The sequence below is a fragment of the Garra rufa genome, chromosome 4 (assembly GCF_049309525.1).
Source record: "Garra rufa chromosome 4, GarRuf1.0, whole genome shotgun sequence".
NCBI classification, from domain to species: Eukaryota; Metazoa; Chordata; class Actinopteri; order Cypriniformes; family Cyprinidae; genus Garra; species Garra rufa.
Genome location: NC_133364.1, coordinates 35,182,595 through 35,254,683, shown reverse-complemented (window position 1 = coordinate 35,254,683; position 72,089 = coordinate 35,182,595). Strand labels below are relative to the sequence as shown.

The following is a 72,089-nucleotide window of genomic DNA, read 5'->3' as shown; positions in this document are numbered from 1 at the left end:
ACAGAGCAAATAAGTTTATTAAGCAAAACGATATTGGGCTCACGTCATCTGTAGAAGAAAAATAATTAATCCGTGGGGACGGTTTTGCGATTCGTTCCCTCAGTTTAAACTGTACTCACGAGTTCTTAAACTGTTCCCTCGGTTAAATAAATAAATATAAATCGTGCCCATGGATTATCAAACCATACCCACGAATTTCCAATCCGTGAGCTCAGATTTTGAATCCTTACCGACAAATTTATAATCTGCGCAGTTTTAGCAATCCGTTCCCACGGGTTTGTAAACTGTACTCACGGATTTGTGATGCATTGTATTGCATTTATTAAACTTTATTTCTCATAGTAGGCTATGAGACCATGGAACACTGACAAAACAGAGTTTTAGCTTTATTTCATTTATATTAATCACCAATAGATTAGCTGCTAAAACACCACACCTGTGTTCTATCCTATTGGTTATTATTGTAAAATAAACGCTAAAAAGAAGACTGTTTTGTAAGTAAAATAAAATAATAAGTGAAGAGCGCTGTTCAAACGGCTTTGCTTTATTTAATTTTTTCAAAATATAAAATTGCCTGAATTTAAAAAAAAAAAAAAAAAACGAGTTTTGGAGGGAAGGTAAAAAGCAATACAAATCAAATAATGTACTGGTTATGTTGTCATTCCTTTGCTCTCAAACAGGGTTCGAATTACGGGGGAGCTAAGGGGAGCTCGGCTCCCCTGAAAAGAACCTGGGCTCCCCTGAAAGCCTACTTTGAGACATTTAGGGGGAGCTCTAAAACACTTTCCATTTTTTGTGTCGCATATAGATTTTGATTTTCTGTACATTAAGGTTCCTGAAATAAATGATGATATTAAAAATGTGTCAATGTTGTGTGTTTATTCGCTCATTACATTACGATTTCCGAACACTATTTTCCGCTGTCTCCTGCTGTGACCATCCATGCGTGGCGGCGCTGCACTGAAATTACTACGTTTACGTCACCACTTGAACTTCTTTAAGGTATAATCATGGAATTACTTACTTGATCTGTGCGTTTGTGAGGATTGGCCCTAATCCTATTTAATATTGATGTATTTTTTTTATGATTGTTATGTGAGTTATTCTGTTTTCATCATGATTTGCATGATGTAGGCCTAAGCGCGGTTGATTCAGAACCGTGGACAGAGCTGTTTGCCCTAACACTGACAACACTGACTGACTCTTGCGTTTTGAAATAAACGGTTTACTAAGTAAACAATAGGTTTACTGTAAACCTATTGTTTTAAATGCCCGAACATGCACCAAAAGCGTTAAAGTCAGTCAGGGAGGATCGGAAAATAGGGCTCCCCCGAAAGCCACTTTGTAATTCGAACCCTGCTCTCAAACTAAATGCAATGTAATAATAGGCCTTATTTAATAATAACATTAAATGTGCAGCATGCATCTAATGCTACGCGTTCCAGGCAGGTTTTTGAGCTCGTTAAACACGATTTAAAATCACGACTCACGACTTTGTAGCGTTCCAGGCAAGTCACGCCAAACTGCCTGGGCACATTTATGAATTATTATTATTTTTAGATTATTATTAATTTGATTGCAACGTTATATTGTCCTATGCTCTATTTTCCCACCGTGTACCACTTGCATAAACACCGCACGCATTAGGGCTAATATTGTATGTTACGTCAGAACTCGTAACTGGGAGTCCATCGATCTAGTACGAGTTCACGAGTGGGAATTCACGGGTTTGACTGCCGTTCCGCGGCATAACTCTGGGTGAAAAGCTTAGCTTATCACAAATCGCTCTGTATGGCTCTGACTGGCTGGCGCCGCTCTATACAGTCATGGGCTGGCGTTAATGTAAGTCTATGGTTAAGATAAACATCGTCACTATTTTTAGTTAATTAATAAATATTGAAATAGATTGTAGATAGGACATTTGTACATTAAAAAAAATAAATAAATAAAAAAAAAATGTGTCCCTCTGTCTGGGCCCCCTCCCGCCAATCGGGCCCTAGGCACGTGCCTAGTTTGCCTTTGCGTTAATCCGGCTCTGCTGGAGATCAGTTACAAAGGGAAGAATTTCAACAGGAGTTTTGTCACCCTCAACTTCTCTCATTATCACTTATTTGACATTGTATTATAATGTGGGATCCAATCTAATAAATGTGATTATAATTGTAGGTGTGAGTTCCCTGGGGCTGGAACCAATGTACCCTCGAGCAAGCCACTTAAACCAGAAATGGGCGGTGGACAGTGAACTGTACTTGGTTGCCTGTTAGTCACTCTGGATAAGAATGTCAGATGAATGACAAATAATTGGCAGATTAATTAGCTTGTTCTAAGCAAAAATTCACAAAATGTTTTTTTTATTATTTTTTTATTTTTTTGGAAAATAAGACAATTTTTTACTTAACTTGAAAAGATTCTTCTTGATTTTAGAATTTTTAGATATTTTGCCTGGGAAAAAAAAAAAAAGGTGAGCAATCTGCTGTTAGCCTTTGAAAAACATCACAAATAGTTGAATGATGACAGAAGTTTTACTTTTGGGTTAACTGTCACTTTATTGATATAAAACAAATGTGGAGTAAATGATGTTTCACACAGTTAGACTCGTAAATTGGTGTATAATAACAATCAAAGACCAGTTAGATATCAAAGTTACACTTGATATTTAGTCAGTTCACATTGACACAAAAACTAAATACAATTCTCATAGCTTCATAAATTACTATTATATATATAATATATATATATAATTACTATTGAACCACTGATGTCACATGGACTATTTTATCAAAGACACAACCCTCACCAGCAGAAGAGAACTCTTCAAAATTCTTCAAAATCTTTTTTTATAATATAAGTGACTGTTGTACAATTGAGACAGAGAAAAGGGGAAATGCAGTATATTCACAAGATGTAACGTGGTGTATGGATTTCAATTTCACTCATTTTGTAACACCAGTAAAGTGAATTCACTGTTATAATGATGACTGAGTTGACATCATACAAAGAGGAAGCAACATCACTTGTGTACATAATGAAATAATGTAAATGTTCTTTATGCCTATGATTTCCATGAATGAACAATTAAATGTGTTGTTGATGTTATCCTTTTTTTGCATGTGTCATTACAGTGTGCACACAGAAACATTCAGACCATAAAGTCACATTCAAATGAACACACTTCTAGAGAATGAGAGCAAAAAAAGAGCAACACAGAGAGAAAACACATGAGTAAGGAAGAAAAATGAAAAAGGCTTTTGTTTAGAGTAAGCTGAAGAAGAGTGTGACTAACAATCATGTTTGGGGTGTCTGGATTGGTTTAGATGAATGGCAGTGGTCACGTTATCTGAACTGGGCTACTGGACAACCTGAAGGCAGAGATGATTGTGTTATGTTAAATGGAAAATGGCAAATGTAATTCTGCCCGACATTTCATCTGCAACAACAGTGAGTTCATTTATGTAACATAAATGAACTGCTCACATGCTCTGTTCCTGACTTCCCTAGACAGACACGATCGCTGCCTTATGTGCCTGGGCCGACAACATGCCGAGGTGGCTTTCGTGAATAGTTTGTGTGTTCATTGCGAACGCATGTCCATGGCTACGCTTAGATCCTGCCTCTTATTTGTGAGATGGCTGCCCTCATCCTCTACCCAGCCCAGTTCGGCGAGCCGTAAAGGTCCCTTGGTTGCGTTGATTAAAAGGCCAGGATGATCTCAGAGTGACAATTCAAAATGCTCTGCCAGCAAGCTTCCACAGAGGTCCGAGTCCTCTCGTAGCCCCGTGTGGTTGCCAAAAGATGGTGCTTGCTTGTCCCGCGACGAGCCTATTGTCCTTTTCTGAGCTCCAGAGGGGGACAGGATGTCAATCACGGCATCAGAGGAGGAGCTTTCGGCAGCTTTTGCGAAGGATTCTGCCAGACAGCACCCCGCAGAGGATGCTGTACAGTCGGAGTCCAATGCTGAACTTGTCACGAGTTTGACCTGCGGGGTTTCACCTCTCCACTAGAGGTCACCATCCCCCTTCCTTCCACACTCCAGGTCTCATCACACACACACCTGTCACACCCTGATCACACACAGCTGTTCCCCATCACTAAAGACTATTTAATCTCCCCTCTTTCACCTCACCTCGAGCGTGCATTATTTGAAGTTCCAGTAAGTCTTGTCGTGTCTTGTTTTAACCGTATTGGCCTTTTGTTTTCTTTATTTAATAAAGAGAACCTCACCTGCATTTTGGACCCTGATCTCTGTCTTTCTGTTACGCTATTCCAGTGCGTATTGTGACAGGACTGGGCATGCTCCTGGGCATCTGGTTGGAGGTGTCTAAGGCGCCTTCTACCAAGCGCTCGAGGCCTGATTATTGGTTTCTGGGTGCGAGCAGCGACGTTCCACCTTGCTCCATCTCAATGCCTTTCTTCCCAGAGGTTCATGAGGAGCTCACCAAGGCATGGAGGGCCCCCAATATGGCTTGCTCACTTCTGGGCTCCTTCCTTATTCGGTTGGGCAGCCAGAGGGTACATGGACATTCCCCAGGTGGAGCGTGAGGTTGCACTTGTGCCTTCTCTTGAATCTCTTTTTAAAATCTAGCAAGGATGAGCAAGGATGAGCGATAAGACTTATTAATTGCGTAAATATGGTCTAATTGAAAAAAAAAAAAGTTTTTATTTTAGTCAAGCTAAAAATTGTGTTGTACTATTACAACAGTGGGCCTTACAGGGTTAAACTGTGTTGATATTTTGTTGTACATGAACAAACCAGGGGTCCATTCTTCGTACCTCGCTAACTAAGTTAGCTGGATTTGATTGTTGATGATTTCGCGTGATCATGAATCATTAAGTTCTTCGACGCTCATCCGGGACTTGCTGTCATAGCAACAGATCCATAAGCGTAAAACCTGCTCTGGAGCAGGCTTACTTTATATAAACAGGATTAGATCGTGGCCACTCAGTTATGTCCGCTTCATTTATACGAAAGCAACAGCGATATTTGCCCGATTAATTTGTACTATTATATTACAAGTCAAAGATGACCGCACATATATGTGATGCAGGGTAATTTATAAAAAATAAAAAAATGCAGTCTGTCATTTGAAAAGTGCATATGTCACTTAAACATAGTTTGTGTAGTTTGTTTAACACTGTTTTTCCATAAATAAATATTATCAACGTAACTAAAGATAATGCAGTATTTGATTCTCTTATTGATTTCATACAGAAACATACAGGTCATTTTCTAATTTAATCATTCTATTTCATTTGATTATTTCACATTTAATTTATATTTTAGAGTAGTAATAGTAAATTACTTTGTGGAATCAAGATGAGAGACCACGGCTATAAAAGCGAAGGTGGATTTACCTAGAAACTTTTGTTTCTTTAGCACAGTATACTCTATTTTTTGCTGGAGACTTCTCTTAAAGAGCAAATGGATGTCACCCTGTTTCATTTGTAGAGACAACATTTAATGGTCAATACATTGAGTAAAATTAAGTAAAATTAATTAGAAGACTGTCCACCTCTGTATCAGGCCTCTCTGCCTGCAACTCACACTGCACAAGAACACAAGTAGATACAAATTCAGGCCAAATTATGCATGCACTTACAGGTACTTCCTCCAAACCACAGTCATCTGACAGGGTTGCTTCACTGTACTGTGCAATGGAAACAAAATGGTGTTACAAAGGGATGTGGTACTGCCCACACACACATTTATTTTATATAATAACCCCAACTTACTGTGCATACTTCAGTAACACAGTGGGAACAGTTAAAAGTCATGGAGTGTGATGCAAAACTACACAAAAAAAAAATAATAAATAAATAAATGTTAAAGTACAAAAAGCATTTTAATTAAGGCAACAACCAAATATTTTACATTGCACAAATATAATTATAAGCTCATTTACCAGTTATGAAGGTGCTGCTGGTCTAAGGAAGAGCTGCCCCAGGGATGCCCTCAACAATGGGTCTAGTGTCATTCAACCCTAGGGCCAGCTCCTCTGCCGGGGTGTGAGGGGGTGCAGGGCCACCCCTTATCTTTTTTTGCTCTGCCCTTTTCTTGGTTGCTGTTATAAACAAACAAACTGATTTTTTCTTCCTCTAATGTGAAAGAGGATTCCCTTTTCTCTTCCCTGTAATATAATATAATTCCCTTTAAAACAGTATAATTTTAGTCTCTTGAAAATCAGTTTGTTTGTTTGTCTATAACAGCAACCAAAAAAAAAGGGAAGAGCAAATATAATATAATAACTTACGAGTTTAATTTGTCTCCTTCGACATGTTCGCCGACCAGTCAAAGAGTTGCTGATCAATGTTTCTACTATCGATACGTAGCCCCTTTTAAGCCACCCAGTGATCTCAGATTACTTCATCCAGCTAAACTAATCATCAACAACAGGTGCGTTCGGAGAACCGGAATAGCGAGCTCATAGTTAGCATGATTATTTGATCTTGGATGTGTCATTTGATCTTGGATGTAGTAAGCGAGGTACGAAGAACTGCCCCCAGAGAGGAAGCAGGAAGAAAAGATTTAAAAAGATACTTAACTAAGTGATGTTTTATTAACAAATTTCGGGAGGAGTTCGCACAGATAATTAACACAGCCAATTCATCATCAGCAATCACTCTCCCTATCCGATCAGCACAAGAGAGAATCCCTATAAATAACCAAACGATCCTACCTTCATCATCTCTTGTCTTGTCAGGCATTGGCTCATCAAACCACCAAGAAAAATATCAGAGATTGAATTATATCCAGAGAATAACTTCTTTTAAACAGCAGATCCTGCAGCATCTCCGGCCACAACTCAGGCCACCACCGGCCTGCAGCATCCTCCAATCGAGCTCACGGCTACACCACGGGGCCAAAGGCCTTCTCGCGCTGCCGCTGCTCATTTTTCCAAACGCCGAACCACGCCGTCACTGGCACCTTCCAGGCGTCAGCTACCTTCCCCTGCGTCTTCCTAAGCCTCAGCCCTCTCATCCACCCCAGCCAAATTGAAATGGACCGTGGCAGGACTCTGCCAAGCGCTCACCAGTGCTTGCATCATCATCCTGCACACTTCGCTCCAACCGGGCGAACCTCCAAGCATTATTCCTCCATCCATGTCTGCGGATAGAACGAGCGGGCAATTGCCATGCCGTTGCAGTGGCAAAATGGGGCATTCTATGGGGCAAAGAATGGTCCGCCACCAGTGTCCTTGTCCATTGCAACAACGAAGCTACCGTGCACTGCGTTAATAAAGGTCGCTCCCATTCTTCAATTCATTATTACTGCAAAACACATTCCTGGGTCTAAAAAATCTAATAGCTGACTCTCTCGTTTTTCCTTCCAGAAATTAAAATAGTTGGCACCAGAGGCGGACCCGCTTCCATCCCCCTACTCAGAGCTGACATTCCCATAAACCACCCACTGAGACCCATCCTCTAAGCTTCCCTCAATTCCATTCTTCAAGCCGTTTCCCCAAGGACCCTCCAGTCTTATCCAACAGCATGGAAGTGTTTTAAAATATTTTACATAGCTTACAATCTACCCGTTTCCTGACTTCTCATTGCTACCTATTACCTCTTTCATCTCCTATCTCAACACCATCAAAAACCTCCAAGTCAGCTCCATTAAAGGATACTAAAGTGGGATCCAGTTAGAATCAACATCCAGCATCCATCTAGTCCAAGCTTGGCATTTTGGGGGGTTATCTGGCTGCTGTCCAGCGTTTACTAGCCTTTCGGGGGAGCACTTTTTGGGTTCGGGCCAGTGCCGGGAGGGAAGTGCCACGGCTCGGGAATGAGTGCCGAGCAAAGAGCCCTCTCCCGGACAGCAAGCCAAATACACATAACCGTTTGCTCAGTTTATTATTTGTAAGAGGGAACTTGTGAAGTGATGTTTTAGTAACATGTTTTGGGAGGAACTCGTACAGATAATTAACACGGCCATTCCATCATCAGTAATCGCTCTCCCAATCAGATCAGGACAAGAGAGAATCCCTATAAATAAACTAACGATCCTACCTTCATCATCTCTTGACTTGTTAGCACCCCGTCTTCTTACCTTCAGCCCAATGGGGAGCGCTTATTGGGTTTGGGCCAGTGCTGAGCTCGGACCCCTCTCCCCGGGCAGGGGGGAGAGCCCCAGGCTCAGGAATGAGTAGCGAGCTCGGAAAAAGGAATAAAAATTACATGATTTAACATTATGACATTCACCACCTACATCGACATTACAACTGTTAACTTGAAAGAGTGTACATTTTCATTAATTTATTGTTTCTATATTTAAATTATTTTCCTGCATTGTAAAAAAAAAAAAAAATTCAGATCGTTGAATTTACAGTTATAATGTTGACTGAGTTGACATCATATGAAGAGGAAACAACAACACCTGTGTACGTAATGAAATTATGCTGACATTCTCTGTGTATAAGATTTCCATAATTCAACAAGAGTTGAATGTGTTGCTGCTGTTGTTTTTCATTTGCTTGTGTCATTACATTGTGTGCATACAGGAACATACAGACTCTCAGTCTCCACCACATGCAAATTAACACGTGTCCAGAGAATTACAGCAACAAAGTAATAAAAATATAAATGAGGAAAAAAAGTATAAGGCCATTGTTTAGAGTAATAAATTATGTGATGCTGAATGACGAATTAGAGCAGATATAAGAATCACATTACAGCTGCAGACAGAAACATCAGACTCAGGACAGAGACACACGACTTCTAAAGTAAGAACAACTCACATCTTCATGCTTTAACTAGAATTAGACTTCTGACATGTTAATATTGTCTTAATCATTATGTACAGTGCATTTATGTTAAGATGGATTTTTAACTTTTTAATCATTGAAATACAAGTATATTTTTCTTCCTCTGACATGGACCAAAATTCCGAATTAATTATATCTGAGAAAAAAAAAAATATATATATATATATTTTTTTTTTTCTCAGAAATGGACCAAACTCTGTTTTTCATTCTTCTCCTCAGTGGTGAGTGTGTTTGTGGTTTTATTTATGGTTTCTAGTTTCTAGGTTTGATCCTGTTATGAAAAGCATTAAAGCAAAGCCTCTCTTTCACAGCTCTCTGCTCCGTATCTGAATGTGTTCAGCGTCAGTATCACTTTATAAATGAGAGGAAGACCTGGACTGAAGCTCAGAGATACTGCAGAGAGAAATACTCAGATCTGGCCACCGTTGACAACATGAACGACATGAACGAGCTGAAGAAGAGTATGAATGATAGAAGTTTTCAGTATGTCTGGATTGGGCTGCAGAAGACGGGTCGTGATGAATGGCAGTGGTCTTCAAGTGAACCTGTGCTCTATCTGAACTGGGCTACTGGACAACCTCAAGGCGTAGGTTATTGTGGTATGATGACAAATGGAAAATGGCATGCTTTGACATGTAGTGCTAACCAGCGTTTCATCTGCAACAACAGTGAGTTTATTTTTAGTTGCACCATATACTTAATTTTAATAGAACATTAAACAGTATGACTATTTAATTTGATTGTGAATTTAGGAGAGACTGTGGATTTTTGACATACTTTCAATGTTAAGAAAATTTTGATTTGAGCACAATATTTTCCAGAAGAAAATACTTCATTCAACACACTTTGAACTTTTATAATTTCTCTGTGATAATTTGTCACAATGGAAACATACAATTAAAGAGCCTAAAAATCTTAGAAATGTAAAATGATCTTATATTATTAATAATAAACATGCAGCAGTGACTATACGCTATCTCAACACAAACCTACAAGTTCTTAGTTCCCTTCCGGGAACTCTACACTGCGTCCTGAAATGCTGTGGGGGAACGCCATTGGCGGGCCGCACTCTGAGTCATAGTCCAACGTCCAATGAGAAACGGGAGTGACGTCACAGGCGCGGTGACGTCATCGACCAGGAAGTATAAAAGCACGTGCGTTTGAAGCTGGCGTCAGCTTTTGTCATTCAGCGAGAGCGCTCTGTGTTATTGTCTGTCTGTCTGCATTCTGCTGTTTTTCAGTGCCAATTTGCACCACTTTTATTTGAGCAGAAATGCCAGGGGGAAAACGTTCTTTTAAGAACGAACGTTCTAAGGCGGTTCAGCAGCCACATAGACGGTGTGTCCCTCCCTGCCAACGCTTCATTGTTGGTGGGGATACACACGATCTATGTGTGGTCTGCTTGGGAGCGGAGCACGCTAGGTCAGCCCTTGAGGGGGCTGGCTGCCCACAGTGCGAGCGGATGCCGCTGCGGTTGCTCCGTTCCCGGAAAGCCCTCTTTGAGGAGGGGGCTTTCATTAGCGTTCCCCGCGGGTCTGGCCCCGCTTCCGTCGAGGCGGAGCGGCAGCTGCACTCGTGGGGTTCGCAGCTAGATCTACTGGAGGGAGTTGAGACGGGTGATCCCCTATCTCTCTCCTCACCCAGCAGATCGTATGACCTCCTCTTGGATGAGGAAGCCCGCACTGCGGTTCCTTCCCTCTGAGAGGAGGAGTCAACGCTTCTCCTGTCTTCCTCCGAGGAGGTTGACATCGAGAGCGTTGACCTCCCACAACCACCCCCCGTTCACCCCAGTATGAGGAGCTGGTGGAGGTGCTGACGAGCGCGGTGGCCAAGCTCAACATCAGCTGGTCACCCGCTCCAGATCCAGAGCCCCAGGCGAGCAGGCTTGATGAGCGCTTCCTGCGGGCTAAATCAGCACCTCCCAGACGGAGCCTTCCCTTTTTCCCCGACCTCCATAAAGAGATCGCGAGGTCGTGGGACAGGCCGTATTCCTCACGTCTCTACTCCCCCGCCTCAGATTACTACGGTAATGTGGGGGAGATGGAGGAATACGGCTACAGGGCGATGCCTCAGGTCGAGCAGACACTAGCAAGCTATCTGTCTCCCGGCCTGGCATCGTCCCTGAAGGCTCCGTCCTTGCCCACCAAGCCATTAAAAGTAACATCAGGCTTGATGGGCAAGGCTTATGCGGCAGCAGGTCAGGCTGGTGCATGTTTACACACCATGTCTGTGCTCCAGGCGTACCAAGCCGACCTGCTGAAGGAGCTTAGTGACGGCGAGGAGGTGAGCGTGTCAGAGATGCGCAGGACCGCTGATCTGGCGCTCCGGGCCACCAAGGAGACCGCCCGCGCTGTTGGGCGGTCTATGGCAGCCTTGGTGGCCGCGGAGAGGCATCTCTGGCTGACCCTGTCCGACATGAAAGAGAAGGACAGGGTCACGCTCCTGGACGCCCCCCTGCACCCCTCCGGCCTCTTTGGTGACTCTGTTGACACAGTTGTCAACAGGCACCAGGAGGCCCGTAGGCAGGCAGCGGCGTTCCAGCGTTACCTCCCTCGCCGCACTTTCTCCTCTGGGGCTGCTGGACGGGAGCAGCCCCAGCCGCACTCCAGCTCCTCACACAGGGAGACCCAGAAAAGGAGCGTTGCTACCCGTGCCCCTCCGGCGCGCCCTAGAGGGCGGGCTCAGCAACGCTCCAAGCCGGGGCCCTCGAAGACTAGGCCCGACCTGAGGGTCGTCCTACAGTCTAAGAGGGCCGCGGCTAAACGGCCCTGATGGTCGTGGCCCAGGGCCAATGAGGGCAGCCCCTCTCGAAGAACCAGGTGCCTCACCGCCTCTGAGGAGTACGGTGACCACCTCTCTTCGGGGCCCTCAGGAGATTCGTCAGCTAACCCTGCCGGTGTTACAGGGCGCGGCAGTCTCCCGCGAACATCATTCTCTGGTCCCTCCGCCCGGAAACGTAGCGGAACCAGAGAGTTCGCCACCCCCACGGGGGTCTCTAGAACGCTCACTTTAGGTGCATCCTGCCAGTTCGCTGCTACAGGTCACCAAGTTAGCTCCTCTAATAAATCCAGAGACCAGTCTCGAGAGGCTGGTTCCCTTAGTAGAATTTCTGGCAGCGTGGAAACTACTGCCAAATATTTCTATGTGGGTCCTGCGTACTGTAGAGAAAGGTTATTCCATTCAATTCGGCGCCAAGCCGCCGCCTTTCAGCGGGGTATTTCCTACCATTGTAAATCCCGAGCAGGCTCTGGTATTAGAACAAGAAGTGCACACTCTCCTGAGGAAGGAGGCCATCGAGGTGGTCCCTCCTCAGCACAGAGAATCCGGGTTCTACAGCCGGTACTTCATTGTTCCAAAGAAGGATGGGGGCCTGCGGCCCATTTTAGATCTCAGACAGCTAAACCTCTCAGTCAGAAAACTGAAGTTCAAAATGTTGACTGTCAGACAGGTCGTGTATCAAATCAGGTCCGAGGACTGGTTTGTCACGATAGATCTGAAAGACGCGTACTTTCACGTCTCCATCCTTCCCCAACACCGGAAGTTTCTCAGGTTCGCTTTCAGGGGCAAAGCTTACCAATACAGAGTTCTTCCGTTCGGCCTAGCGCTCTCACCCCGAACTTTCACGAAGTGTGTGGATGCTGCTCTGGCTCCACTGCGACTCCAGGGCATCCGCATACTCAACTACATAGACGACTGGCTCATCCTAGCCAGTTCAGAACAGTTAGCGGCTCAACATCGAGATGTTGTTCTTGCTCACATGAAAAAGCTGGGGTTGAGACTCAACGCCAAGAAAAGTGTGCTGTCTCCATTACAGAGAACCACTTATCTAGGTGTAATCTGGGATTCGACCACGATGCAGGCACGATTGTCACCTGCTCGGATCGAGTCGATCCTTACTGCAGCAAATGCGGTCAAGCTAGGCCTGCTACTCACTGTCAAACAGTTCCAAGTACTGTTAGGTCTTATGACAGCTGCATCCAACGTGATACCTCTTGGACTGCTGTACATGAGACCACTGCAGTGGTGGCTCAAAACCAAAGGGTTTTCCCCGAGGGGGAACCCATTCCGCAAAATCAAGGTCACGCGGCGTTGCCTACGTGCCTTGGTCATGTGGAAAAAGCCCTGGTTCCTATCACAAGGTCCAGTGCTGGGAGCTCCTTGCCGCCGCGCCACGCTAGCGACAGATGCATCCCTCACCGGGTGGGGAGCGGTCATGAGTGGCCGCTCCGCCCAAGGCCTATGGAACGACCGGCATCACTCTTGGCACATAAATTGCCTAGAAATGCTGGCAGTGTTCCTAGCTCTGAAGCATTTCCTTCCAGACCTAAGAAACCGTCACGTGCTGGTCCGCACAGACAACACTGCGGTGGTCTATTACATAAACCACCAGGGAGGTCTGCGTTCACGCCCCTTATACAGGCTGGCGTACCAGATCATCTTGTGGTCACAAGGGAAGCTTCTCTCATTGAGAGCAGTTCACATTCCTGGACGTCTCAATGTGGGAGCAGACGTCCTGTCAAGGCAGGGGCCGAGGCCCGGGGAATGGATGCTTCACCCAGAGGTGGTGAAGCAGATATGGAGAGTCTTTGGTCAAGCCCAAGTGGACCTCTTTGCGACTCAGGAGACATCGCAATGTCCCCTTTGGTACTTTCTAGTTCCTCCAGCTCCTCTCGGACTGGATGCCATGGTACAGACGTGGCCGAGGCTTCGTCTGTACGCTTTTCCCCCGATCGCTCTGCTCCCGGGAGTTCTGGAAAGAGTACGCCGGTACGGAGTACGGCTGCTGCTAGTAGCCCCGTACTGGCCGGCCCGAGTATGGTTCTCGGACATAATCACCCTCCTAGACGGCTCTCCATGGGAGATTCCCGTCAGGAGGGACCTTCTTTCTCAGGCTGGGGGCGCAATCTGCCACCCCCACCCAGAGAAGTGGAAGCTATGGGTGTGGCCCCTGAGGGGGCACAGCTCATAGAAGCTGGTCTCCCAACCGAGGTTGTTAAGACCATCCTTCAATCCAGAGCTCCCTCTACGAGGAAACTTTATGGCCTAAAGTGGAACCTGTTTGCGTCATGGTGTCATGAACGCCACTCAGACCCAGTCCACTGCCCGATTGGTGCTGGAGTTCCTGCAAACTCGTTTGTCCGCTGGGTTAGCTCACTCCACCCTGAAGGTGTACGTGGCGGCTATATCGGCTTACCACGCCCCTCAGGGCGGCCTTTCAGTGGGCAGAAACCCCCTGGTCTCACGTTTCCTCCGCGGTGCACTCAGGCTGAGGCCTCGTGCAAGACCGAGAGTCCCTACATGGGACTTGGCTGTGGTATTAGAAGCGCTGTGTAAGCCTCCCTTCGAGCCTCTGGAGGAGGCCTCCGATCGGATGCTTACCCTAAAAACAGCACTGCTGTTGGCGCTAACATCTCTTAAGAGAGTCGGTGACCTGCAGGCCCTTTCAGTGGCCCCTTCCTATATTGACTTTGCCCCAGGGTTGGCCAAAGCATTCCTCTACCCAAGAGCTGGGTACACACCCAAGGTCCCCTCAGTAACACCACAGCCAATAACGCTGCTAGCGTTTTATCCTCCTCCATTCGTGGAGCACGACCAGAGGAAGTATAACTTAATGTGTCCAGTAAGAGCACTAGACACTTATGTCCACAGAGCTGCCCTGTGGCGTAAATCAGAGCAATTGTTTGTCTGTTACGGCCCCCCTAAGAGGGGGTGCCCGGCTTCCAAGCCTACTATCAGTAAGTGGATCGTTGATGCCATCTCTACTGCATACGAGTCCTCTGGTCTCCCATCCCCGGTGGGAGTCAAGGCTCATTCAACTCGAGGCGTCGCAGCCTCCAGAGCTCTGATGGCAGGTGTCCCGATCCAGGACATCTGCAGTGCGGCGGGTTGGTCCTCACCTCTTACGTTCGTCAGATTCTACGAACTAGACCTCAGAGCCACTCCGGGCTCAGTCATCTTTCAGCCCTAGCACAAAGGCTAGGCTCAAGAGGTCAAAAAGGCGCTTTCCTTCGAGTAAGGAAAAGAGTTTTTACCCCCTTTTTGTTCTGGCAAGTTCCCCAGACAAAGGCGTATGACTCTCCTCTACATTCCTTCCAGCCTCGTGTGCCCGAGGGCCGAGGCCTGTATTCCTCGTGTCTGGTGGTTGATCACAGACAGAGATGAGTTCCAGTGTCCTGGCAGGATCACCAGGCACTTCCTATGTCCCTCTTGTACTGGCTGTACGCAGACAACGGACTACCATTTCTCCTCGTGTGCCTGAGGGCCGAGGAGCATTTCTCCCCCTGCACTGGTCGTGTGACAGGCAGCGGTTGAGAACCTTATCCTCGTGTGCCTGAGGGCCGAGGTCTTTTTATCCCTCTCGTCTGGTGGTGGATCACAGACAGAGATGAATTCCAGTGCCCTGGCAAAATCACCAGGCACTTCTTGTGTCCCTCTTGTGCTGGCTGTAATGCAGACAAAGGACCACTATCTTTCCTCGCGTGCCCAAGGGCCGAGGAACACTTTCTCCCCCTGCGCTGGTCTGGTGACAGGCAGCGGTTGAGAACCCTAGCCTCGTGTGCCTGAAGGCCGAGGCCTATTCTATCCCTCTTGTCTGGTGGCTGATCACAGACAGAGATGAATTCCAGTGCCCTGGCAAGGTCACCAGGCACTTCTTGCGTCCCTCTTGTACTGGCTGTAACGCAGACAATGGATCGCCACTTCTCCTCGAGTGCCCGAGGGCCGAGGAGCATTTCTCCCCCTGCACTGGTCGTGTGACAGGCAGCGGTCGAGAACCCTATCCTCGTGTGCCTGAAGGCCAAGGTCTCTTATCCCTCTTGTCTGGTGGTGGATCACAGACAGAGATGAATTCCAGTGCCCTGGCAAGGTCACCAGGCACTTCTCGTGTCCCTCTTGTACTGGCTGTAATGCAGACAAAGGACCACCATCTCTCCTCGTACGCCCAAGGGCCGAGGAGCTTTTTTCTCCCCCTGCACTGGTCTGATGACAGGCAGCGGTTGAGAACCCTAGCCTCGCGTGCCTAAGGCCGAGGCCTACTCTATCCCTCTTGTCTGGTGGCTGATCACAGACAGAGATGAATTCCAGTGCCCTGGCAAGGTCACCAGGCACTTCTTGCGTCCCTCTTGTACTGGCTGTAATGCAGACAATGGATCGCCACTTCTCCTCGAGTGCCTGAGGGCCGAGGTTCATTTTCCCTCTTGTCTGGTGATGGATCACAGACAGAGATGTATTACCACTCGCGTCCTGGCAAGACCACCAGGCGGAGTCACCACAGTGTCTCATCAGGTAAGTATTTTTAGACACTGTCCCTTCTCGGTCTTGCGAGACCAGACGAAGGATGACAGGACCTCGTGGGTTTGAGGGCCGAGGTCTCCTTTCCCTCTGATCTGGTGGGCTCCACAGTCAGAGATGTACTACCACCCATGTCCTGGCAGATTCCCAGGCTGAGGTTTGTATTGTATTATAACGCTGTTTTTTCCCCCTTGTTCTAGCAGACACTAGGCAGGGTGCGGAAATTATGGGGGCGTTGATACCTCGTTCCCCACAGCGTTTCAGGACGCAGTGTAGAGTTCCCGGAAGGGAACGTCTAAGGTTACGTATGTAACCCTGGTTCCCTGAGGAAACGAGACACTGCGTCTCGGACCATAATTCCCGCATCCCTGCTGCGCTCGCTTCATGCCTATGAGCTGACGCCAGCTTCAAACGCACGTGCTTTTATACTTCCTGGTCGATGACGTCACCGCGCCTGTGACGTCACTCCCGTTTCTCATTGGACGTTGGACTATGACTCAGAGTGCGGCCCGCCAATGGCGTTCCCCCACAGCGTTTCAGGACGCAGTGTCTCGTTCCCTCAGGGAACCAGGGTTACATACGTAACCTGAGACGTTTTATATGTAGATTAACCATGTAGGAGTGATAGTCTATTACAACATAAACCCTCATTGCAAAGAAAAGCAATATAGAGATTCAATAGTGAATCTATTTTATAATAAAAACTAACATCAGAGAGTTGACATCAAGTTTCTGTGATTGTATGTATATCTGTTTCATTCAATGGCTTGAATTTACATTTTAGTAGAGGTGTCTGCTCATTGTCATTGTTTTGCAAGTCACAAGTAAGTCTCAAGTCTTTGCATTCAAGTCTCAAGTCAAGTCCCGAGTCAAGACGGGCAAGTCCAAGTCAAGTCAAGTCAAGTCACCTTTATTTATATAGTGCTTGTAACAATACAGATTGTGTTTAAGCAACTGCACAGTATTTAAACAGAACAATAGTGTGTAAGTAACACATTATTGAAGATAGTACATTTTAGTTAAAGGCAGTTCATCAATGAATTCAGTGATATCATCGTCAGTTCAGTTCAAATAGTAAACGATATCGCTGGAAAATGTCCCCAACTAAGCAAGCCAGAGGCGACAGCGGCAAGGAACCAAAAAAACCTTGGGAGAAACCAGGCTCAGTCGGGGGACCAGTTCTCCTCTGGCCAGACGGAACCAGCAGTTTGTACCAATGTCCGATTGTAGAGAACTCATCAGGTTCCTGTGGTGTAGCACCGATGGCGGTCTCTGGAGCTCATCTGGTTGACATCCATGGCTATTGAAGTCATCTCCAGGTGGTGATCCATGATCTAAGCTGGGTGCGGACTGGATCCGGGGGACTGCAGTGACCATCTGATCTGGATACAGGCTGGGTCTGGTGGCTACGGTGACCTCGGAATGAAACAGACTAATATTAGCGTAGATGCCATTCTTTTTACGATGCAACGAGTGCATCAGATGTAATGTGAGGTGTTTTCGGTTCCGGTTGACCTAATTAATGCAGCCTAACAATCCTTTAACGGATTTGAATTATAAGAATGTGTTAATGTTTTATGTGTAAGCCAGGTTAAAGAGATGTGTCTTTAATCTAGATCTAAACTGACAGAGTGTGTCTGCCTCCCGAACAGTGTTTAGTAGATTGTTCCAGAGTTTAGGCGCTAGATAAGAAAATGATCTGCCGCCTGCAGTTGATTTTGATATTCTAGGTATTATCAAATTGCCAGAATTTTGAGAACGCAGCGGACGTGAAGGACTATAATACGATAGGAGCTCACTCAAGTACTGAGGAGCTAAACCATTGAGGGCTTTATAAGTAATTAGCAAGATTTTAAAATCTATACGATATTTTATAGGGAGCCAATGCAATGCTGACAGAACCGGGCTAATATGGTCATACTTTCTAGTTCTAGTAAGAACTATAGCTGCTGCATTTTAGACCAGCTGGAGTTTGTTTATTAAGCGTGCAGAACAACCACCCAATAAAGCATTACAATAATCTATCCTTGAGGTCATGAACGCATGAATTAATGTTTCAGCATTTGACATTGATAGCATAGGTCGTAATTTCAATATATTTTTAAGATGGAAAAATGCCGTTTTGCAAATGCTAGAAATGGCTTTCAAAGGAGAGATTGCTATCGAATAGGACGCCTAGGTTCCTAACTGAGGACGACGAATTTACAGAGCAGCCATCTTGTATTAGACTGTGTTTTAGTTCATTACTTGTGGAGGTTTTAGGTCCAATAATTAACACCTCTGTTTTTTTCAGGATTTAACAGTAAGAAGTTATTCACCATCCAGTTTTTAATATCAGCTATGCATTCTGTTAGTTTTTCGAATTGATATGTTTTGCCAGGCTGCGAAGAAATATAGAGCTGAGTATCATCAGCGTAACAATGAAAGCTAACACCATGTTTCCTTATGATATCTCCCAAGGGTAACATGTAAAGCGTACAATGTAATGGCCCTAGTACTGAGCCTTGAGGTACTCCATACTGCACTTGCGATTTAAATGATACCTCTTCATTTATTGCCACAAACTGATGACGGTCTGATAAGTACGATTCGAACCAAGCCAGTGCACTACCATTAATGCCTACATAATTTTCAAGTCTGTTTAAAAGAATGTTGTGGTCAATAGTATCAAATGCAGCACTAAGATCCAGTAGCACTAATAGAGAGATGCAACCACGATCGGTTGACAAGAGCAGGTCATTTGTTACTCTAATTAGAGCAGTCTCAGTACTATGATATGGTCTAAAACCTGACTGGAAATCCTCACAGATACCATTTTTCTCTAAGAAGGAGCATACTTGTGAGGATACTACCTTTTCTAGTATCTTTGACAGAAAAGGGAGATTCGAAATTGGTCTGTAGTTAATAAGTTCATTGGGGTCAAGTTGTGGTGGGGCCAAGTCAAGTTGCAAGTCCTCAACTTTAAGCTTCAAGTCCTAAACAAGTCACTAGTGCTGTTTGCCCAAATTAGTGTCTGTTTTAATTACTACAGTACATTTAAAGTCAATAATAGTATATAGTAGTGTAGAGAATTGGTCAGCTCCAAGAATTTCAAATTGATCAATATGTGTATACAAGTATGAGACTATGTTTCTCTCATCAGCTGTGCACTGCAAATCTCCACCAGGTCCTTTTGACCAATGAATAGGATGAAATTAGTTATTTAAAACATACATTTCAGTCAGGGAAAGTAGTTTAACTCACAGGAAATTGTGTATAATAATCGTCATAAAAAATACGCAATTTCCAGTTTCTGATCAGTAACAGTAATAATGATATCGACTTGTTTCTTTGTCCAGCATATTCTTCAGTGATACCCATTACTCCGACGTTGGCTCGTCGTCACGGCAACGTGTTTTACTAATCAGAACGGAGTTAAAACAATTGAACAGAATAGGGCTTAAGGTAGCAATATGAGATCGAAACAGTTTAAGTGACTATTGTAATGTAAGCTTTCAGCACAGAGAATCATTATATGTGAATATATGGTTGTTTAATAAACTATTCTACTTACAAACGATCGCACATAGACAAACGTACATAAAACACAAATAGACAGAGAACGTGTGAGAGAAAGAGTAAGAGAGAGAGAGAGAGAGTGTGTGAGAGAGAGAGACAGAAAGTGAGTTGCATGGGACAAGAATGAAACGGTTCTGAACAACCTGAAATCGTTTTCATAAAACGCCTTAAACGCAGCTATGTACGTTGGTAGAAAGAACGGATACGTGCGAGCTCTTGTTGTTGTGCATTGGTTCCGTATGTGTTCAGTCCTTTTCAGTTCCTTGAGAGTTCCTTTAGACCGCATGGCCTTGAAGAAGGGTTTGTAGGCGGCTTGGCTTTGATTGCAGGCCTCATCTCCAATGCTAGGTGAGTCCCCCCTCCCCATGGATCTGGGGGGAGGTGCGGGTGACGTGTGTTCGAGTCCAGAAGGGAAGAGAAGAGAGTAAGAGAGAGAAGGCTTATAAACCTGTAGGTCGTTCACGCCCACAGTTGGACCTTGTCCAATCCGGTTGATCTGAGTTTTGGAGGGAAGATTGAAAGTCTTTGTCTTCCACAATGGTGTTTCGCATGTGGAAGCTTATTGGTTGTTTTGCCACAAAACTTCCAAAAGTTCAATAATACCTATAAAGCAAGGAGTTATTAAGATGCCACAAACATTAATATTTAGGGGATAATAAATGCCGCTCATAGACACCAAACATGATCTATGTATCTTCTTGGTTGACTGAGTAATTCTAAATGTGATAGTCTTAGCATGCACAATAATTCACCTATTGTGGATAAGTGTTTGAGGCCGACATACACAGCATAAACAACAATATAAGAAAAGGTAACACATTGATACGTGTACATTCCTATATAACTGTATGTGGGACTGTATGTCTGAATAAGGAAAGTGTATCTCCCTGCATTCCTGTAAGAATCTTATCTTGATGGTGGGGGATGAGTTGGATAGTGACCAGAGGTCTGGCTCATAGCACCTAGGTGTTAATCACAGACCAGGGGAGAAGTCATTTAAGGAATATAACTAGTTATTTCATGTCTGATGGCTCCATGCACTACAGTAGGTACAATTATAAAAGATAGGCTATAATAATTAGTGATTTAATCATTGTTTGTGAACAAATATAGGCCTAATTGAATTAATAATTTATTTTAAGTCCACTGATTCATTTGTTAAGAATTCAGTGATTTTTAATGAATCAGTTGAGTCAAATATTTTTAACAAATACATAATCCATTTATTGCAGCGGTTCTCAATTCCAGTCCTCACGCCCCACCGCTCTGCACATTTTGTGTGTTTCACGTATCGCTTGTATATGTATATGTTCCATTTGAAGGTCATTAAAGCGTGCGAGACGTAAATTTAAAATGCATTTATTTACAGATGCACTTATGTCACACTTCTCCAGTAACTTTCATCTGTGCGTGAAGACGCTGCATGCGGTGGCATAGCGCTAATATGTGAATGAATGTTTCGAAGTGTAGTAAACAGATTTCCCCCGCTCAGGGAGCAGGGAGAATGAACACTGTGCAGGGACCATGTCAATCAGAAAACAGTTCCTGCACGGACCTCACTTCTAACGAGCTGGTTATCTGAATCAGGTGTGTTAACTAAGAGAGACATGCAAAATATGCAGAGCGGTGGGGCGCGAGGACTGGAATTGAGAACCGCTCATTTATTGTGAATTCATCTATTTATTTAAATACATGGAAATTAGTGGCTGGTAATCAGGAAGAATAGGGTTAACTTTTTATGTAGGCTACATATTTCCCATGAAAAAGAAAAATAATAGTAATGGAAAAAAATAATGGAAGTGGTGCGGTTGCGACGCGCATGTTTTTTCCAATCGCATCCGCGCCACATTGAGATGAACATTTTTTGACTGCATCTGAAATAGCATACTTCCCTACTACATTTTATTTTATTTATTTATTTTTTTTTGGACGCAGCTCTGAACTTTTCAGAATGCTGCAAGTGCACTGCAGGTCATGTGACAAGAACCAACCAATCAGCTCCATCCATCCCCTTAATAACATTGAAAGCACTGCCAAGTTGGAGAAACAAGCTTATCATAGCTGTACAGGAATAACCATTTTCAATAAATTTAATAGAGCTACCGCAAGCGATTTTTAATGCTGGAAATCCATTTATCCTTTGCTGAAATGTCGGCGTCTTCATGAAGAGTGCAGGTCATGGTTGCTTAGCAATGGCAGATAACACGGGAAAGCAAGCTACAGAGCGGTTTGGAAAGAAAGAGAAAGCAGCGCGCCTAGCGGTTTCCATGTGTTTTAGACGCGACATGTGAACGGCCCCTAAAACATTATATATCCTAAACATTATGCGGCTAAAAACTATAACATTTTGGCTCAGTGCCAAAAGCTGCACTAATCATACCAGTGTGATCATACGCTACAGTAACCAGCCTATATTGATCAGAACTCTCAAGTTACAAGGCCTTTAATTCCAAGTCAAGTCTCGAGTCATTGCTGTCAATGTCTTAGTCATGTTGCAAGTCTTCTTTGATTATGTCAATTCACAAGTCATCAAATTTTGGACTCAAGTCCGAGTCAAGTCTTGAGTCATGCGACTCGAGTACACAACTCTGCATTTTAGCCAATTAGAATAGAGTTTTAGACAGATCATGGTATAATGTAAAATATCTTGAACATTGTGAATGTTCAAAATCACATATGTAGAAGCAGCTCAAGTCTATGAATGACATGTTTCTGATGTTTCCATCACTGCTCCTGTTCACATCCAATCCATAAAGCAGTGTAAGAATAATGAACAAACTGATTCATGAATCTTTTTCTCATTTGTTTTTCTTAAAGCGAACACAGGACTCGTCTTTGTCAATCAGAGGATGAATTGGAGAGACGCTCAGAGTTACTGCAGACAGAATCACATTGATCTGGTCAGTGTGAGAAACCAGAATGAGAATCAACAGGTTCAGCAGTTCATTAGTGATAGACACTTATCTGGATCACATGTCTGGATCGGTCTGTTCAGAGTCAGAGACTCATGGCAGTGGTCAGATCAGAGTGACTCCTCATTCAGATACTGGAGCACTGGTGAACCTAATAATATTGGAAATGTTGAAAACTGTGCAGTGATTAAACCGAACTCTCAGGGACAATGGAATGACATCTCTTGCAGAAAACAGTTTCCTTTTGTGTGTCATGAAGGTGAGTAGATCCTCACAAAACACACTCAATCCATCATCACCTCCAGATCTCTTAAAGTTGACGCTACATGTCTGACACGACAAATTCATCCACAGTGTTTGTTCGGCATGTTGTTGTTGATCAGTCTCTCTCTAGTTTCTGCTTGTGGTTTGTTTTGTGTCCAGATCTTGACCTGATTGTGGTCAAAGAGAATCTGACGTGGTCTGAAGCTCTGAGATACTGCAGACAGAATCATGTGGATCTGGTGTCGGTTCATTCAGAAGAGATTCAGCGGCGTGTGATGAACGTGGTTAAACGGGCGTCTACTGCGGCGGTGTGGTTGGGTTTACACAACTACTGCATCATGAACATGTGGCTCTGGGTGAGTGGAGAGATGGTGTGCTATCACAACTGGGCTCCAGGGAACGGAACCACACCAGAAAACTGCAAACTCGAGAACAGAAAAGGAGCAGTTCAGTCTGGAGGAGATCAGCGCTGGATCAGCCTTCCTGAATCTCACAAACTCAACTTCATCTGCAGCAGATATTAAGAGTGAGGAACACACTCATGCGTTTAATTCGTTTTTTTAGTAAGTTCTGAGAGAATCTGTTTATTGGGTTTTAAAACCCAATATTTATTATAAAATATGTCTTTTAAGAAATCCTTTGAGTACAGTTATGAGTAAACCTCCTTACCATGCTCCAATTGAACTATAGTCAGGAAGAGTTAGAAGCTGGATTTAACAAATAAATCACACTTTGAGATTCTTTGTTTGTTCTTCATTCATTTAGAGTGATTTAATATTTGTATTATTCCATTTAATCATATTATAATTTATTATATTTGTAACCATTTATAAATTCATTTAATTGATTAATGTATTGATTATTGACATATATTACTGTTTTCTATTGTGTTACGAGTGAATGTTTATGGAAGTTCTGGGTTTATGGGATGATGTTGTGAATCAGTTTGATATCACACTGTCTGATGAACACAAATCCAACAAGCAAATTCTGATCACTGAACCCCACGCAACTAAGATTATTCAATAAACTCTGCTTCTTTTTTTTTTTTTCCTTAAAAAAACTCTGGCTTTATTTAGATAACTTCTTGGCTGATAAAAGACTCCTAATACAGTTTTGGGTACCAGACAGGACTTGCTGTTTACTGGTTTTGGGTATTAGATTTTGCAGACTAATTGTTCTGTTACCAGACAAAATGGATATTTTCTTACAGGATGATTTAATATATAGATGAATGCATTGGGTTTGTTCCCCTTGCATGTACAAATGCAATTTAACAGTAAGCCAAAAATCCCTAAAATGTAGTAGATGAGTTTGGACTCATCTTAGTCTTAGTCTGTTGTTTACTAAAATGCCTGAAACAAATACATTATGAATTAGGAATAAAACTATTAAAACTGTAAAATAATAAAAAAAATAAAAAATGTAAACTTCATAAACTGTAATCTTCTGTCGTGCGAACGAGAGAGTGGCGTCTTGATCAAATCAAAGCTTTGAAAGAATGCATCACAAATCCATTCAAATATGTTTCATCAAGCATAATGAACTGACTTACAGATGATGCTCTTACAAATGCAAAACAAAGAATGGCATCCAAAGATTAAAGCAAAACGGACTGCATGAGAAATATGATCAACACTGAACTCGCTTCACTTAGAACTGCCACTAGGTGGGGCGCTAAATCTGTACACGTGTCAAACTTGAACAGGTAGTTCTCATTGAGTTCGTCTTAAAGAGTGCATCATCACACACAAAAGTGCGGGCACCCCTGTTCTACAGTCATAACAACCTAAAAACTGGAATAGTTTAGTCTCACTGCATTGTAACTGCTGCTATATTGCGACATGTTTTCAGGTTTAAAAACTGTTGAATGTAATTGCCTTTCAGATATATATATATATATTTTGTCATTAGTAAACATTTTATTCCAGTACATTTATTCAAATTACATTGTCGAGATGAACAATTTGATCTTCAGATAAAATGTTCTGTAATGGTCAGATGCCCCTTTTTGCCCCAGGTAGGGGGTCATGTTGCCTTAATAATGGGGCAAAATGGCCCCCTTACATAAATGTATTTTTTGTGCCATTACAACAAAATTTGTTAATTGTTTCCATTTGATTCTTTTCCCCCTATCTTACCTTACCGCAAGCGTAAACCAAGTTATGGCAGTAGATGGTACTCATTAATATAGAAGCCAGTGGTCACATCTCTGAGGTTATGAAGAACAATCATCTTCTTAACCACCACAGCCACTTTGAAGATTTTAAGAGGAAAAGCAACATACAGGACACCTTCATGTTCATAATTCAAGTCCAACATGCATTCCCTTCATGAAAACATCCAGCGTTTCACCTAGAACCCAAAACAGGAATAGTTCAGTCCTAATTTACAAGGCATGTAATACATCAAGATATGGACAAAAAAAAAAAAAAAAAAAGGTTGAAACCTTTGAAATCATGCAAGCTTTATCTCACGGTCTGTTAACTGATGATTTCTATCGGAAAAAAGTGTGGCTCCACGCCACCATGTACCAGGCATATTACAGTCGTGCATCCTACTTGCCTTATGATTATATAATGCGTTCAACGCACATGAGAACACACCTTTTCTGGTTACAAGAAGTGACTGCAACAGCAGTCAAAGAAATGTCAGAATCAAAAATCTGCACCATTATGTCTCAAAACCCCTAGGACTTTTTGGTTACCATATTTTCCTCTCATGTGCCCATATTTGGTTATTCCTGTTCCTATCCTCATCAAGACATTATTAGTTATTCATCCACATCTGCCTGTGTATCATTAGCAACCCTTTATTAGTTGTTTGAGTTCCATGCTTTGTGTCCACTCTCGTCTATGTGTATGTGTGTGTCATGCCCATGGACTGTTTGCCTTGGTTTTTCCCAGTGTTTTCCCAGATTTTGGTAGCCCGAAAATTAATTTAACTAGCCCAAATATTATTATTTTATTTTTTTATATAGAAAATCAAATATGACTCTAAATCAAATCAAATAAATCAAATATGTTTTCAATACACAAATATAAAAATTCATTTTTTAGTGTTTCTGCAGAATTTTTAAATATCAATTTAAGGCAATTTATAATCCTTTTTTAAAGCCGCACAAGTAAAGTGAACAGTATGAGTGGGGTTGGACAATGTACAGTAGAATATTAAGCCATAAAATGATATGATTTATAATGCAGATACAGGTTCACGCAAAACAAAATATCTTATACAATGGCATTTCAGCCTTTATACCATTAAAAGGGATAAATCGAGTTTATCATTTATTATATGTATTTAAAACATAAATATTACTGTCTTAATTGTTTAGATTTTTAGATGGCACATTAACTTTTCACATTTAAAACTATGTGTTTGCTGCACATATAAACAGCTGAAAAATGTGTTGGAAATAAAAATGGATTCTCTGTCACGAGGGTGTCACGCCGGGGGTAAAAAGGACTCAGATGCAGAGTTAGAAGTAGCGAAGCTTTATTTCCTTTGCCTCGAACACAAAGTAACACAAAATAATAGTAAACTGCTTGTAGGAAATAAGCAGAGACTCCAGAGCTGGCCGGCAGCGACAAAACACAAAGTAACATAAACAATATTTAACTGCTCGTAGGAAATAAGCAGAGATTCCAGAGCCAGCAGGAAAGCGGACCATCCACGCAGCTAGAACTCCGCGCTAAGTGTCCTGCTGCACAAGAGAACAGAGGGTCAGGCTGCAGCGTGAGAGAGACACAAATGACAGGTAAGGACAAAACAATCTACTCACAGTGAGAAAAGGAAAGTGGGGAAATATAAAGGCATGGGGGAATAAGCCACAGGTGGTAGCGAGTCAGCTTGTGATCTGTGCACTCCCGCTGCACCATCAGCGCTGATTGCCCAGATCACAAGCTGCTGAACAACACAAACGGCAAGAGGAGCAGGGAAGGCGCCCTGAACCGTGACAGAGGGGGCGCTTCAGGAGCGCTGAAATATTAGGGTTTCTCTAGTAACAGCTGTACACAAAGCAGCATTAACGCCGTTTTATCAGACATGAAATGTAAATGCCAACGACACGTTTCTGAGGACAGTCGGTTCCCTTCAGATACATTCATATTAAGACATCAGTGCCGCGTTTTGACTTTGAAATGTGCAGCGTGCATATTTATTCAATGACATCATTTCCTTTTGAAGTTTTATCCAGCCCTATCACGATTATCGTCTTTCCGTCCCTAACTGACTTTTACAATTACAATTAAGACTTTTCTTATACTGTTTAACATATTTAAAACTTGAATGGCCTTTCATTTGATACAACTAAATTGAGAAGTTTTTAAGGACCTGCAGGAGCCCTCTACTTTATGATAGCCCGTCGGGCTGTCCGGTGAAACATTTTGGTAGCTCGACTGAAAAACACAGACGGCTCACAGACATCACGTGTGCAGCGTCTTTATCAACGTAATATATATATATTTTTTATCTTTTTATTATTGAAATTTTTGTATAATTATTTTCTTTGGCGATTATTTTGCGGTTAAATTACAAATTATGCAGGATCGCAAAAAAATGCGACATTATGTTGATTTTGCGTTAAATTCAGCGATCGCAGAATCGCGAAAAACTGGAGGGACTGACCATTTAAGCTATGAACAAACGTAGCCATAACATTGTTAACAAATTTCCTGGCCTTGTCAAGCTTCACCGGATTGGCACCAGCCTTCCACTGGCACCTCTGGGTCACAGCTGACAATAAGATTTTCATGCCAGGGTGGCGAAGTTCAAGATAGTGCAAGTCCTCTTTCATTGCGTTCACCAGCTGGACACTGTGGATGACTAGGATATCCAGTGTTGCTCTTCCTCGCAGGGAGTTGTAGAAAAAGGGGAGAAGTCCTTTCCACTGCAGTCCACCCCAGCCAGTATTACAATAAAAAATCTGTACCTGCACAAACTGGAATCGTGCCTCCTTTACAGTGTCAGAGTTTCTTTGAAATGGAACTCTGTGCAGCTGCTTCATTCTGACATGGTTTCGTTTAAGGACTCGACCTATAGTTGCCAAACTCACACTGTTTATATTTCTAAATTCTCCCTGATCTGCGATTACTGCTGACTGGATTTCACGCATTGTGTGCCACTACCATATCTACAATGGCAGACTCCTGTTCAATACCAAATATCTTTCCTCTGCCACCAGTGTGTGGTAATGTGTGGATTCTATAAAGTAAAAGCAAAAAGCATGTCAAAATTGACATTACTGTATGACAGTCACATAAATGGGATTGATAAAACATCTGCATTACTGTAGACACAGTTTTTTTTTCTGCTAAAAGGGCAAAGCAGTAAAGCTGAAATACACAGTGGTATACATTACAGTAACACTGTGAATTACCTGTTCTCATTCCGAAAAAGCCTGACAATAGATGCCACAGTGCTCTGACTCAGAATGGGCTAAACCCTTTGTCCAGCCTCTCTAAAGGACAAGCCATGATTGATGACATGGTCAATAATTGTTGCCCGAATTTCATTTGAAACTTGAGCTCGATTTTGTCCTCTTGCTGCTGCAGCTCCTCCACCACGCATACAAACTCCTCTTCCTCGGGCCCCTCTGCCATGGCCTCTTACTCTCCTTCCGTGCCTATGGCCTCTTTGATCCATGCTTGCAAATAGCAATACAGAGGTGGCATCTTTTGTAGAGGGATGAGGATTGATTGCTGATTGAAGAGTTGTGCAAACAAGTTTCACACAGGTGCATTGGAGATTCATAATTATGCAAGTACTTTCTATCAGCTGTGAATAGATGTTTTCCTGTTATTCAACAGTGAATCCAATGGAGTTTGGGATCTTTCAATGAGATCTGTGGTGACTGTTTTGACAAAGGGTGTGAAAAATGTGTGAAACATATGAAAAAGTGTTAAGGCATTTGAAAGAGAAGACTTCTCCTGTGCTAAGAATGTGATGATGAAGATCAAGTGAATCCCAGTTTCACTGAGCGTGTCTTAGCAAATGAGAAAAACTGTAACAAAGCCTCGTTTACTGAATTCATGTGACTTTGGCTTTTTTATACCTGCTCTGAACCACTGTTTCGTAAGAAATGATTCGCAAAGGTTTGAAAGCTTTATGAAATAGTGTTTCACAAGCAGCTTTCACTAGTCTTATGAAACACAAGTGGTGGCGGTCGGATTGATAGATAGGACATAAACCATGCTAATGCTTGTGTACAAATGCAAGCCTAATCCTCAAGCTATGTTGTTGAAAGTTCTAAAGGCACTTGAAGACATGTAACATGTTCTTGTCTTTTTTTGCCCTAGATCAGATTGTCCTGAAAGAGGAAATATCTGACTGAAACAGAAGAGAAATATCTGCATGCGATTTCATTACTTGAGAACAATCTTTTAGATGTTCACAGACTAGTAAGACTTCCTCATGGAAAAAAAAAGCTTATTACCACTGCCAACAATGTGAAAGGAGTTTCAATAAATATGGAAACCTTAAAGTCCACATGAATTCACACTGGAGAGAAGCCTTTTGTCGAAAGAGTTTCACAAAAAAAAAATCTTGAATTTGAGAATTCACACCGGAAAGATGTAAATCACATGTGATCAGTGTGGAAAGATTTTCGCACATAAAGGAAGCCTTAATAGCCACAAGAGTCTTCACACTGGAGAGAAGTCTTACACCTGCAAAGTATGTGGAAAAATGTTGAATCGAAAAGGAAATCTTCGGGCTCACACGAGAACTCGCATTGGAGAGAAGCCGATCACATGCGATCAGTGTGGAAAGAGTTTCTCGCTGAACTTGAGCCTTAACATGATTGTTCATTTCAGAGTGAGCTGTTTTATATGTCAGCAGTGTGGAAGGAGTTTCACAGAGGAAAGACACCTTAAGACGCACATAATAACTCATATCAGACAAGAGCCTTATATGTGTCTTCTCTGCGGAAAGAGCTGCACAAAGAAACCCTTGAGATTTCTATGAAAGTTCACCCTGGGAAGAAGCCTTTCAACTGCCAAGAGTGTGAAAAGAGCTTCCAACAAAAAGAAAGTCTAAAGATTCACAGTGGCGTGAAGGCTTTCACCTGCACTTAATGTGGACACGACTTCACTCATTAAGATACCCTCGAAACTTTAAAATTTCACACCAGAGAGAAGCCTTACACCTGAAATCACTTACAAATGAAAGCAGTTTATTTCAGGCTGCAGCAAAGTCAGATTGTGCAGAGGATCTATGGTCTTGTGACAATGGCTTTCTAGGTGACGAGGTCTTCACTGGGGATCTGTCTCTGGGGCTCATCTAGTTGACATGGTCTCCGTTGACATTCAGTGATGTAGAGGTTATCTCTAGGTGCTGATCCACCATTTGGGCTACATACGGACTGGATCCGGGAGACCATCTGATCTGGATACAGACTGGATCTGGGTGGCAACAGTGACCTCAGAATTAAAATGAGACAGACTAATATTAGCGTAGATGCTATTCTTCTTATGATGTAACAAGTACATCAGGTGTTATGATGTTGCGGAGCAAACGAGATGTGAAGCGGGCGGATCCAAGTGCAAAGTTTTATTCATAGACATGGTCAAAAACAGACAGAATCGAACACCAGCAAACAGATATAAACAGGGCAAGACAAAAGAGTAATCCAAAGACAGGTGAGAGTTGACTGACATTGAACATTATTAAGGGGGTGAGGCAAACAGGTAATCGGAACAGGCAGACAATAGTCCAAATGAGGGGCGAACCCCCTCGAGTCAGAAAAGGCAAGACAAAGGGTTAATCCAAGACAAGCAATAAATCCAGGGCGAGCATAAATCAGACAAGATGAGATAGCAGGTAAGGATCAAGACAAGGATAACCAGACTAGAAACAAGACTTAACTAGACTCAGGGAACTTGGAAATGGCTCTGTAAAGTAGCTAACACTAGGAAAGCGTTATACTCTAGACAATACTCTGCCCTGAATAGTGGGAAGAACCTCATATTTATACAATATCTGATTGGCTGCAGGAGAAAGTGCAATCTGTGCAATGGAACATGGGAAGTGTAGTCCAGGGTGATGTGTAACAGTCTGTGTAATGTGAGAGTCAGTGAAATAGGACAGTGACCTCTGATGGCGATCAGACAGAAGACCATAGACAGGATTCGTGACATGGGAAATGTTCCCGTTTCCGGTTGATCTGATTAATGCAGCCTAACAATCCTTTAACAGTTTTGAATTGAAATGTGTTATATGTAAGCCACGTAGAGAACGCGAAAAAAGCATACTGCATTGTCCAGTTTTCTCTCCATGATCCATGATCTGAGTGATGAATGACAGAATGGTGACATTTTTTATAAGTGTGATAGAAAATCAAAACACTTATAAACTCAGCACGGTCCTCCCAGTATGGCGGATAAACAAGGCAGTTTTCCAGAACTCAACGTGACGTGAAGTCAGCTTCACATTTTCTACTGAATGAATTGACAACAACAAAACAGTAGAACAAACTCACTTATTTTAAACATAGAATTTTTAATATATTAACAAACCCCGTGAAAATGAGCAAACCCGGTGGAACCAAACAAATAAGAAACGAATGTTAAAAACGCTTCCGAAATCATCTTAGATAAACGTCAAATTTCAAAATCTAAAATATTTTTTTAAGCAGGCGCTTTTGCCAACTTCCTTGTCTGTTTCAACATAATTTAATGTTACTTGAAATAATATAAATATTAACAGATAAATACTTTCTTATACATTAAATTTTTTTTATTAAGCATTAAAAGAAAAAAAAATCTGGAAGAAGCGAGCCCAAATTTCTGTCTTGCATACTCACCTTAAAACTCTTCATGGTGCTCCTGTGTATCACAGCAGTATATTCCCTTCTTCAGCCAACCCAATTTGCACTCTTTGATTTGTATTTTGTTTTTTTCTCAAAATATAAATCTAAGATGGAGAAATTCTGTGTGTGAGTGTGTCCTACCACATCTGTGACACATGCTGGTAATTCTTGCCTACTCTTTTATGAAAGCCAATCTACTGCTTTTTGCCTACTATGAAATAGAGGTTTGCGGTTTCGGACACAGCCAATGAATTTTAAGATGTCACAACATTGCGCAGCCTCTGGTTGTAAAAACTACCAAAATTTTACATTCCTGAAGAAACTGGATAAACTTTCACAGGCAAGAATGTGATGGTTTATGCATTAACTCTGTATATTTTTTTTTAAACTATATTACCTTTTAAATGTTTTGTTAGCTGATAGCTTCATCTTGCTGTATTGTGTTAGTTTAGCAAAACCATCTGCTCAAATTCAAGAAAGAAATATGACAGTTTTTGCTGCATTGCTAAGCAGGATTTTATTTAAAGTTATTCTGGTGTATTATATTCCAGTATTACAGCAGTTAATCGCAGTCACATCCACCCAACAAAGTATTTAATTTCATATATACTGTTATAATAACACTTCCTCTGCATCAATAAAACAATACATATATATACAGAGAGTTATTATTATATAAAATAATTTTTCACCTAGCAGTTAGTTTTCGATTAGGTTATTTAGAAAATATTTCTTCATTTTGAATGAAGTTGTTTAAGGACAAGAAAGTGCTGTCAAAAATATTTCAAATTCGTTTTCAAAGTCGTCTGATGCAGGATCTTTCATTTATCAGGGTTACTGTGACCCTTCATGAGACCCATGGTGATTGCTGCAGAGTGGTGGAAGTCCAGAGATCTGCGCCTTCTACTTCTAAATCCGTGGTCGCATGACTGAAGATGAAAAAAAAAAAAACATGTAAAGGTTGTTATTAATGTTTTCTTTTGGAAAGATTCATTAAATATTTATAATCTGCTTGGAGGCTACTTGGAGATCAAACTAGCATGGTTCAAATTGACTGTCCACACTTACATGTGCACATCTGCCATTCTGTACAAGGCACAGATGAACCTGACAGTGCAGGAAGATGTGATCAGAGATTCCGGAGAAGGTGAACATCCTGAAGGAGAAATGGCCTTTTGTATCAACACCATTCCGAAGAACTTCCACTGTGCCATCTGCAGGGTTGGGGCATCTAGGAAGGGAGAACAGTTTTGTTGATGCAATAAATGAATGCAATAAATGGAAAACTAGACTGATGGCAAGTTTTAAATGTCTTAGGATGTACTTGGTCAATTAGGGCTGTATTTATAGTAAAACAGTTACAAAGATAATCAATTTCTGAGATTACTAAAACTGTATTAATTTCACCATTTTAACACGCTCAAAACTGTAGAGATGATAGTGGACTTCAGCAGGAAACCTTTTAGGTGCAATTTCATACATTTAATGAGGCTCAGAGGAGGCATAAGTGCAAATAAATTCATGTTGAGATAAATGTTTTGGCCGTGGTGGGGATCCCTGCTGAAAAAAACAGCTAAAACCAGCCTAGGCTGGTTGGCTGGTATTAGCTAGTTTAAGCTGAAAATAGCTGGTTTTAGCTGGTGGTTTTCCAGCCTGACCAGCTAAGACCAGCCTGGAAAAATGGCCAAAACCCCTCTAAAACCAGCCTGCCCGACCAGCTATGACCATCTAAAACCAGGCTGGTTGACCAGCTAAAACCAGCCAACCAGCCTAGGCTGGTTTTAGTTGTTTTTTTCACCAGGGATGATTTTTGGTTTGCCGGCGGAACAACAACGCGCTATACGTTTGGTTTGCCCTCATTTGATCTAAATGACGGAAATCTGTCTTAGACATGTTGCAGGTAACGGAAATCCGTTGAATCTCTGACTGGAAGCTAATGACACTGAAACAACTTCCTTGTATGCGCAAGCATACTTTGCAATAAAGCTCTTTCTGATTCTGATCAAGTCACTCACTCTCTAATAATTAGGTTCCAGCGAGGATGATAGTCAATATCATTAACAGGTGTGGCCCAGCAGTTGTCCAGGACTATTGCAATTTGATTTCGATCCACTCCTTCCACTTCAACAGCCACATACATCTGCTGGTTCACCTGCATTTCCACCTCCCCATCATATGGGCTAGTAAACTCTGCATCATGGTAAGGAATTATGCGGATCTGGTATGTGCCCTGGCCAGCAGGAAGCTCCTGACTTATCACACTGTGGGAAAACAAATAAACAATGCAAAAAATGACCTTAGTAAATGTTTATGGTGATTACCAACATGATATATGACATATTTTGCCCTATATCAAGATTGATACTGTACATCTCCTTGCCAAAAAACTATTGATTGTCTAAATATTACATAATTGTCTTCAGAAGAGATTGATTATCCTTACCCGCCTTCAACTTGAACACCCATAGGCATAGAAAGGGTCTGGATCAAAGGGTACACACAGGAAAATGTAATGTTCATCCAGCTCTCTCTTGTAATGACATACTGGTCAGTGTTTGTCGGAGTGTGCTGAATGGAGTTTTGGTAGATGAAATGAGTCCCGTTGCTCTGTGAGAAGATAAACAACAGTCAATCTTTAGCTACAGGATTGGACTTCCAAGAAGTCCGGTCCGGTCATAATGGAGGTCCGGGCAATACCTTTTTGCAATTATAAATGATAAATGAGTAAATTAACATCTGGTCAGAAACTGTACTTTGTAAAAACAAAAACAAAAATACCATCAAACTAGTCATCAAAGATGAGGATATTGGGCCCTGAGAGCCAAAGCAATGGTGTCTAAAGATTTTATATAAATAAAATTAACATATTTCTTCAGTTGAGTCTAATGGGATTTGAATAGTAAAAGATAAGATATTTTATCAATGATAATGTTATTTTTACGTACGAATTCCATGTGACTTCTAAACGATAGGGGTTCAGGGTTTTGACAGTTTTTCTATTTTGCTTAAGATGTTGATGTCATTAAACTGATGGCAAACTCATACAAACTCGAATTACCATTATCCCCGACATAAAAGAGTGGACTCAAGTAGAAACTAGATGAAAACAAAAGAAGTAACTGCAGTCCAAATAACTGTAGAGAGAAGCAGCACAGGGCCAAAATGCAGAGTCGCTATTAAACATCAGCCCAGATAACACTGTTTTGGAGCAGGGAGACGCTGGCAAACCTGAAGAGATTATTGGCCTGAGCTTTGCTATGATCCTCCACGAGTTGCTTGATTTTAGGAGAGACAATTCAGATCAGCTAAAACAAATTAATGTGGACACAGAATACCAGAATTGCTTACGAGACATTGTTGACTTTGCAGCTGCTTAAGTGTGGAGAAAATGGAGGACAGCTTTCAACCAAACACAACTTGCTGAGGACGGAAACTATGGTAATGCAGGACTTTCATACAGCTGCGAGTTTTAAGGATATGGGACCAATAATTGAGTAGAGATGGCCAAGACCAAAACATATGCACTGTAGTTGCAGAAGCCTGGTCGCTGCGTTCACTTGTGGGATCCACTTTGGGATATTTTTTTGTTAGTCTTACTTTGGTTCTGTGTGTGCAATGAAGGCTTTTCCACTGAATCAGACCATTCTAAAACATTGAGACAACGATGTTGATGTGTCTGCATTCAATCATTTCAGTGGGCTTAAATATATCACCCTTTACAGCAGATTTAGTTCGCAAACAACTGACAGTTACAATAATTAATCCTAAAATGCGACATTATATCTTACTTTTCGCAACGTCAGTCGCGCGCTCACAAGATCTCCCGGTTCTTATTTGTGAATTCAGTTGACTGGAGACTCGCTCTAAACGGCTCGTTTGAATCAGTGAGTTGTGGATTCAAGAACAGCTGCAATCGGATCAGTGCAATTAGTGAGTGAATCATTTGGTGCGATTTGCGAACCGATTTAACAGGTTCATCGAAAACAATCAGTTTTTTCATTAATCAGACACTGCTTCTGCGTCTCGGAGCACGATATATATTATAAGGAGTAATGTAGTGTTAATTTCGTCACCTATTTTTAATTTAGTCTTAGTCTTAGTCTTGTGCCAAATGTCCTTGTTAGTTTTAGTCATATTTAGTCATTCACATATCTTTTTTTGTTAGTCAAGTTTTAGTCGACTAAAAGTCTCGTCATCTAGTTTTTGTCAAAAGAAAACTCAAGGTATCTTAGTCAAGTTTTAGTCGACTAAAAGTCTTTTAATTTTAGTCTAGTTTTAGTCAAAAAAGAACTCAATATATTTTAGTCTAGGTTTAGTCAAAAAATTGTAGTCTTTTTTTAAAATAACACATTATTACTGAGATTATTACTGATACACATTTCAGCAAAAAAAAGTGTTTCACATATCTCAAACATTGGTTAAATGTCATAATTACCTGACAAAATACACTTGTTGAATGATTTTTGTTGAATGCAAATGTTAAACGTGTCTGGTTTTCAATTTCTGATTTAGGAGACACATTCACAAATGATTAACCCTTTCAGTGGTGAGTTTAAAATATTCTAGCGGACCCCTGAGAGTGAGTTTTTTTTAAGCGACCGTTATTTTAGAACGTTCGTCCTTATTGTTTCCATGGCGACGCATCAAGCTTGTCACGTGACACAACACAGACACAATAACACTGTATGACAGATAGATCGCTTTTATTTCGTTTTTCCTTTTTTATCCAGAATACTCACACACTTGCTTACCATGCCATGAACTATCTAATATTCCGATTCACAAATATGTGTGAATTAGTATGTTTCGTACTTTAAAACCCTATATAAATGATCTGGGTCGTAATCTGTAACGTGAGATGGGCGCGGCCATGTTTGTTCGCGCTGCCGTTCAGACTCAGAGTCCTGTCAGCCGTATTTACAGCACATATACATTCATCCGTTTCTCCCGAAATACATGCAAGTAAGTGGCTGGTGAACTAGAAGAGGAATAGAGTGGACTTTTTAGTTACTAAGCCTATGTGTATGTGATATGAATAAAACACATCGGCAAATTATATTTGAATAGATTGTTATTTGCTGCTTCCATAGACCTATGTGTGTATTTTACAAACTCGTCTCCTTTTACTAGTACTTATGTGTATTTAAATGTCTGAAACCTAAAATAAGCGTTATGTGGTTAAAAACACTGCATAGTTGTGATTATATGACAAGAGCAGAGCTCGTCCTTCTCTGGCTCAGCGCCAGCCAGCGCGCCAAAGCGCAGTTTGAATATTTTAAAGCCGTAACAGCTGATGAAAAAGCAGAGACGATTGTAGACGAAAATGAAGAGAGATTTTATCTTCGTTTTTATTTTATGCAAAACATTTTCGTCTCGTCTTTTTTCGTCAACAATAATGCATGTTAATTTAGTCTTAGTCAGCGTTTTTGGACAGTGGTGCAGTCTTGTCATCGTCTCGTCTTAGGGTGCTTTCACATCTGTGGTTCGGTTCATTTGGTCCGGACCAAGGGCAACAAATGATACATTGTAGCATTTTTCTGCCGTTTTGGGTCCTTTTCACACCACACTGATTGCTCTGGTCCGAACCAGTTGAAACGAACCAAAATGCAGTCATGTGACGACATCCACATCACTCGTTGGCCAGATCGTGTCATTGAACCACTGATCTATAATAGAGAATTATATAGATCAGTGTATTGAACGTATTTTCTAAACTGTTAGGCACGTTTTTTCAATTCGCGAACGCGCCGCATCGAGGTAAAAACATCTCAACTTTTCAGGATGCTGCAAGCACACCGCAGGTCATGTGACATGAACCAACCAATCAGCTTCATCCTTTCCCTTAATAACATTGAAAGCACTGGCAAGTTGGAGGAACAGCTTATACAGGAATGAACATTTTTTTAATAAATATAATAGCAGAGCTACTGCAAGCGATTTTTAATGCTGAAATCCATTTATCCTTTGCTGAAACTTCAGCGTATTTATGGAGAGCGCAGGTCATGGTTGCTTAGCAACGGCAGACGCCACTGGAGCGCAAGCTTTCCACGCGTTTTTAGGCGCTACATGTGAACGGCACCTTAAACAATTAGAAAGATTGTGATGTTCTTGTGAGTTTTTGAAAGTTGGGACCTATATGATCATCAGACCAAATTTATGAGGCTCCGCACCTCCTCACAACTCCAAGTTTGTCCGCGAGCTGTCAAGGGGCTATGTTGCTAAAGCGCTAACTGTCAACAAATGCTTGTCCTCATCCCATAATGAACAGCGCAGCAGACTACGGCAGCTGGATTAATCCAAAAAGGTGCAGTACTTTTTGCGGTTGGGTCTGTTCTAGTTCGGTTCATGTTCTCACCATAAACGAACCGCTCCAGTGTTCGTTTGAAAGCGTACCGAGACCACCTCTTCAGGCAGGTCTCGGTACGCTTCTTTGGTCCGCTTTTGGTGCGCACTCGAGTGCGATTGCTATATTCACACCTGCCCAAACGAACCGCACCAACAGGGAAAACGAACTCTAGTGCGATTCAACCGAACCAAATAAGGCAGGTGTGAAAGCACCCTTAGTCATGAAAAAAAAAGGTCGTTGACGAACATATTTCGTCTCGTCTCGTCTGACGAAATTAACACTAGAGTAACGACATGTTTTATGAAATGTAGTTAAGTAAAAAGTATGATCTTATGCTTTGGAATGTAGTGAAGTAAAGTAAAAGTTACTCAAAATAAAACTACTCCAGTAAAGTACAGATACTTGAAAAATGTACTTAAGTACAGTAACGAAGTTCAACTACTTCTGTCCACCACTGACTACTTTTGAGTTACTTTCATCAAAATATACACAGAAGTATGACTAGGCATTCTAAAATTCCAAAATGTAGCTTATTTCTCTCCATTAGATGGCGTCATAATATGCAAATTAGATGAGTATATTTATACCCCACATAAACTTTCGGTCATGCCCAACATTTTTCTAATGTACAGTAGATATCTATCTTCAAGCCTTTTCAAGCCACAAGCTTTTTGAAATCTTGATGTCGAAATCCAGCATTTTTCCCCAAAAAAATCCCTGGCGCCTAAAGGGTTAATTAGGCAATTTAAGTCAAATATATATTGTGTATTTATTCATTTTATAGACTATGATTTAATAAAAACGGATTTTGTTATTTTTAGTTAAACTAAATTTGTGTTGCTTGTCTGCGCTCATCCGCCACTTTCTTTCAATTCTCCGTTAGTCCTGGTGTTTCTAGAAGTTACTGCTAGTTCTCCTTGTTGAGAGTTTGGGGTCGCCAAAAGATTGCACCTGGCTATGCATTATTGTCCTTTTCTCTGATGAACTGAAAATAATGGGAGTGCGTCCATCTCACAAATGTAGAGTTTGCCTCCGTCATCGAATTCCAGCAACAGGAAATAGACAAACTATTTTACACACAGATTTTTTCTCAGGTGCAGTTTAGTGGTGTTGGTAAATTCAGCAAATAATTTTGAGTTAAAATATGTTGTTGTAACTTGCGTTACTTCAGATCATAACAAGTAGGCCTACAATATTATCCAAATTTTAATGCGTTATATTACTGCGTTACAGCAAAAAGTAATATACTACTGTAATATTATTTCTTTTGTAATGCATTACTCCCCTACTCCCTGCTATTTGAGGACCCCAACACAACAACTTACAGTACTAATCATTACACATACTGTATGTATGAATAGGTATCTCAGTAGGATCGGATCGTCATCTTTTCTTTGATGATTAGTATCATCATTTTATATTCGAACATGCTTTCATTTAATTTTTAATCCATTTTTAAATCATTTAAAATGTTAATTTCTTATTTGTATTGTTGTGATTATTATGTAGTATTATTTTAATTCTTTTTTATGTAAAGCACATTTGTGTATGACATGTGCTATAAAAATAAACTTGCCTTGTCTTGCATAGTAGCTCTAGTGATGAAACTGAAATGGAAAAGTCCTTACCGTCAGAGTGGTACCACATCTGTAGTCTTCATTGTCAAAATGAAACACAAGTCTGCCATTCTCAAGGGTTCCTTTACAGCTTGGGTCATTTAGGTGCAGGTTCTCAGGCCGAAAACCAGAGTCAAAGAGCTGGCAGCGGGATAGAGACATGGAGCCATTGCTGCTGGCACAAGACTCCACAGCATCTGAGTAGATAAAGAGAGAATATATAAAGATATATACGATTATTTTTGGTGTCTTTCCCTTAGTTTTTTCCCTGGTGTTTTATGCATGATCAGGCAATATGTGTTGGTCACATAAAATGGAAATAAAATGTATTACCAGCAGTTAATTCGTACAGTTGTTGAAATTTCCTGCATACAAGTCGCAGCAGGTTGACAATTATTGGTGTCAGTTATTTGTTTATTAAATTATTCATTGAACTCATTACTCATTACTTTGACATTCACACTACCCAGACTGTTGCATTACACCCGGACTACATTTCCCAGCACACTTTGCAGCAAATACATTCACACACGTGCATCCAATCAGAGAAACTATTTAAGCCTTGTACTTCCTCCCTCATGTTGCTGTGTATTGTATAGCATTTATCGATCTCCAAGCGATAGCTACCTTAGGCTGGCTGCACACTAGACGATTTTTAAAGATATTTTTTTTTGGCATTTTTGCCTTTGTTATGATAGGATCAGAATCAGACATGACAGGAAGTGAAGTGGCAGAGAGATAGAGGGCGGGATCAGGAAAGGTCCTTGAGTTGGGATTCGAACACGGGATGCCTGAATTGCAACGGCCACAAGGCCATCGGCACCGACCACACTAGACGATTTTAAGGCCAATTTTAAGACCGATTGGTCTGGTATATAGGGCAAGTGACGAAACACTACTTTGGGATTCTGTACTCAGATACCCCTGCACTCTATGTGTGAGAGTCAATGGAGCTAAGCATCCAAGTCTCTCATATGCTACTGTGTGTCTCTCTGATAGTCAGGTATGCATCTCCCACTCTTATGATTCATCTTTGTGCGAATGATGTTATATATTTATCTAAATTGAAACGGAATTGGATTCTCATTGTTTAATTATGTTTTTGGCATGATACATTTTTTAAATGTTAATTTTGAGTTGTTCTGGAATTTCTCTGAATCATTATTTCCAGTAGATTAAATGGTATTTTCCGCAATTCTGCGTCCAGGACAGATCAAACCAAAGTACCAATGGATGAACCATGGGGAACACCATTAGGACTGTCACTGGCTTAACACATTAACAAGCTTGTGTTGTGGATTCACTAATCGGCCGAGTGAATTTCAAAGTGATACCAGGTCAATAATGAACCAATAATTGAAAGGATGAGATTTCCAGAATAATGTTTTGGACTCTGTTCACCCCTCGTTTGATCTTTGGATTGTCTATGTGCATTACCCATTTGCCTTGCCCATTCAGATTACATTTGCTGCCAACTGACTCTCGCCTTTTACTCTTCTTGTCTTGCCCTCATATACCTGTATGCTGATGTCAACCTCCTGCTTGCTATGACTATGTCTAAGTTCATCGATAATAAAAGCTTGCACATGGATCCGCTCGCCTCTTGGTGGATTATTGCTGAAGTAAAAACAATATTTTGTTTGGTTGTAGTACCAAATGTTTTCACTAGATGAAATTTACTTCCCAATCATTTCCAATGTGCTCATTTCCATGATTTCTTTTGGTGTTGATCAAGCAACACCTGAGAGTTCATTTGGTTTATTAATGCATTAACTATCAAACATGTACTAACATGATAAAGTTGCCAATTTACATACATCAGATATGGCACACATCCATCTGTAGATTAAGGTTATGACTTAAGAGTAGCTCTTCATTGGTTGTTAATGATCCTGCCATCACTAATCATGCCTATATTTTAAAGTAAGTATTAGTTCATGTACTGTCACTATAAAGTGTTACCCTGTGACGTAAGAGCTTTTTTAGGTCTAAAAGTATGATTGTATGAATGCACAGCAACTGTAAGAACACTTACCAAAGATTTCAGAATTTGGATTTTGTCGATGCAAGCAACCACAGCCATAGACACCACCTTTTCTCAGGCAGACCTCGTTTTCAGTGCAAGTATCACAAACTTAAACAGAAAAGAAGACAACAATTGCACACAAAAAATGGTGATTTGCTTCTTAACCTATGTGTTGGAGTATATTAGTATGCCTGCCATCTTGAAAAAAAACAGCATATGCTGGTTAGGTATGTTTTGATGATGGTTTAAGCTGGTCCTTTTGCTAAGGACCAGCTTAAACCAGCATCCAAAGATACCTAACCAGCATCAAAACTACCTAACCAGAATATGCTGTTTTTTTTTTCACCAGGGTGAATGGCTACAGGATGAAGCTATCTTTTCAAATGGGGAAACATCAAATTCTCAAAAACAGTTCACCAAGCTTATGATTAAATTTCACATTTGACATCACCAATGACATCTGACAAGAACTGCCTCATAAATATTTTTCCTTGAGTTCCAATAGCATTAAAGAAGCTTATTTTTCAGGCTAGATGAGTCAGTGCGCATATGCATAACTAGGACTCCTAACGGCAGCTGCAGTGACGCGCTGACATTCCTAATCAACGATTGGCTGTTTCATTGAGAAGGCGGGGCTTTGCAGCCATTGTGAGTTTTGCATTTTCCCCCTTTCAGAACTATGTGAGTGACACTTATTGTGTATTCTATAGTCTTTAGTTTAAATGGATCTAAAATAGTACATAAAATGGAAGTTGCTCAAGCCAACTTAATGAGCCAAAAAGAACGCATGTCACACCTCTCTTCATCAATTTGCATTGGCTACCAATAGCTGCTCGCATAAAATTCAAGGCATTAATGTTTGCCTACAAAACCACCACTGGCTCTGCACCCCTTCACCTAAATTCATAACTTCAGACTTATGTGCCTCTAGAAGCTTACGTTCTGCAAGTGAACGGTGCATTATTGTGCCATCCCAAAGAGGCACAAAATCACTTTAACTGATTTTTACAGTAACCGTTTCCTCCTGGTGGAATGACCTGCCCAACTCAGTCCGAAACAGCTGAGTCCTTAGCCATCTTCAAGAAATGGCTAAAAACACATCTCTTTTATCTTTATTTGACCCTCGAACACCCTCTATTCTAAATCTATTCTTTATAAAATAAAAATAAACTTTTAGACTTATACTCTATTCATTTTCTTACTGTTTAAAAAAACTGACACTAATATACGTGAGTAATTATAATGCCAGGCTTTTTTTAAAGATGACCCCATTCCAGTGATTTCTAAAAAATTTTGTCTTACATAAAGTTACATGCTGTAACATGGCTACACATTCAATGCAAGATGCAGTCAATGAAATGAATCAGTAAAATAGTTAAAACAGTCACCTGATGAAGAGTTTGGTGACTGTGAGGATGATGGAATAGATGGAGTTGATTGGAATGTTGTTGATGGTGAAGAAGTCTCTGAATTTGCTGATGATGGTAGAAATTAGGAATATGATGGAGAATTAGCTTCTGTGATGTTGAAGTGTTGTGATTTTTAACATTACTAAATTCATTCAAATCTTAGATGAATGCTCTGTGTTGAGACTATTAAGTGTAGTCAGAACAGCAGTCCCCACCGATCATGCAAAACTCATCACAAAACACCCACAGTTTCATGTGTCACTCTGTCCAGGATAGCAGAGCACTTTTGGAACTGAACACTGAGGTGAAACATGCAAGACCCGAGATGTCGACACATTTCCCCTTCTTTCCCACTCCCTAATTCTTCTTCTGAAAGATTTGCATACTTAAATGGGCAATAGGTGATTGTCTTCAGAAACATTATTTTTGTTGTGCTGGTTGAAAGTCTCTTCACATGCCGATAGCAATCATTAAGTTAAGTGGTCTATATGTATTTATATATATACTGTGGAAGGGGTAGGACCAAGAAATACTCGTCCAATCAAAACGGTTCGAACAGTACGATAGGCTATCGTACATGCCTGTCAACATATCTATTTGCATACCTCTGCACACCCTGTTCACGCAGACAGCATTTGTCATTAAAGGTGCAGTGTGTAGATTTTTGCGGCATCTAGCGGTGAGATTGTGAATTGCAACTAACGGCTCCCGTCCACCGCTCACCCCTCCCTTTACAGAAGCTACGGTGGCCCACACGGGATTAAGATGTCCTCGTTTTAGACAGCAAAGAGTAATGAGGTTTCTTTTAAAACGTAAATTAAGTTATTATATTTACTTAATAATTAAATAAAACGATGTTATTGTGAATATTACAGTTACTTGTTCATCATTGTGTCAGTGTTTTTCCGCTAGAACAACAGTGATGAAACGCGATCTGTAGAGCAGTTTGTCCGTTTAGGGCTTCTGTAGAAACAATAGGGCGACTTCCATGTGAGGGGACCCGCGGTGTATGTAGATATAAACTGATATTTCTAAGGTAATAAAAACATAATGGTTCATTAAGTAAGGTCTTTATACATCCCTGAAAACATAGTTATGTATACTATATTGCATTTCTGTCTAGAGATCCTCTTAAATATTACACATTGCACCTTTAACGCGTTCATCATGAACGTTCAGGAAAAGTGAAGAGATGACTCTCTACCGACATCCCTCTTTATTTTATTTATTTCCTTTCTCTTTGTGACCTGAGTTGGACGCATGCTTGTGTCCATTTTTCCAGGGTGGGACATTTGCTTTTAGTGCTATCATGCAGTAATGCTAAAGTTAGCATTTTCTAAGATCTATTGCACCTTTGAAACTTACAGCAGAACGCTTGGTTATCATTGCATCTTACTTTGGCTACAATCTCTAAACACCAGTGCTTTTTTACATTTGATCATATTCTTCTCTCTAGTAGTAAAATAGCCCTTTGGGCAAATCAACTTCTGTCTCATGGAAAAATTGTGATACTAGGCTGTTTTTAAAGCAAGACAATTACTCAGTTTCAGGATTATCCTAAAATGGAATATATTATTTTACGTACAACTTATCTAGTAACCGGCAATCTAGTAATAGCCAATGAAATGAATGAATAAAATAGTTAAAACAGTCACCTGATGATGGAGATGTTGATAACTGTGGGGATGATGATGGTATATTTGCTAATGATGGTAAGAAAAAAAATTAACCATTAATTTCTATGAGAATTGTTGCAATTTGTAACATTATTAAATGAATTTTATAATTTACTGGTTGAATGTTTTGTGTTGAATCTTACATTGACTGCATGTCTGATGGTAGTCAGGACAGCAGTATCCATGTTGTATGCAGGCCTCATGACAAGAACACTCATGGTAGCACGACCAATGATCTTCTCCAGAACAGCAGCGCACGGGGGGTCCTGAACACAGGCCTAAAACATGCAAGACCTAAGATGTAAACACATTTCTCCTTTCTTCACTTTTTCATGTTTCCAAGTTTCATGTAGTGAATTAAAGTCAAGTATATAATATTCACTGGAACACTATAACAATTCCTACCCTGTTTCCTGTAATTGTTGTTGAATTCCAATTCCATTTTCCTTCTTTGAATTGGAATTGTTGAGTTCATTCCTGAATTGACCCCAACCCTGCCGTACATTGTCCACTCATACTGTCCATTTAACTTGTGCTGCTCTTAAAAAGGCTCATAAATTGCCTTAAATTGATGTTAAAAAATTCAGCAGATACACTAAATAGTGAAATAAAATTCCCCACTTGACATTTGTTTATATTTGTGTACTGAAAACATTTTTGATTCACATTTAGACTTCTATGTGATCTTCTATTTTTATTTGTTTTTTTTATTTGGTTAAAGTTAAATTAATTTCCGGGCTACCAAAATCTGAAGAGTACCTGCCCGAAGGGCTACCAGAGATTTTGAAATTTTGCGAGTCCTGTGAAAGAAATATCTTGCAGATCAGGCATATCGGATTTGAACAATTCATCAAAAGAACCGACTCTTTAACCCCTTAAGCTCTGCAGCTATTTGGGGGATTTCCGCCTGCATTTGGCCTACCTAAATTCAAATGGTTCCCCTATACACATACAAGTGAGGAAATAAAAAAAAATGGTTTCATTGTATAGAAAACCATTTAAACTACATAATATCAGTGTAATTCTTTATAAATAACATTATATAGGTTTCAAATATCACAATAAAAACTAAAAAACATATGCGCTTTTTTGATTTTTTTTTTTCCAGAAGTTTTTGTTTGAAAGTCTGTTATTCAGGTTTTGTGTGTCCCAGCTATTTGCAACTTGTTTTGGTTGATTCCACTAGGTCTCAGGATATACCAGAAAAAACGATTTTTTCATATAACAGTTTCTAACTGGAAGTTATTGAATTATAACCGAAGGGAGTCACATTGCCCCTTTCCCCCCTAAAAGTGTCCTTGTGTGTTTCTTTGCAAAAACATGTCACACAATAAAATAATTTACATGGTCAGATTCTTGAAATGAGAGCTTTCTTGTGATATATGACTTGTCTGTTTTGTGAAAAATATAAGAAATACACATTCTTTGTAATAATTCTTCACAATCCTTAGGCGGAAATTTGTGTGTGGTAAGAAATAAATTCTAAGCATAATTTTACTACTTTATGTATAATAAAACTAAAATGGTTATGCTATTCCTCGTAAAGAGGAGACTCTAAGCTTTCAAATGAGACCATATATGGGCTGATACTATATGAGGAAGGTCATGAAAATGAAGCATCAACATTTTGAACACAGAGTTTAAGAGGTTAATTATTATTTGTTCGTGTATTATTTTTCCCGAACATCCACAGCTAGTCATTTGTCATATTACCGCGATACTGAGTCCGTGTTGGCAAACATTTTTGCTATCATAATTACAATGTAATTGTAGTGTGAGAGAGTTGCCATGTGTTTATTTTATTATTACAATTAATATCTGAATACACATTTTATGGAATACCCGTTTTATAAAACAAAGCCCCAAAATGCTGTGGTTGAACTCGTAAAGTCACCATGGCTTCACGGGACACATTGCTTTATTTACTAAATAGAACCGACTCAAAAGAATTATTTAATTACTGTAGATTCACATCGAATGAAATGTTATTTGTATTAGCCTAGAATCTTTATTTCATGTGCAGTTTAAATGAGTAAAGAGCAATGGAACAGAAATGAAGTCAAAGGCCATTAATAAATATATAATGGATAAACTGTATATCTCACATTAGGGCAATTCCACGCAAATGTCAACCTTACCATGACAAAATAATGTTTTTACAAAAAGAACAAAACCCTTTTTAAGTTGTGCATTTAGGTCTGTATTTTACTGCATCAATGTGCTTTAATATAAATTAAAAAAAATAATAATCACTGTTTTTCCACCACATATATTTCCTAAGTTGGAATACAGTATCTTACGTAAAAATCATCCAGTAACAGGTTTACACATACAATGTGGGATACAGCCAATGAAATGAATGAATAAAATAGTTAAAACAGTCACCTGATGATGGAGATGTTGATAACTGTGGGGATGATGATGGTATATTTGCTAATGAGGGTAAGAAAGAAAATGAAGCATTAACTTCTATGAGAATTGTTGCAATTTGTAACATTATTAAATGAATTTTATGATTTGCTGGTTGAATGTTTTGTGTTGAATCTTACATTGACTGCATGTCTGATGGTAGTCAGGACAGCAGTTGCCATTTTGTATGCAGGCCTCATGACAAGAACACTCACGGTAGCACGACCAATCATCATATCCAGATTGTCCAGTACAGCAGGGCACTGGGGATCCTGAACACTGGGCTAAAACATGCAAGACCTAAGATGTCAACACATTTCTCCTTTCTTCACTTTTTCATGTTTCCACATTACATGTAGTGAATTAAAGTCAAGTATGTAATATTCACTGCAACACTATAACAATTCATTTGATTCAATGCCAACAAATAAGTAAAAAAATAAACTATCACAATTGCTCAGTAGTTTGTCACAGAACATGTCTCCACACAGGTTACCTGGGGATTGTTGTCTGTCTTACCTGAAGCCAGGTTACTGTTTCTTTGGTTCAGGAGCAGTAAGAGAACCAAGATGTCGACAACTAAAAACTTCATCCTGGTCCAAGTATGTGTGCGTCCAGCTCAGCTCACTTTACTGTCACTCTACAATGTACACGAGTATGAGATGGTGTCTTTATAAGGTTAGGAGAAAATGTGGCTAACCAAACAACATTCTTTGTTTGGGGTAGAATTTTATTATGCACATGACACATCAAAGTGGCATTTGTTGCAACTGTTGAAAAGGTGGGGCTTATGGCACATGTCAATCATCTCCATGATGCAGCAGAATGAACCGTGAAAGAGACTTGCCCCAGGAGCAGGAGAGCTAATCTCCTTTTAAATGTTATTGTGTGCATTTGTACCTAATTGACAACACACTTAAATACATCTTCAGTGTTCAATAAACTCTTTTGATAATAGTATACCACTTGATCCACGCCTGTGTTCTCACAATCCTAGTTTAGAAATACTGTGCAGAGCCATGTACCGCTGGATGGTGAAGGTTGCACAGCAGGGGCTACACATAGTACCAAAGGAAACGACTTGCCACTCATCTTGTCACAGGTCACGCGATTGGAAATGTAGAAATAAATTAAACTTTTTTTTTGTTGTGGTAGTAGTAGTAGTACTATGGTTTAACTATGGCTTTTGTAGTAATATATATATATATATATATATATATATATATATATATATATATAGTCCTTCTAAAAATCTAAACAATTAAGACAATTAATTATAATAAATTATATACTTTATCCCCTTTAATGCTATAAAGGCTGAAATGCCCTTGTATAAGATATTTTGTTTTTGCGTGAACCTGTATTTTAATCATAGATCATGTAATTTTATGGCTTAATATGCTACCGTACATCAGGGTTGGGCCATTCATGAATTGAATTGAGAATGGATGGTAATTTCCAATTCACTTCCTGGAATGGAATTGGAATTGCATGCAGCTGACAGGAAATGGAATTGGAATTGAATTGGAATGTCAGGAAACAGAATTGAAATCAAATAAATTCCACTAAATTGCACTTGAGTTGCTAAATAAAATAATTTGACTTGATTTGCTTAATAGTTTATAGTACATTAAATATTGTTAATCACATAAACAACAAACATATAAAAGAAATACAAAGCACTGTATGTTTAGTATGTTAAGCATGATCATTTCACATGACAAATTTCAGGAAATGATGATAATTCAATGCAATAAAAAGTGAATGAAATACATGAAGGAACATGACTCATTTTTTTGTGAGTTGAGACATAAATTATGTGGTAATCATATATTGAATGTATAGTGCATCCAGAAACGTATCACCACTGTCATTCAATTATTAATTCATAATCTACAGTTCTCATTTTTATTTACTTGCATTTGATCAACTCTGTTTCATCCATTACTTGGTATTTGTAAAGCATCATAAATAAAGTTCAAATGTATGTCTCTAAATGCAATCACAAATAAATGCTCAGAAATAGCAATAAACCGAATTCAGTGGAATTTCCCTGAATTGAATTCCACTTCCTGTAATTCCAATTCAATTCCAACTCTGTTTCCTGTAATTGTTGTTGAATTCCAATTCCAATTCCATTTCCTTCTTTGAATTGGAATTGTTGAGTTCATTCCTGAATTGACCCCAACCCTGCCGTACATTGTCCAACCCCACTCATACTGTCCATTTAACTTGTGCTACTCTTAAAAAAGCTCATAAATTGTCTTAAATTGATATTAAAAAATTATGCAGATACACTAAATAGTGACATACAATTCCTCCCATTATATTTGTTTATATTTGTGTACTGAAAACATTTTTGATTCACATTTAGACTTCTATGTGATTTTCCATATTTATTTTTCTTTTTGGTTAAAGTTAAATCAGTTTTCGGGCTACCAAAATCTGAAGAGTATCTGCACGAAGGGCTACCAGAGATTTTGAAATTTTGGGAGTCCTGTGAAAGAAATATCTTTCAGATCAGGCATATCGAGTTTGAACAATTCATTAAAAAAAAACGACTCTTTAATAATTATTTGTTCGTGTATTATTTTTCCCTAACATCCACAGCTAGTCATTTGTCATACATTTTTGCTATCGTAATTACAATCTAATTATGTTGTGAGAGAGTTGCCATGTGTTTATTTTATTATTACAATTAATATCTGAATACACATTATATGAAGCCGCGGAGATTGAGCGTGAGTGATATTTAATGTGATTGTTAACTGGTTTTCTGTAAATGACATTTATGTTAAGATGGGAAAGTGAAAGTGTAAACTTAACTTCTTCCTCTTTTAATAAAATGATATTAGAGGGGAGATTGAAAGTACGTGAGGTGACAGCTGTGTGAACTTCTAATGCGGTGCAGCGCGTCACGCAGTAAATGGTATTTATATAATTTTTTTGGCTGTATGCAAATGTATAGTTTTTACACTGTTTTTAGAGATGAAGATGATAATAGCTATGCCAACAGTATTAGGCAGAATGTAAAATACATTTGTTTTGATTCATCAACATTGGTAGGTAGCTTATGAAAATGTATTCCTTTGTGTATGTTCTTTCTTTAGAAAGCATCATAAGGCATCTACTGTTGTTTATCTGGGGGTTAATTTCTTACATAAAGTTTTTTTTAGTACTCTAATTCATTTCTTAGTCTATTCTTTCTTGTCAGAACTGTGTAACCATCCTTGTAAGGAGGTGAAATTGGCGAAACTGGCCGAAGTGATTTCTGTAAATGAGAATTATTTGAAGTGCCCATAATTTTGGGTTTGTTTCTGTATATTTTTGGGGAAGCGTGATTTTGGTGGTGGATAATTTTACGCTGAATACATTTCTTCAGCGCCACCCTTCCCCCACCATTGGAAACCTGGAGTATTAATGCTGTGTCTTCTATGTACGCAGTCGGAAATAAAGAACCCCTAATTTAGATGTTTGGCAGTGTTTGAGTCTTTTTAATAGTGCACATAGTTACACGGCCCACAGATGGTAATTCTGTCATCTTTACTCACATGTTGTTTCAAACCTGTATTACTTGCTTGATTTCTATGGAACACAAAAAAAATGTACTTTAGAAGAATGTTCCAGTTTGTTCTTTCCATGTAATGGCATTCACTGAAGCCTGTGAAATTGCATTGGTTTTTCACCAGCCTTAGTCCCTGTCTTCCCTTTTATGGTCTGTTTCCTGTTCTTGTTTAGTCTGTTTTTAATTAGCCCCACACCTGTTTTTGTTTCCTTGCTGATTATGTTCTGTAGTCTGCTCAATTCATAACTCATTTCTTTTCAGTTTTTGGTTGTCCAGTCACAGTTATATTATGTTGTGTTTCTCTCTGTGATTCCTCCTCGTGTTTACTAAATTAAGTCTGCATTATACCTGTTGTCTCCATCACCTTCCTCATCCATCACAATCGTGACACAATAATTAAATGTTAAATAATACAAATATCCCTTATGTATTTACTCCCATTTTATTAACCGATGTCTTTGCTGTCGACCTTCGATTATTCAATTCATCCATACTAACAAGCAAAAATTACTCAAGATAATCTAATATTTATTTTCCTTTTTTATTGCTGAAGGGTTGTCATTTTTTCTATTGCAGTCTACTGTGCAGACGTAATTTACTTTTCTCTAAGCCTGAGACTTTTGATCTGAAAAGGCTTTTACATTTGACAAAAATAGAACTTATTTTAATAAAAACAAACAGGCAAGCTCTCGAAGTGTCGATTGAAAAATTAAAGATTGAACACAAACGTAACATAACATTATTTTCCATAAAAAGTAGCTAATAAGTTACTTTTTTCACGTTATTTTTTTACACGTTATCTTTTTTTTAAACAACAACTAAGGGTGAACATGAACATTCAAAAACCCTCAGTACCCCATCCCACCCCCAAGGAGGAGAATAAAATGAAAAAGAAAAAAAAAATTTAAATGATGTTTGATTAAACAAGGTTCAGGAGGAGCACGATCAGATAATCAACCCATTCGGCACAGGTGCAACCTGTTTAACCAATCATTCAATCAGCGCATCCTTTATATATTACCAGCCGTCTTACCTCCATCCAGCAACAGTTTCTTGGCATCACTCCTCCACCCCTACTCCCCACTTCTTTTTTTTTTGTGATTATCTTTTTATTTCACTTCCACATGAGATATACATTTTGCGTTGTTATACACCAAGTATATAAAGCATCAAAATTAAAACTATTTACAGTTGCCAAAGCCTTGAGACAAGAGAAAAAGTAAATAATAATAGTAATAAGTGCAAAATAAATAAAATGCCATTTGTGGCATTGTTAAGACCCATTTAAATTATGCATTAAACCTGAGGAAAAACAGGTGGTTCCAAAAGTGCGACAATAACTTTGTTCCAAACATCCAAAGTTGAACTTCGTGCTTTATGAATGACGGCCAGTGATCTTTCTATCATAACAATATCTCTAAAGTAGTTATGCCATTCTTTTATTGATGGGGATCCAGAAGAAAACCAAGAATGAATTATGGTCTTTTTTGCAGCAGTTAAACCTGCAAATATAATTTTCTTAGAAGCCAAATTAGTACCAGTAATAAGTGATGAATCATCATTAAATAAAAATAAAGTAAGCCGTTTAGGAACTGGGAAATCCAATATACCTTCAAGAAAAACTGCCACTTGAGACCAAAGCTTAGAGACATCTGGACAGTCCCAAAAGATATGCAAGTAAGTACCAGCCGCATTCAAATTACATTTTTCACAATTTGGGGTATCTGTAAGCTTCATTTTAAAACGTCTGTATGGGGAAAGGTAAAATTTCTGCACAAACTTAAAATGGATTAGTTGGTGTGCAGGATTCTTTGATGAAAAAAACAGATTGTTCCATACATTGTTCCAGTCCAGTTCCATGTCTCTCTCTTTAAGATCATGATTCCACGATTTAATCACTCCCAGGGGTTTATCACGTTTTGAGATTAACTGTGTATATATTCTAGACACCAGTCCACTACACGATGTTCCTGGATAAATCCACAGACTCAGAGGGTGAGCACAAAGGGGAGAGTCCCAGGGGACTCCATGAGCTTTGATAGCTGACCTTAGTTGCAGGTACAAAAACCAGGAAAATCCTGGGAGAGAGTATGTTTCTTGAAGGTCCTGAAATGATTTTAAGCCATTTTGTCCATATAGATCCTGCAGAGTGTAAACTCCTTTAGAGGCCCAACTTGTGTTGAAATATGAACCATACTTCTGCAATAAATTATAATTATGCCATATAGGGGATCGATCACAAAGTTTAGTAGTGCAGCCCATTTGACTCTGAACATCTGTCCAAATCTGCAGAGAGTTGCCTATAATTGGCCCAAACATCTTATGTGCAGATTTAGGTTTAAGTCCAGCAAATAACAGATCTTCAATTCTATGTGGTCTTACAATTTCTTGTTCTATCTGACGCCAGGGAAGTACAGAGTCTTTGTCGCACCAATTTGTAAGTGATTTCACCTGAAAGGACCAATAATACAATTTAAAGTCAGGCAGTGCAAGACCACCAGACAATTTCATCCGTTGAAGAGTACTAAGACGGATCCGGGGTTTTTTACCATCCCAAATAAAATTGGAGATTCGAGACTGCAGCTCCTCAAAATATTTTACAGGTGGAGATAAAGGAATCATAGAAAAAAGAAAATTTAACCTACCCAAAACATTCATTTTTATAATTGAAATTCTACCTTGTAGTGACATTTTAAGATTGGACCATCTCTGCATATCTGCAAAGATTTCAAGTTTAAGTTTATCATAATTTATACGTGATATATTCGACAAATTTGTTATTTTTACCCCTAAATATGTAAATGCTGTGTCATGCCACTGGATATGAGGAATAGGCGGTAATGGAAGGCTTTTTGCAAATGCATTTAATGGAAAAAGAAGGGATTTATCCCAGTTTATTTTATAGCCAGAGAATTTGTTAAACTGGGAGAATACTTTTATTATTTGAGGTAAGGAGACATGTATATTAGTAAAATCAGTGTTTCCCCTACCATTATCTTAGGGGGGCGCCCCGCCCCCCCCCAACGGCACCCCCCGCCCCCCTTGAATGTCAAGTTCATTTTATTTTCGATATAGCGTCAGATCACAATAGAAGTCATTAAGGTTATCTTTCCTATAGAACAGGGCTATACATTGTTCTTTTATTAAACAAACTAAATTGCCTTGTGTTATTTATCTTATTTACACGAAGGCATGTCATTTCTGTCTTTACATGATCGCGTGTTTACAATGTCTCCTCTGCGAAAACACAGACTGGATCGCGGACTCCATTCATAAAAACCGAATCTACTATAGCGCGAAATGCCACGTAAATTCGTCGATTTTTGGATTAATAAATCAAAAGTTGGTCTGTTACTTCATTCAAATCGCGATATGGACTAGTGTCTGTGAAAACTGAAATGCAAAAAGACCGTTTCAATATGAATCCTGCATGCTCCGTTTGCCTCTGTTTGTATGAATGGTGGAGACGCGCTTTTACTACACGCATACTGAAGCACACGTGACGCTCCCGCTAATTTTGGGCATTTGCATCTCGCATGAACAGATAAACTCAATATCCAAAGCTGCTGTGAGTGTCACTTTTACCGTTTCATTTGAGAAAACTAGCATCATAACATGCTGTACACACACAGAAACTTCAAGGCAACCTGTCAAAATAAAAGTAACATGTAACAGAACATTAGTCTTGTATTACTTTTGTACAGTATAATGTAGGTGTTTATATATTCCTATTTAAATAATTGACATAAAACAATATATGATAAAAAATAAATATAACAAGATTAACCACTTAATTGTAGAAAAAAATACTACAATTATTATTTAAATGTTAAATTATTATTATTTATTGATTTTAACAGTAAACCTCTGTTTGTTTGCCAAAAATTAAAAGGGTTTATTTTTCATTTGATTAAAAATAAATAAATGTTTATACTTTTAATTTGATTATGAGAAAAAATAATACACACAAGAATTAAAAAAAAAAAAAAAAAGCAAACGTTGGTAGAGCCCTATTGTTCAAAATGTTAAAATAGAGTTTTGGACTTATTTTTCCACTGAATAAGTCTATAATAATGTTTTCGTTATTTCACAAAGTAGGGTGAAGTACCGGGAAAAAAAGTAACGTTGGCTACCGGCACCCAACCCCCTAAGCCCCCCCCCCCACCCCCAACACTGGAAACCTAGGGGAAACACTGAAAATATAAGAGTATGTCATCTGCATAAAGAGAAATTTTATGCTGAGTTCCTTGTATGATTATGGGTGATATTAAAGAATCAAGTCGAATCGATTGTGCTAGTGGTTCTAATGACAATGCAAAAAGTAGGGGGGAAAGTGGGCAGCCCTGACGGGTGCCACGATGCAGAGGAAATGACTTTGACAGAATGTTACCTGTTGATACTACTGCATAAGGATTAGTATAGAGTGTTCTAACCATAGATATGAATGTTTTTCCGAAGCCAAATTCCTCTAGAACTATCCAAAGATACTCCCAGCTGACCCGATCAAAGGCCTTTTGTGCATCTAAACTGAAGACTGCTGCAGGTTGAGTATCAGTTTCAGAGGCATGTATAATGTGCAGAAGACGCCTAATATTATCAGATGCAAGTCTCCCTCTTAAAAATCCGGATTGATCAAAATGAATTAATTTGCATACATATAATTCAAGTCTTTTAACTAAAAGTTTAGCAAATAGCTTCAACTCCGTTGAAATTAAAGATATTGGCCTGTAACTACCGCACTTCAGAGGGGACTTGCCCTTCTTAAGCAACACAGAGATAAGTGATGTATTTTGATCACGATGAAATGAACCAGTGGTAAGAGAGTAGTTGATTGAATTTAGAAGAAGTGGACCAATACTATCCCACAATTCCAGGAATAGCTCCGGAGGAAAACCATCTAGTCCTGGAGATTTGCCCCTTTTCATTGAGGTTAGTGCATCTTTTAGTTCTGTAATAGTGGGAGGTTTATCAAGAAATTCTGCTTCTTCCTTGGACAGGGCGGGTAAATTAAGCTTTGAAAGATATAATTTAAGGACAGTCGGGTCAAAGAATGCCTCGGGTTCATAAAGATTTGAATAGAAAAGTCTAAAAGTATCATTAATTTCCTCTGCATCATAGGCAACAGAACCTGATGGGGTTTCAATTGCGTTAATGATGGAAAATGATTCATTTTGTTTTATTTTGCAGCTAAAAGTCTGCTTGAGCTTTCACTTTGACTATAATAAGTCACTCTTGTGCGGTGGATGGAGAATTCTGCTTTCGATTTCAGTAGGTTATTTAATTCAAATTTTAAAGTTAAAAGAGATGTCTGTTTTTGGTCAGAGAACTGGCGCTTTTGATCCGCTTCCAATAGTTGAATTTCATTTTCTAATTGTACAATTCTGCAATTTCTGGACGCCTTCATATTAGAAGCAAACGAGATAGCTTCTCCTCTAATAAAGCATTTGGTTGTTTCCCAAAGTATTTGGGGTGATGATGCTGACTCAAGATTAATTTCTAGAAACAGTTTCAAATTAGCTCTCAACTGTTTCAGGAACTCTGAGTTCTGAAGTAACACTGTATTAAACCGCCATCTATGTGTGTGTTTGTTAGGATTCCGTGTAAGTTCAAAAGTATATACCACAGGAGCATGATCTGAAATAATAATAGGAAGGATGTCTGCAGATTTGATTAAATTATTTAATTGAGGTGAAACAAAAATGTAGTCAATTCTCGAAAATGTCTTGTGCCTACCAGAGAAAAAGGTGTAATTTTTAACTAAGGGATTTCGTAAACGCCAAGCATCAATAATGTTCAGTTCTGTAATAAATCTATTAATCCCGGAAGGTGCATCAAGGCCAGAATAGATGTTAGCTGATCTGTCTAAGGTAATATTACACACTTGGTTGAAGTCACCACCAACTACCAGTAAGTATTCAGGTATATCTAAGAGAGTGACTGAAGCCACATTGAAGAAATTGGAGTCAGGTATATTAGGGCAATACATTGATACAAAACAGATTTTTATATTATGGACAGTTACAGCAGCATATGATAAGCGTCCCTCGCTATCTTTCCCACATTTATCAATACTTACTCCTAATTTTCTATCAAACAGAATAGCAACGCCTTTAGACTTATTTGGGGCAGAAGAATGAACTATGCATTTATAATATCTATTCTGAAATCTATGAATATCATTCGTTTTTAAATGTGTTTCTTCGATCAAAGCAATTGAGATCTTTTTTCGTTTAAGAAATTCTAAGCACTTCGTTCGTTTAATCGGCGAGTTTAGGCCGTGGACATTCCACGACATTACATTAAGGGGTATATTCATAAATGGGACTTTAACATAAAATATTCAGGATACAGATGGGCCTCCACAAAATAAAAACATGAATTTAAAAACAGTAAAATAATGAATGCACATAACTTACACAAAAACTTCAAGGCTTTGGCGATAGAACAATTGACAAAAGAACAAAGAACATTACAATCCATCCGCAAGAGACAAGACCTAGAATTCTCTCTCTTTGGGTGGAGAAAAATAAACAAAAACTCAAAGTGTTACTGCCTGTGGCTATCTAAAGCAGCTCGTCCCAAGTCCGAGTCGAAACGAACATCAGAAACGCTAGTACATAACCCATCAGACCTATTTAGGCGAGGGCTTTTTGCTCACCGATTTGATTTGCACCGATTAGTCTGAAGTACGGAAGGAAGGGTTTTCTTGGTCGTCACATCCACTTGGAAACGAAGAGGCAGAGATGCTCGACGTAGCAGGCGTTGAGAGCGGAGCATGATCCAACTCCAGTAGTAACTTTCCAGCATCCTCAGCATTCTTAAAGTGATGCAGCGTTCCGTTGAACTTCACTTTCAGGGTCGCTGGATATATCAGGAAAGGGTGCAATCCCCTGTCTGCAAGCTTCCTTCTCACACTGTCAAACGATCTTCTCTTTAGAGCCGTTTCGTTGCTAAAATCCGGAAAAAATAACAGCTTGGATGAACCATGAATTATTTCGGACTGAGGTGCTCTGGCTCCATTAAGAATTCTTTCCCTATCCTGGTATCTGAGAAGCCGAAAGATGAGTGTTCGGGGTCGGTTTGCCTTATCACGACCGCCATAAATACGGTGAGCCCGCTGAATTTCTATCTTTCCACCGACTTGGAGGCAAGGGATCCATTTCGGTAGATGTTCCTGAAGAAACTGAACAGCGTTCTCCCCCTCCGCTGACTCAGGTAGGCCCACGAGTCTGACGTTACATCTTCGCGATCTGTCCTCCATTTCAACAATTTTGTCTCGGAGGTTGATTATCTCTTGCTGATGCGTATTAAGCTCCTGTTTAGCCGAGCGCATGTTTGCATTCATCGAATCCATCCGCCCTTGTAATGCTTTGCCAAGTTCAGCTTGGCGGGTGAAATCCTGTCGTAGTTCGTTAACGGCTGAGTTCGAAGATTCAATCATGTTTTTTAAAGTTTGAATTTCTCCGGAAAGTACCTCCTCCATTACCTCTCTCACTGCTAATTTTACTTTTTTTGCAAACCTCTCCTCTTGTTCTTGCAAAGCCATTAAAATGGCTGAGTTCGGCGAGTCTTCATTCGGCCCTTCTTTCCCTTTCTTTCTCGTTGCCGTTTCGTCTTGCGAAGGCTTATTCTTTGCGGATTTTGATCCAGACATCTTCAGGGAGACTTCAGACTAAAATCAGCTATATTAATTTCTGATTGTAAAGATATTTTCTTGAAATTTCGGACTTTTGAGACGGAGCTCAGTTTTAGGCGTGCATCACTCGTGCCCAGCCACCGGAAGTCCCCCTACTCCCCACTTCTAATCTGTTTCTATCCTACACTAGCAGGGGGAGTTCTCTGGGTCCGGCCTGTATTCCGGCCCGGAACCCTTCCCCCGGACAGCACGCCAAAATATGCTTAATACTCGCTCAAGCAGATTAGATGTAAGGGCGAACTCATGAAAAATAAATAAATAAATAAATAATAAGAAGAAGAAAAAGAAAAACACAACAACCTTAGCTCCCACATGAAATGTCAAAGCAACTAAATAAATATACATAATATTAAATGACACAAACACACACTAATAAAAAGGGCAGAGATCTTTGTTAAAGGAAAAAACACTATAAATCAGCATAGAGCTGTGTTGTATTCTTGACTAAATTAATTAGAGGATCCCAGTTTTTATAAAATGTATCAGTGGAACCTCTTAATGTAAAATTAATTTTCATCAATATATAGAAAAGACATCAAATCTTCCATCCGGAGGTTTAGAAGACTTCAAGTGTAATAAAATCCATCTCCGAGCTATCAGTGGTGCAAAGACTAGAAGATTAGCATTCTTATTTGAAAGATTATCCAGCAGAGCCGGTACACCAAAAATAGCTATTAAAGGGCATGGTTCAAGGGTAATATTGAAAATTGTAGAAAAAGTATCAAAAAAGAACTTCTCCAACTTTGGACAAGAAAAAACACGTGGGTATGATCAGCAGGAGCCAGAGAGCACTTATTGCAACAAACATCCACGCCTGGAAATAGCTTACTTAATATGACATTCGTTAGATGAATTCTATGGAGAACCTTAAACTGAATCAGATTCAATCTGGCACAGGAAGAAGAATTAACCCTCTCAGCAGCCATTTCCCACGATTCCTGATCCAAACCAAGTCCAAGTTCTTTCTCCCACTGATGCTTGATCCAAGAAAGAGAGGGCAAAGTATAAGGAAGAATCAAATTATATAAAATAGATATAGAGCCGTGATTCTGAATTAAGCACCTCTCATGTAAAGAAGGCTCTGACAGGTCTGGAAAGCAAAGACAACGGGAACGGACAAAATTACGTACTTGAAAAAAATTAAACAAAATGATGTTTCACTAACAAAGTTCGGGAGGAGCTCGTCAGATACTTGAATGAATGAATGATGGATTTATATAGCGCTTTCATTGTGTATTGCCGTACATCCAAAGCGCTTTGCAGTCATATGGGGGATCTCTCCTCAACCACCACCAGTGTGCAGCATCCACTTGGATGATGCGTCGGCAGCCACAGTACAACGGCGCCTGTGCGCTCACCACACACCAGCTACAGGTGGAGAGGAGAAAGTGATGGAGCCAATTCAATGAATGGGGATTATTAGGAGGCCATGATTGACTAGGGCCAGTGAAGGGAATTTGGCCAGGACACCAGGTTACACCCCTACTCTTTACGAGAAGTGCCATGGGATTTTTTGTGACCACAGAGAGTCAGGACCTCGGTTTAACGTCTCATCCGAAGGACGGTGCCTTTTACAGTATAGTGTCCCCGTCACTATACTGGGGCATTAGGACCCACATAGACCACAGGGTGAGCACCCCCTGCTGGCCTCACTAACACCTCTTCCAACAGCAACCTAGTTTTTCCCAGGAGGTCTGGTCTCCCATCCAGGTGCTGACCAGGCTCAACCCTGCTTAGCTTCAGTGAGCAACCGGTCTTGGGCTGCAGGGTGATATGGCTGTGGCTACTTAACATAAACATCACAAGAGGAACCCACTCAAGCCAATCAATGCCATAAGTACAAATGCAGCCGACTCACCTCTATTCACCTGCCAGTTCATCAGTATCCCTCCACCACCCCGACTCCGCACTCCGAGTTCTCGCTACTCCCATGGGGGGTTCTCCGGGCTCGGGACGCTCCCGAGCTCGGAGCCTTTTCTCCGGACAGCACGCCAATCACGCACTACCATACTCCGGCTAATTAAATGTAAGCGTGAACTCGTGAATTAGACTGTGGAATATTTCTCAACAAGAAAAACTAGCAAAACTCCATCAATAAATAAATCAGAAAAATGTAAGAGGCCTCTGTTTTTCCATAGAACGTAAGCAGAATCTAATGTTAATGCGGAAATAGATGATTATTACAAATAGGGCCATAAACAGAAGCAGCAGCAAGTTTAAAATGTTGTCTGAACTGCCTCCAAATCCTGAGAGAAGAACAAACAACTGGGTTTGTAGTATACTTAGGGGGGAGATTAGACAAAGGGGCACACACTAAGGCCGAAAGTGAAGATGTAAAGCAGGACTGTTATTCTAACCTACACCAATCGATTTGGGGAGAATTATACCAGTTATGATTTTTGCTGATATTTGCTGCCCAGTAATAAATAAAAAATTTGGGCAGTCCAAGACCCCCATCTTTTTTGTGTCTCTGAAGATATGCCTTGGTTAACCGAGGGGGGCTTCCCTCGGGAACCGTCCTACAGGGAGGAATAAGATTCACGATGCATGGGCGCCACCGGTATACGTAGTGAAAGATGTTCAGGGAACTTCATATGTGCTGGAGCCAGACGGACGGGAATACAAAGGAGAGTCCATCGGTCACATCTTCAACCTTGTCCACGACCAACCCCAGTACCCGCACCACGTAGCAAAATACGCCGTGCGAGAGAAGTCGTCAGTCCATCGGGTGAGGAAATATCAGTGTCTACAGACGTTGAGTGTGTAGTTGATGAGGAATCTTGGCAATCGGCTGAAGGCCAACCTATGACTACCATGCGTACAAATATGGAATGCCCAAGTATGCTGGTAGATGTGGTGGATACACCTGAGGATGAAGAACAGGAGTGTGCTGATGAGTCACTAATGGCGGTGGAAAGGAGTGGAGATGAAAGCAGGGATAACATGTAGGTGATACCTACAGACTTGGTTCCAGATGCTGTTGGAAGGTATCCTGTCCCTGCCCAGAGAAGTAAGGAGGCGGCCCCAGTTGAGCCAAGAGTACCAGTCCCGGTGCTGCGTCGGTCTCAAAGGCAGACTTCTGGTAAACACGGTAACCTGTACAACTTGCCCAAGTCAGCTTGTAACGCGGTGTCCTTCACCCCAGACATTTTGTCCCAAGTGTTGGTCGGTATGGTGATGTATATATCTGAAAAACTAAAAAATACTGTGGACGGTTAAAAGGGAAGTCCACGCGGACGGTGACTATGGCAGGGCAGAGTGTGACCGGGTAACATAAAGAAATCACCAGAATAATAGCCTGCGGTCATGCTTACCTGTCACTCGGGGGCGCTCTGGTTAGAAGAAGGGAAAAACCAAAAGTATTGTTTTTCTGAATCGTCCGTGATTAGGGATTCCTGGGCGTGCATGTGTTGAAGTGTACGGGCTGGGAGTCAACACTGCTTGTTTTTGTTTGAGAAAGAAAGGTAGCCCCTATGTTTTGCATTGTTCTGACCACTGGAAGGGTGGAGAAGTGAATGACCACACGGACTTCGTATTTCTCTGAGTGTGAGAGATTTCCATGCGAACGGGCCGTGCGAGCCGCGGAGATTGAGCTTGAGTGATATTTAGTGTGATTGTTAACTGGTTTCCTGTAAATGCCATTTATGTTAAGATGGGAAAGTGAAAGTGTAAACTTAACTTCTTCCTCCTTTAATAAAATGATATTAGAGGGGAGATTGAAAGTACGTGAGGTGACAACTGTGTGAACTTCTAATGCGGTGCAGCGCGTCACACAGTAAATGGTATTTATATAATTTTTTTGGCTGTATGCAAATGTATAGTTTTTACACTGTTTTAAGAGATGAAGATGATAATAGCTATGCCAACAGTATTAGGCAGAATGTAAAATACATTTGTTTTGATTCATCAACATTGGTAGGTAGCTTATGAAAATGTACCTTTAATAGTATTCCTTTGTGTGTGTTCTTTCTTTAGAAAGCATCATAAGCCACTACTGTTGTTTATCTGGGGGTTAATTGCTCACATCAAGTTTTTTTAGTACCTTAATTCATTTCTTAGTCTATTCTTTCTTGTCAGAACTGTGTAACCATCCTTGTAAGGAGGGGAAATTGGCGAAACTGGCCGAAGTGATTTCTGTAAATGAGAATTATTTTGGGTTTGTTTCTGTATATTTTTGGGGAAGCGTGATTTTGGTGGTGGATAATTTTACGCTGAATACATTTCTTCAGCGCCACCCTTCCCCCTCCATTGGAAACCTGGAGTATTAATACTGTGTCTTCTACGCATTTGGAAATAAAGAACCCCTAATTTAGATTTTTGGCAGTGTTTGAGACTTTTTAATAGTGCACATAGTTACACGGCCCACAGATGGTAATTCTGTCATCTTTACTCACATGTTGTTTCAAACCTGTATTACTTGCTTGATTTCTATGGAACACAAAAAATGTACTTTAGAAGAATGTTCCAGTTTGTTCTTTACGTGTAATGGCATTCACTGAAGCCTGTGAAATTTCATTGGTTTTTCACCAGCCTTAGTCCCTGTCTTCCCTTTTATGGTCTGTTTCCTGTTCTTGTTTCGTCTATTTTTAATTAGCCCCACACCTGTTTTTGTTTCCTCGCTGATTATGTTCCTTAGTCTGCTCTATTCATAAGTCCTTTCTTTTCAGTTTTTGGTTGTCCAGTCACAGTTATATTATGTTGTGTTTCCCTCTGTGATTCCTCCTCATGTTTACTAAATTAAGTATGCATTATACCTGTTGTCTCCATCACCTTCCTCATCCATCACAATCGTGACACAATAATAAAATGTTAAATTATAAAAATATCGCTTATGTATTTACTCCCATTTTATTAACCGATGTCTTTGCTGTCGACCTTCGATTATTCAATTCATCCATACTAATAAGCAAAAATTTTCTCAAGATAATCTAATATTTATTTTCCTTTTTAATTGCTGAAGGGTTGTCATTTTTTTTATTGCAGTCTACTGTACAGACGTAATTTACTTTTCTCTAAGCCTGAGACTTTTGATCTGAAAAGGCTTTTACATTTGACAAAAAAAGAACTTTTTTTATTAAAAACAAACAAGCAAGCTCTCGAAGTCTCGATTGAACAAGTAAAGATTCAAAACAAACGTTATCTTTTTTTTTAAACAATAACTAAGGGTGAACATGAACATTCAAAAACCCTCAGTACCCCATCCCACCCCCAAGGAGGAGAATAAAATGAAAAAATGAAATAATTAAAAATAAATAAATAAATACGAAGAAGAAGAAGAAGAAAAACACAACAACCTTAGCTCCCACATTAAATGTCAAAGCAACTAAATAAATATATATAATATTAAATGACGCAAACATACTAAAAAAAAGGCAGAGACCTTTGTTAAAGAAAAAACACTATAAATCAGCAAAGAGCTGTGTTGTATTCTTGACCAGGAGGATCCCAGTTTTTATAAAATGTATAGGTGGAACCTCTTAATGTAAACTTAATTTTTTGAATATATAGAAAAGAAAAATTCCAAAATCCATCTCCGAGCTATCAGTGGTGTAAAGACTAGAAGATTAGCATTCTTATTTGAAATATTATCCAGCACAGCCGGTACACCAACAATAGCTATTAAAGGGCATGGTTCAAGGGTAATATTGAAAATTGTAGAAAAAGTATCAAAAATGAACTCCAAAAATTCTCCAACTTTGGACAAGAAAAAAACACGTGGGTATGATCAGCAGGAGCCAAAGAGCACCTATTGCAACAAACATCCACGCCTGGAAATAGCTTACTTAATATGACATTCGTTAGATGAATTCTATGGAGAACCTTAAACTGAATCAGATTCAATCTGGCACAGGAAGAAGAAGAATTAACCCTCTCAGTAGCCATTTCACACCGTTCCTGATCCAAACCAAGTCCAATTTCTTTCTCCCACTGATGCTTGATCCGAGAAAGAGATGGCAAAGTATAAGGAAGAATCAAATTATATAAAATAGATATAGAGCCGTGATTCAGCACCTCTCATATAAAGAAGGCTCTGACAGGTTTGGAAAGGTAAGACAACAGGAACGGACAAAATTACCGACTTGAAAAAAAGAAAAAAATTAGACTGTGGAATATTAAATTTCTCAACAAGAAAAACTAGCAAAAACTCCATCAATAAATAAATCAGAAAAAATTTAAGAGGCCTCTGTTTTTCCATAGAACGTAAGCAGAATCTAATGTTAAGGCGGAAATAGATGATTATTACAAATAGGGCCATAAACATTAATTCATGTGTTCATGACCTCAAGGGTAGATTATTGTAATGCTTTATTGGGTGGTTGTTCTGCATGCTTAATAAACAAACTCCAGCTGGTCCAAAATGCAGCAGCAAGAGTTTTGACTAGAACCAGAAAGTATGACAACATTAGCCCAGTTCTGTCAACACTGCACTGGCTCCCTATTAAACATTGTATAGATTTTAAAAAATTGCTAATTACTTATAAAGCCCTCAATGGTTTAGCTCCTCAGTACGTGCGGGACTATCGCATTATAGTCCCTCACATCCGCTGCGTTCTCAAAATTCTGGCAATTTGACAATACCTAGAATATCAAAATCAATTTGATACTCTAGTAATGTGGACGCTGGTGAAAGCTACAGACCACGAACGTTCTGTCCGGTTATTATTTTGCCGAAGGTAATAGTTATATGCCGTGAGACCTGGCTTGTATGGTCTGTATCTGAGAATAAATGTGCAATGTGAAAATCCCTCCACTTTGTCTCCTGCCTCGCTATTTTATTTCATTACCGGAGTTGTACTAATAGCTTCGTGGCTTGGCTTCCCTCCATCACCACGTTACAAGCTTCTGATTTATAGAGATTGGAATAGTAAGAGAGAAAAATGTCATTAATGTCAGATGGGTTTTTAGTTAATAAACCAGATAAATCATGCAGCTGAGTAATTAAACAAGAGGCAGCTTGCCCTTAAGCTGGAATGCTAATAACCGACCAGCTTTGTCTCCGTACTTATAAGTAATTTTAGCTCTTCATAACATACATTCAGCATTCTTCGTACTAAGCAAATCAAATTCTGATTTTAAAGATGATACCCATTTTATGGACAATGGATGACAGTACTCTTAAGAGACTAGTTTCTTCCCCGACGTGCCATAGGCAAAAGGCGGAGACTATGTGTGTCAGGGTTCTGTCACTTCGGTCTAGTTTTCTTGTGGTTTTGTGACACAGCCCTGACACTCCCACCATGTCTTGTTTTCATGTTGTCTGCGTTTCTTGTTGGAGTGTGGTGTTCGGATCCCGGTACTCATGTCTTGTTGAGTTTCGGTATCGTGTCGGGGTTCGGACACTCACACTCTGTTCTGTTGTGTTGTGGGAGCGTGCGGTCTTGAGTTTGCTCACGTGGATTTGTCTTTTGTATTTTCTTGTCTTGTGGTGTTGCATGCGGCTTGTTTTCAGTGCTTTCATGTCATGTTTTGTGTGAACACGCAGCTTATGAGTTTTCTCATTAGCTGTATGTTCGTGTCTTGTTTTGTTCAAGCACATGGCTTGTGATTTTGTATTGCTGGCCATGTGCTTCTGTTTTTGTTTTGTGTGAGCACATGGTTTTTGTCTTGATTGGTTTCTTGTGCCATGTGCTCTCATGTCTATTGTCTTGACCCCACCCATCTTGTTTCCTGATAATTGGTTAATTTGCCCCACCTGTGTTTCCCTCGTTACCTGCCTCATTTGCTCCCTACTTAGGGCCTGTCCACATGGAGACGCGTTTCGCTGTATACGTATACATTTTTTATCGTATTGGCGTTCCATCCACACGGATCCGGCGTTTTAGGAGACTGAATCCGCTATTTTTGGGTAAATCTGAAAACGACACCCTCGCGGTTTCGTGTGTACAGCCAATACGTATATTTTTTGAAACGATGATGTCATCACATCACGTGTCGGCTGCGTCACACGTAACAGCAACAACAATAATGGCGGACTACATGATTGCGTTCGTGTTGCTACTAAGCCTATTAGCTTTATTACAGCAAAATCTATTTGCTTCTATGCAACTGTTATGAGCAACAAGCGATAATGTTCGCATCTTCGTCTTCTTCTTAGTTCATATACAGCGCGCATGGTTATGCGCATGCTCAGAGTCTTCTTCTCCGTGTATAGCGTATCTCTATGGCAGAATTACAGCACCCCACACTGGTCTGGCATATATACTACACCGTTTTCAGTGGTTTCGTGTTTACGGAATTTATTTTTAGAACGAGGAGAAAAAAAAGATCGGATAGGTAATGCACCGGCTTCGTGTGGACGGAGCCTTATTCTCCTTGTGTTTGCAGTCCTGGGCCAGTTTGTCATCATTCGTGCCCTGTCATGTCGTGTCCAGCCCTATGTCATCCTGCCCAGCTGTGTTGCCACCTACATTACGTCCACCCGGCTTCACGTGTGCCGGCATCGCAAATCGTCTTGCTAGATCGCGGAGTCATGGTAGAGGAATACAGTTTAAAAACCTTCGGCATGTTGATATATTAACACCAGAGGAAACTGAACTGTGGTCAGAGAGCACCAACTTACAGTATACCTGCCCTGCTTCGTGTGAGCCGACGTCACGGATCGTCTTGGCTAGATCGCGAAGATGTGGCAGAGGAAGATAGTTCAACAATCTACGACTTGTGGACATATTAACATCAGTTCAGTTCAGGCCAGTACACAACATGACACTTCCTATTGTACTGAAGCGACTCTAGCATTGGTCAATGCCAGATCTGTTGCAAACAAAACGTCTATCTTAAATGATTTCTTTGTATCACAAAAACTAGATTTCTTATTTGTTACTGAAACATGGCTTAGTGCCGGAGATATGTAAGCCCTTCTTCTGAACTTTTACCTATGGACTGCAACTTTTTTAACACCCCAAGATCTGCTGGTCGAGGGGGAGGAATAGCATTAATATTTAAAAACAAGTAGAAATGTCAGTTAACTCCTGCCAAGAGTTACCAGAGTTTTGAAGTTCAATCATGCTTAATTGCATTACCAATTCCTGTAATATGTGTTCTTGTGTATAGACCTCCCAAACATAATACAAGCTTCATACAGGAGTTTTCAGACTTTTTATCTGTGATTGTAACATCTTATGATAACATTATACTTCTTGGTGATTTTAATATTCACGTCTGCTGTGCATCAAAGCCTTTAGTCAAAGAGTTTTTAAATATGATTGACTCATTCAATTTTTCACTGTGTATTACTGGCCCTACCCATCAGCTTGGGAATACTCTTGATCTAGTTCTTCTCATGGGTATCTCTGTGTGCGATATACAGATCTTAGATCATACTTTCTCTGACCATAACCCTGTTGTTTTTAATATCTCACTCTTATGTAGTCCCCCAAAACAACAATCAACTGCTGTTTATACTCATGTGATTACATCTAATACAGTCAGCGATTTCTCATCAGTATTCCTTGCTCATCCATTAACTCATACTATTGAATCTCCATCCCACTTAATGGGCCAAGAAGAGTTGGTTAGTTAGTTTGATAATGTATGTTCTGATATCCTTAATGAGGTTGCTCCATATAAATTAAGGAAACAAAAGACAAAAACCCAGCCTTGGATAAATGAAAATATCCGACTGCTTAGACGGGAGTACAGGAGAGCGGAACATAAATGGCAGAAGGATAGGCTTCAGGTCTCTTACGAGGCCTTAAAAGAATGTCTACAAAGATATGAAAAAGCAGTGAAAACATCAAGAACAGCATACTTTTTAGGGGTAATTGATCAAAATGCCCATAGCCCACAGGTTTTATTTAAAATCATAAATACTACAACAAAACCAGAGTATAGCTGTCACAGAGAGAGTCAGGGGTAGATCCAAATGCAGGCTTTATTGGCAGACGTAGTCAGACAGACAGGGTCAAAACACCAGCAAACAGGAATGTCCAGGGCAAAGCAAAAGCATAAATCCAATAAGGCAGGCGGGGGTCGAAAACCAAGAGGGCAGTCCAAAGTAGCAAAGAAACAAAACAATGAAACTAGGAAGAACTATGGCTAAGACTGAAAAACAAAAACAGAACTATGGCTAGGGGAAAAACAACAAGGAAACTAGGAGGCAATGGAAACAAGGAAAAACTCTTGGTCGAGTCCGCAAGAGCAAAACAATACTTCACGATGTGAGAGTGGCATGGTCTGCCTTTTATGGCTGACAGACAGGAAGTAACCAGCGAAGAAGCAGAGGGAGCAGCAACAGTCTGTAACGGGGTAAGGGCTCCCTCTGCTGGCCTGGTGTAACAATGGCGCTGGCCCTGGTCCCTTAGCAGACATGTGTGAAATGTTTTTTATGTTTTTCACTCAAAAAATGTAAGATATAAGGTTGTCAATTACAGCATCTAAATATGACAAAACTGCTGCATTAACACGTGTCTTATAATATGTTTCAGTTTGAGCCAGTTTAACTCCTAGTTCTTAAGGATGTTGTCACACACTTAAAACCTACATCCTTGTCATTTGATGTCCCCCCCCCAAACTTTGTGCTAAGCTTATAGATACTATTGGACCAAGCATTCTCTCTATTATAAATTGCAGTCTGACTTGTGGCTGTGTCCCATCAAGTCTTAATCATGCTGTTGTCCAGCCTTAAAAAGTCTGGTCTAGACCCAGCAGACCTGAATAATTTTTGGCCAATATCTAAGCTACCATTCTTATTTAAAATTTTAGAGAAGATTGTTCTTGGACAGCTAAATCCTAAATCCTACACTTAGATGTATTTGCCTGTAAAGTCAGGAGATGATACATGTGTTAAAACACTCGTTGAATGCTTAAACAATATTAAATGCTGGATGAATACAAACTTTCTTCAGTTTAAATGAGAAAAAGACAGAAATAATTTTATTTGGCCCGAATAATTATGCAAAAAAGATAGCAATAAGTCTGAGTCCATTGTCATCCAATTTGCATACCCACGTTAAAAATTTGGGTTTTATTTTTGACAAAGAGTTAAAATTTGAGAGACAAATTAAGTCAGTTGTAAAGAGTAGTTTCTTCCAACTGCGAAATATTGCTAAACTCAAATCTGTCTTATCTTTCAGTGATCTGGAGAAAGTAATTCATGTTTTTATATCCTCACGCCTTGATTATTGCAACGCTTTTGGCCTAGGTTTAAGTCAGTCTTCACTTTCACATCTCCAGCGGGTACAAAACGCGGCAGCAAGGCTGCTGACGAACACAAGAAAGATTGATCATCCTGGCCTCTCTACACTGGCAACCTGTTCACTGCAGAATAAAATATAAGGTGCTTTTGTATACTTTTAAGGCCTTACATGGACTGGCTCCAAAATATATTTCTGAACTTATAAATTGTCATTATCCACAGAGATCTTTAAGATCTCAAGACCAGCTGCTCCTTAAAATTCCTCGGTCACGTCTAAAAACCAAAGCAGATCATGCCTTCTCCGTGGCTGCTCCAAAGTTGTGGAATCCATTACCAGCATCTATCAGACTGTCTACCTCTGTTAGCGTGTTTAAAATCTGTCTTAAGACCTATCTGTTTGACGAGGCTTTTATGGCTGAGTAAGGACTATTGATTCAAATTAGATGCATTTAGTTTTTGATCTACTTCTATCTGCTTTCCTATATTTTTATTTTGTCGATTTTCGTATTTTATTCTGTTTTATCTTATTTCACTGTTTTATCTGTGTTTCTATATTATTATTATTATTATTATTATTATTATCTATATCTATGTTTTTTATTATGTTCATGGAGTTGTACAGCACTTTGCTACACGCTGTGTTTTTTAAGGTGCTTAACAAATAAATTTTGATTTGAATTGAAAGTCCCAGAAAGAAGTGAGGTGTTCGCCCCTTCTAAAAGATCAGCTTCTAATCAGTTAAGCACACTTTTGAAAAAAGATGTGGGCAGTGTGGGCATCCACCTCTACAATGAATTCACGGTCAGGATCCGGGTGATGAAGTATGGGAGCTGTGGTAAATTTCTCCTTGAGGTTCTGGAAGGCCCTGATGGCCTCTGAAGTCCAAGACAAACGTTGTTGCCCTTCCTTAATCATGGATGTTAGAGGTCATGCAACAGAACTGAAGTTCCGAATAAACCTTCGGTAAAAGTTAGCAAACCCCAGGAAACGTTGTAACTCTTTGAGTGTGTTGGGTTGAGGCCATTTTAGGACAGACTATATCTTCTTGTCGTCCATATCCACCCCGCCTGCACTGATAACGTAATCAAGAAATGAGATTGTGGACTGGTGAAACTCGCATTTCTCTGCCTTGGCATATAATTGGAAGATCAGGCATTGCAGTACAGCATGGACGTGGCTTACGTGATCCTCCAGGGAGTTGGAATAAATTAGAATATTAGTCTATGAAAATTAGTCTACATAGACTATTACATGGCGATTGAGGATGTCCCGGAACACATCATTAATGAATGCCTGGAAAACGAATAAACTGTTGGCTAACACGAAGGGCATAACCCGATATTCATTATGCCCAGTCGTTGTGGAGAAGGCGGTCTTCCACTTGTCACCCTCCCGAATGCGAATTAGATTACAGGCGCTGTGTAGGTCGAGCTTAGTGAATATCTTGGCCTTGTGGAGTTGTTCGAGGGCGGCTGGAACAAGTGGTAATGGATATCAGAACTTTACTGTGAACTCATTTAGGCCTCGATAGTCGATACAAGGTCGGAGGCCTCCATCTTTCTTCTTAACGAAGAAAAACCCAGCGGATGCTGATGAGGTGGAAGGACGAATGAAACCTTTGGCTAATTCCTCCTCGATGTAAGCCTGCATAGCCTCTAATTCGGGTTGAGATAGTGGAACACCCTTCAATGGCACAATCACTCGATCGATGGGGAGGCAGGTGAGAGGCTTTGGACTGACTCAGAGCTTCGATTAGATCTTGGTATTCCTCCGGAAGTTGGACTGTCTGTGGTTCCTTCTTGGGTGTGCGTTGAATAGATGATATTAAGCATTGGCGGTGGCAGAAATCAGACCATTGAACAAAATGTTTATCTGTCCAGGAGATACTGGGGTTGTGTAGTTGAAGCCAGGGGAGGCCCAGGATAATAGGATTTCGTGGAGACTGGAAAACGAATAGCCGGATGACCTCTGTGTGTAGGGATCCGATGGCGAGTGGAATGTCTTGAGTGGTGAAACGGATCTGACTGGGTCCCAGTGGGCGTCCATCTAGCGCTGCCGCTGCCACTGCCACGAGTTTCACAGGGAACAAAAGGTACTTTATGAGTCTTGGCGAAATCCATATAATGAAATTACCAGCTGCTCCAGAATCTATGAGTGCTATGGTATTGATGGTCCATTAAAATCTTATGATATTTAGTCGACTGAAACTAGACTAAAACTAAAAACAATTCAGATGACTAAAATATGACTAAAACTAAATCAAAATTTGCTGTCAAAATTAACAGTGGCTTGCAGCAAAAAAAGTGGGAGAGTCTGTTCCCAAAAAGCTTAGAAGTGGAGATGCTGGAGAGAGGGATAATGTGTCTGGTGAGCAGGGCTGTGGCTCTGGTGTTTCCAGTGGCTGAAATATGTTGTCCTGGCTTCTCTGGCTGTTTTCCAGAAAGTCGTCCTTGGGTGCTGAGTCTTGGAGCTGTACTGATACGTCACAGTCTGTCTGTGATGAGGAAAGGAAAGGAAAGTGAGGCCAAGTATGGTGACCCATACTCTGAATTTGTGCTCTGCATTTAACCCATCCAAGTGCACACACACAGTAGTGAACACACACACACACACACACCCGGAGCAG

The 72,089-nt window shown here is 40.2% G+C and overlaps 2 protein-coding genes across 2 annotated transcripts; one reads left to right on the top strand and one right to left on the bottom strand.

Moving 5' to 3' along the window:
* The first annotated feature begins 8,940 nt into the window (after positions 1–8,940).
* On the top strand, positions 8,941–23,304 carry LOC141333986 (macrophage mannose receptor 1-like). Its single transcript, XM_073839138.1, has 3 exons — positions 8,941–8,977; positions 9,068–9,424; positions 22,940–23,304. Exons 1-3 carry the CDS (start codon positions 8,941–8,943, stop codon positions 23,302–23,304), a joined length of 759 nt encoding a protein of 252 aa, XP_073695239.1.
* An 8,842-nt stretch (positions 23,305–32,146) lies between these two features.
* On the bottom strand, positions 32,147–47,660 carry LOC141332903 (pancreatic secretory granule membrane major glycoprotein GP2). The gene is made up of 12 exons (XM_073837864.1): positions 47,565–47,660; positions 47,209–47,352; positions 44,803–44,937; positions 43,589–43,599; positions 42,963–43,049; positions 42,887–42,900; positions 41,584–41,682; positions 39,561–39,745; positions 34,030–34,193; positions 33,602–33,847; positions 32,655–32,817; positions 32,147–32,515 (listed from the first exon to the last, which is right to left on the bottom strand). The coding sequence occupies exons 1-12, from the start codon at positions 47,658–47,660 to the stop codon at positions 32,408–32,410; spliced, it is 1,452 nt and encodes a 483-aa protein (XP_073693965.1). The 3' UTR covers positions 32,147–32,407.
* Between the last annotated feature and the right edge of the window lie 24,429 nt (positions 47,661–72,089).

Coding starts and splice junctions, on each gene's coding strand:
- LOC141333986 (XM_073839138.1), top strand. CDS start 8,941: ATGGACCAAACTCTGTTTTTCATTCTTCTCCTCAGTG. Junction 8,978..9,067: donor TTTCATTCTTCTCCTCAGTG/GTGAGTGTGTTT, acceptor TCTCTTTCACAG/CTCTCTGCTCCGTATCTGAA. Junction 9,425..22,939: donor GCGTTTCATCTGCAACAACA/GTGAGTTTATTT, acceptor TTTTGTGTCCAG/ATCTTGACCTGATTGTGGTC.
- LOC141332903 (XM_073837864.1), bottom strand. CDS start 47,660: ATGAAGTTTTTAGTTGTCGACATCTTGGTTCTCTTACTGCTCCTGAAC. Junction 44,938..47,208: donor CCATCAGACATGCAGTCAAT/GTAAGATTCAAC, acceptor TGCATGTTTTAG/GCCTGTGTTCAGGACCCCCC. Junction 39,746..41,583: donor TCCAAATTCTGAAATCTTTG/GTAAGTGTTCTT, acceptor TTATCTACTCAG/ATGCTGTGGAGTCTTGTGCC.